Source organism: Oncorhynchus tshawytscha, linkage group LG31, assembly GCF_018296145.1.
Source record: "Oncorhynchus tshawytscha isolate Ot180627B linkage group LG31, Otsh_v2.0, whole genome shotgun sequence".
NCBI lineage: Eukaryota > Metazoa > Chordata > Actinopteri > Salmoniformes > Salmonidae > Oncorhynchus > Oncorhynchus tshawytscha.
The window spans coordinates 24892215-24964303 of NC_056459.1; the positions used below are offsets into that span (position 1 = coordinate 24892215).

A 72089-nucleotide genomic window follows, 5' to 3' on the forward strand; every position below is an offset into this window, starting at 1 on the left:
AAATTCCTTTGTTCTCTATGAAAATTCACTCTGTCTCTATACTGTGGCCATGAGGAGATAATCTCCTCCAGGAATTTACGACCTCTCTCTGACCACAGCAGCCTGTGTGTAGGAGACAGGGAGAGGGGGATGGGGCTTGCTGTACCCAAAGAGGGCAACGTCATGACAACTGTCAACTGTGGGGCCTTGTAGTTGTGTACCTTTCCAAATCATGTCCAATCAAGTGAATTTACCACAGGTGGACTCTAAGTTGTAGAAACATCTCAAGGATGATCAACATAAACAGGATGCACCTGAGCTCAATTTTGAGCCTCATAGCAAATGTTCTGAATACTTATGTAGAAAATGTATTTTTGTATTTTGTTTTGAGTACATTTGCTTAAAATTCTAAAAACCTGCATTTGCTTTGTCATTATGGGGTATTGTGTATAGATTGATGAGTTTTTTCTTAATTGAATCAATTTTAGAATAAGACTGTAACATAACAGAATGTGGAAAAGGGAAGGGGTCTGAATACTTTCCACATGCACTCTAAGTTACCGGGTAAACTATATGAAAATAATTAGACTATATATATATAAATATATATACAGTATATACATCAGTTGACATAAGTTACCAGGTAGACAATATGCTAAACAATATGCCAAGCAGTCATATGCACCTGTTATTGACCCCGCGACTGGTTTCTGGGGTACTTTCTCATTAAATGAGCAGGTTTCCTGGACACAGATGAACCTTTCTAGTGCAGGCGAAACCCCTCGACAACATTCCTCTGAAAAGGCAGCGCGCAAATTCAAAAATATTTTTTGGAAATATGTAACTTTCACACATTAACAAGTCCAATACAGCAAATGAAAGATAAACATCTTGTTAATCTACCCATCGTGTTCGATTTCAAAAATGCTTTACAGCTAAAGCACAACATATGATTATGTTAGGTCATAGCCAAGTAAAAAAAAAACAGCGATTTTTCCAGCCAAAGATAGGAGTCTCAAAAAGCAGAAATGGAGATAAAATTAATCACTAACCTTTGATTATCTTCATCAGATGACACTCATAGGACATCATGTTACACAATACATGTATGTTTTGTTCGATAAAGTGCATATTTATATCCAAAAATCTCAGTTTACATTGGCGCCTTACGTGCAGTATTGTTTTGATTCCAAAACATCTGGTGATTTAGCAGAAATACTCATAATAAACATTGATAAAAGATACAAGTGTTATTCACAGAATTAAATATAGACTTCTCCTTAATGCAACTGCTGTGTCAGATTTTTAAAAAACTTTACGGAAAAAGCATAATCTGAGAACGGCGCTCAGAGCCTAAAACAGCCAGAGGAATATCCACCATTTTGGAATCAACAAAGTTAGAAACAACACCGTAAATATTCACTTACCTTTGATGATCTTCATCAGAAGGCACTACCAAGAATCCCAGTTCGACAAGAAATGACTGATTTGTTTCATAAAGTTCCATCATTTATGTCCAAATAGCCACTTGTTGTTAGTGTGTTCAGCCCAGTAATTCATCTTCATGAGGCGCGAGCATTTCGTCCAGACAAAAACTCGAAAAGTTCCGTTATAGTCCTTTAGAAACATGTCAAACGATGTATGGAATTAATCGTTAGGATGTTTTTAACATAAAACATCAATAATGTTCCAACCGGAGAATTCCTTTGTCTTCAGAAAATCATTGTAACGAGAGGTAACTCTGTCGGGAGCGCGCGTCATGAGACAGACTCAGAGGTCTCATGAGCCCCTCCTTTATAGTAGAATCCTCAAACCAGTTTCTAAAGATGGTTGACATCTAGTGGAAGCCCTAGGAAGTGCAACCTCATCCACATCTCAATGTGTATTCGGTAGGACAAGCTTTGAAAAACTACACAACTCAAATGTCCCACTTCCTGGTTGGATTTTTCTCAGGTTTTCACCTGCCATATGAGTTATGTTATACTCATAGACATCATTCAAACAGTTTTAGAAACTTCAGAGTGTTTTCTATCCAATACTAATAATAATATGCATATATTAGGATCTGGGACAGAGTAGGAGGCAGTTCACTCTAGGCAAGCTGTTCATCCAAAAGTGAAAATGCTGCCCCTATCCCATAAAGGTTAAGCCTCTAGTGTATAAATCCCTTACAATAACTCATGTGTAGCCTACAATATGTATTACATTTTATTCACACTTAATAGATAATCAACCAATTTGATATGTATATTGTCACAAGTGGGATATTTAATTTGTTTTTGTTAGAAATGTTGATGTAATTACATTGTAAGGATAAAGATGTGTTTAAGCTCTAAATATACATTTACCCAAAACAATAAACATGCATTGATATTAACCAATGATAGGTGGAGACATCAACAATTTGCTTACAAGAAAACGAAGAAGGTTTTCTCCCACAAGTTGCAGTTGCAGAAATTTCTCCTTGACTGCAGTCGAAATTTCATGACCATGATCGTTGTAAAGGTAATGCAGTTGACAAGTAGTCGCAAGTCCTACACTTTGTATACCCATAATGCAACACACTTTGAAAAACGGTGACCAACATTGGCCTCCGTTCTTATCCTGTTTGGGGTAGGGGGCAGCATTTTCACTTTTGGATAAATAGCATGCCCAAACTGAACTGCCTCCTACTCTGTCCCAGATCCTAATATATGCATATTATTTTTTTGGATAGAAAACACTCTGAAGTTTCTAAAACTGTTTGAATCATGTCTGTGAGTATAACAGAACGTATTTAGGAGGCGAAACCCCGAGGACAAACCATTCAGATTGACTTTCCTGCAGTTCCTACCGCTTCCACTGGATGTCACCAGTTTGTAGAAATTGGTTGAGGTTTTTCCTTTGTGTAATGAAGAAGTACCATAGCTCAGAACGAACGTCACGTCATGTGTACCTTTTGATAGAGGCGCGTAACTGGAAAATTTGTGTCAGTTTGTTTTGTTCCTGTATTGAACACAGATCATCCCGTCTTCAATTTGATCGATTATATGTGTTTAGAAATACCTAAAGTTGTATTACAAAAGTAGTTTGAAATGTTTTGGCAAAGTTTACAGGTAACTTTTGAGATATTTTGTAGCGACGTTGCGTAAGTTGAAAGCAGTGTTTTTCTGGATCAAACGCGCCAATTAATTGACATTTTGGATATATATCGACGGAATTAATCGAACAAAAGGACCATTTGTGATGTTTATGGGACATATAGGAGTGCCAACTAAATAAGCTCGTCAAAGGTAAGACGTGATTTATATTTTATTTCTGCGTTTTGTGTCGCGCCTGCAGAGTTGAAATATGCTACTCTCATTGTTTACTGTTGTGCTATCATCAGATAATAGCATCTTATGCTTTCGCCAAAATGCCTTTTTGAAATCTGACATGTTGGCTGGATTCACAAGTGTAGCTTTAATTTGCTATCTTGCATGTGTAATTTAATGAAAGTTGGATTTTTATAGAAATGTATTTGAATTTGGCGCTCTGCATTTTCCCTGGCTATTGGCCATGTGGGACGCAAGCGTCCCGCCTACCCCAGAGAGGTTTTAAGATACAGATTTTTTTTTTATTGCTTATTTTTACAAGTATGTGGTGAATTAGAACAATACTTCAAATTATAACACTTGTTAATTAAGCAGCCAGTGTTACAGTCAAAACCTTTCACTGTGCATTAATTTGTAGACATCTTTCACCACACAACCATTCATCCAAAACATACGTTTACTGAGAGATATGAGTACATTGATTTAATCCCCAAAACATACGTTTACTGAGAGATATGAGTACATTGATTTAATCCCCAAAACATACGTTTACTGAGAGATATGAGTACATTGATTTAATCCCCAAAACATACGTTTACTGAGAGATATGAGTACATTGATTTAATCCCCAAAACATAACATCATGATATTTTCTCAATTTAGTTATTTCAACAAACAGTTTATCCAATAGAACAAAAAATTAAGATATTTGTTTCAAAATTGCCCTTTGAATTGTATTATGCTGCAATACATTACACTGTTTTCCCATTAGGCAATAGACTACCCCCCAAAAATGTACTGAATATCACATTTCCATAATTTCGATCCCATGTGTAATCAAAGGTGTGATCAATGAAGACATCTGTCGATATGGGGGGAATCTGGTCCAACTCAAGATGTCATAAAAAAATGTTTTTTTTACATGACCCTCCCCTTGTACTGTAAAATAAACTGCATACCCTGTCTGTGTGTAAATATGTAGTGCACCTAAAAGTAACTTTTGCAGTTAAATTCCCCTGTACCAATTAAGAAATACAAAAGAAATGGGTTTCCATCTCTTGGCCAACTGATGGTTTTGTGCGTAGGTATAGCGACTGTGCCCACTCTAGTATTGGTATTTGTGCTCTAGCCAACAGCTTGATGTTACGATGTGGGTATAGCATACTACATGATGAGATTATTATTATGGACAAAAGAGCGAGATTCTTTTTATTTGTCAAACGACAGCAAAGCATCGATCACCATGTCACCAGAATAAGACCCTTGATATGTATTGAAAGGAGCATCAAGCTCATCACCGTGCACTTTCACCACCCTGTGAAGTTCATCGTAACTTATTTCATCTGCAGCCTAATAAACCCATGATGTCGTGACATTATTTATCTGGCGTATCTTACTCGCAGAAAAAGTTTGGAAGGAAACCTGGTTAATGTCAAGCCATTTTGAGGATGCTGTAATTATATTTTTGAGGATGACTACAGGATATTTTTGAAGTAGCCTAATCAGATTCATTGTGACTGGTTGTGTTTATGCAACAAATGAATAGTCATACATTTAAAAAAAAAAAATGAGCGAGGTGAGCAAGGAAGAGCCACTCGGATTGGAGAGGAGGCAGACCATGTGTTAAGCTTTCCTGGATAACTGGGGACGACTTAGGAGTATGATCGTCTACTACAGAAAGTGCATTCAGTATCAGAAGTAAAAATCCAGCCAGACTGGCCTGCTACTGTGCCTTTCTATGCCTTATAAACGGTGGAGAGCAGACACAACTAATCCAAATGGAATGAAACAGATGGGTTTTGCGTTGTTATTCAAGTGACATTTTCACTCACTTGGAAACAATAATGAAATGATTCATTGCATTGTGGTGTTGTAGGCTGGTCTAGGTAGGATAATTGTATTGTTCCTAAACAATAGGGGACATTTTTGAGCTGTGTGTCTCATGTCTTTACTGTTCTTTCATGCACAATGATACACCTGGCCTCTCCACTGCCTATCAGCTGTTCCTATTTGTTCTTGTGGATTCATATTGAGAATTTATGCAGCTTTGAATGATTTTATGTGTGGTACGCAGAGGAGGCTGGTGGGATGTGCTAAAGGAGGACTGGCGCATTGTAATGGCTAGAATGTAATAAATGGAAGGGTATCAAAAACACATCAAGCATATGGAAACCACATGTTTGACTCCGTTCCATTGATTCCATTCAAGCCATTACAGTGAGCCTGTATCATTGCATGCCTCATCCATGGCTTGAAGGAGGCTGGTACACTCATGATGGCAATCATCTTCCACCTGTATTGTAATCATGTATTGTATTTTACAGTATTTGTTTTCTACTTTTACAGTATTATGTATGTATGTATGTATGTATGTATGTATGTATGTATGTATGTATGTATGTATGTATGTATGTATGTATGTATGTATGTATGTATGTATTGTAGTGATCCTGTACGTGGTATTGTATTGATATTGTATTACTGCACTGTTGGAGCTACAAACACAAGCATTTTGCTCCACCTGTAGTAACATCTGCTAATCTGTGTATACAATCAATAAACTTTGATTTGATTTGTTACATACAGCACATTTCTGACCTTTCAATATCGGATTTTTAAAAAACTTACTGTGAAGTAAAATCATAATAGTCATAATCATATTAGTACATTTGAGTGTACAAAACATTAAGAACACCTTCCTAATATTGAGTTACACCCCCTTTTGCCCTCAGAACAGCTTCAGTTCATCAGGTCATGGACTCTACAAGGTGTTGAAAGCGTTCCACAGGGATGCCGGCCCATGTTGACTCCAATGCTTCAGTTGTGTCAAGTTGGCTGGATGTCCTTTGGGTGGTAGACCATTATAGATATACATGAGAAACTGTTGAGCATGAAAAACCCAGCAGCGTTGCAGTTCTTAACACAAATCGGTGCACCTGGCACCTACTACCATACCCGTTCAAAGGCCCTTAAATCGTTTGTGCTGCTTTTAATCAGGGCAAGGTGTCTGGTAACATGACTGAATACAAACAGTGCAGCTATTCCCTCCGCAAGGCTATCAAACAAGCTAAGCGCCAGTACAGAGACAAAGTAGAATCTCAATTCAACGGCTCAGACACAAGAGGCATGTGGCAGGGTCTACAGTCAATCACGGACTACAGGAAGAAACCCAGCCCAGTCACGGACCAGGATGTCTTGCTCCCAGGCAGACTAAATAACTTTTTGCCCGCTTTGAGGACAATACAGTGCCACTGACACGGCCTGCAACGAAAACATGCGGTCTCTCCTTCACTGCAGCCGAAGTGAGTAAGACATTTAAACGTGTTAACCCTCGCAAGGCTGCAGGCCCAGACGGCATCCCCAGCCGCGCCCTCAGAGCATGCGCAGACCAGCTGGCTGGCCGGTGTGTTTACGGACATATTCAACCAATCCCTATACCAGTCTGCTGTTCCCACATGCTTCAAGAGGGCCACCATTGTTCCTGTTCCCAAGAAAGCTAAGGTAACTGAGCTAAACGACTACCGCCCCGTAGCACTCACATCCGTCATCATGAAGTGCTTTGAGAGACTAGTCAAGGACCATATCACCTCCACCCTACCTGACACCCTTGACCCACTCCAATTTGCTTACCGCCCAAATAGGTCCACAGACGATGCAATCTCAACCACACTGCACACTGCCCTAACCCATCTGGACAAGAGGAATACCTATGTGAGAATGCTGTTCATCGACTACAGCTCGGCATTCAACACCGTAGTACCCTCCAAGCTCGTCATCAAGCTCGAGACCCTGGGTCTCGACCCCGCCCTGTGCAACTGGGTACTGGACTTCCTGACGGGCCGCCCCCAGGTGGTGAGGGTAGGCAACAACATCTCCTCCCCGCTGATCCTCAACACTGGGGCCCCACAAGGGTGCGTTCTGAGCCCTCTCCTGTACTCCCTGTTCACCCACGACTGCGTGGCCACGCACGCCTCCAACTCAATCATCAAGTTTGCGGACGACACAACAGTGGTAGGCTTGACTACCAACAATGACGAGACGGCCTACAGGGAGGAGGTGAGGGCCCTCGGAGTGTGGTGTCAGGAAAATAACCTCACACTCAACGTCAACAAAACTAAGGAGATGATTGTGGACTTCAGGAAACAGCAGAGGGAACACCCCCATCCACATCGATGGAACAGTAGTGGAGAGGGTAGCAAGTTTTAAGTTCCTCGGCATACACATCACAGACAAACTGAATTGGTCCACTCACACAGACAGCATCGTGAGGAAGGCGCAGCAGCGCCTCTTCAACCTCAGGAGGCTGAAGAAATTCGGCTTGTCACCAAAAGCACTCACAAACTTCTACAGATGCACAATCGAGAGCATCCTGGCAGGCTGTATCACCGCCTGGTATGGCAACTGCACCGCCCTCAACCGTAAGGCTCTCCAGAGGGTAGTGAGGTCTGCACAACGCATCACCGGGGGCAAACTACCTGCCCTCCAGGACACCTACACCACCCGATGCTACAGGAAGGCCATAAAGATCATCAAGGACATCAACCACCCGAGCCACTGCCTGTTCACCCCGCTGTCATCCAGAAGGCGAGGTCAGTACAGGTGCATCAAAGCTGGGACCGAGAGACTGAAAAACAGCTTCTATCTCAAGGCCATCAGACTGTTAAACAGCCACCACTAACATTGAGTGGCTACTGCCAACACACTGTCAATGACACTGACTCTACTCCAGCCACTTTAATAATGGGAATTGATGGGAAATGATGTAAATATATCACTAGCCACTTTAAACAATGCTACCTTATATAATGTTACTTACCCTACATTATTCATCTCATATGCATACGTAGATACTGTACTCTATATCATCGACTGCATCCTTATGTAATACATGTATCACTAGCCACTTTAACTATGCCACTTGGTTTACATACTCATCTCATATGTATATACTGTACTCGATATCATCTACTGTATCTTGCCTATGCTGCTCTGTACCATCACTCATTCATATATCCTTATGTACATATTCTTTATCCCCTTACACTGTGTATAAGACAGTAGTTTTTTTGGAATTGTTAGTTAGATTACTTGTTCGTTATTACTGCATTGTCGGAACTAGAAGCACAAGCATTTCGCTACACTCGCATTAACATCTGCTAACCATGTGTATGTGACAAATAAAATTTGATTTGATTTGATTTGATTTCACACAATGAATAGCACACATACACAATCCATGTCTCAATTGTCTGAAGGCTTTAAAAAAGTATCATCCCTTCATCTACAATGATTGAAGTGGATTTAACAAGTGACATCAATAAAGGACCATATCTTTCACCTGGATTCACCTGGTCAGTCTTTGTCACGGAAAGAGCAGGTGTTCATAATGTTTTGTACACTCAGTGTACAGTATATCATACTTTATTTGTTTCTACTTTACAGACACACATTTTCTTTGTGTTGTCCTCAAAATCTGTAGTAGACAAACCGGTATACATGTAAAAAATATATAGGTTTATCAAACGTTTAAGTGATTGTCAATTAAGAGACGTCACATTAAGTAATAGTCAAATGTCTTCTAATAAAAAAGAAGAGATTCATATCAAAAGTAATGTGAGCATTGCATTGTGAAAGGTGTGACGCCCCTCCCTGCTCTGTTTTGCTGTACTTACTTCCTGCAGGAGATTGGTGGGCGGAGTAGGACAGGTGGGCGGAGCTGGGAGGGTCGTCGGCTCAGCTGTGGCATAAAACCACTGTTTCCCCATTCAGCAAGAGATTCCTCTCTCCATGCATTCCTTTGGTTGTTTCGTTGTGGCTTTGTTGGTTGACACCTAATTTACTGACCATCACGCCTCATATGATTATTGTTGTGAGTGTTTACTTTATTTATGAAATAAATTAATTTTGTTATTCCTTTACTTAGTGTGAGGTTTCCTATTTTTTGTTACAATCTTGAGCCAGGTTGTTACAAAGGCAATGACTTTATATGAACATGTATTGCAATGTGAAACATGTATTACTAGATGAAACACTGATTTAAGTTTGGTGAAAAAGTGACTGATTTTGTGTTGTACTTAGTTAATTGCGGGGCGGCAGGTAGCCTATTGGTTAGCGCAGTGCGCCAGTAACCGAAAGGTTGCTGGATTGAATCCCCGAGCTGACAAGGTAAAAATCTGTCGTTTTGCCCCTGAACAAGGCAGTTAACCCACTGTTCCCCGGTAGGCAGTCATTGTAAATAAGAATTTGTTCTTAACTGACTTGCCTAGTTAAATAAAGGTTCAATTGAAACAACTGCAGTTCTGATGATCTGTTTTGAGTTTTGTACTAAAAGTTGTAAATGTACAACATACTTGTGAAAACGTTCACCAAATCGATAAAAATGAACTGTAATCATCTCTAGTCATTCTGATAACCAGGAGAGGCATTAAGACTGATGGCAATAAACACAGCTGCATACCCAGACCAAACCAGACATATCTGTGTCCCAAATGGTAGCCTATTACCTATGTAGTGCACTATCTTTTTCCAAGGGCCCATGTGGCACTATAGGGTACCATTTGGGACACAAACGTTGTCTGCCTATGATTATTTATACCCAGAATTGACGCCCCCTTGAGGATAAAGTGTATGGAATTGAATGGAAACATGATGTGTCAGACAAACATGAGACAGGGAATGTGGTCTCCCGCTGTGTCAGTGAATATGGTCTCCCGCTGTGTCAATGAATGTGGTCTCCCGCTGTGTCAGTGAATGTGGTCTCCCGCTGTGTCAGTGAATATGGTCTCCCGCTGTGTCAGTGAATGTGGTCTCCCGCTGTGTCAGTGAATATGGTCTCCCGCTGTGACAGTGAATGTGGTCTCCCGCTGTGACAGTGAATGTGGTCTCCCGCTGTGTCAGTGAATGTGGTCTCCCGCTGTGTCAATGAATGTGGTCTCCCGCTGTGTCAGTGAATGTGGTCTCCCGCTGTGACAGTGAATGTGGTCTCCCGCTGTGTCAGTGAATGTGGTCTCCCGCTGTGTCAGTGAATGTGGTCTCCCGCTGTGTCAGTGAATGTGGTCTCCTGCTGTGACAGTGAATGTGGTCTCCCGCTGTGTCAGTGAATGTGGTCTCCCGCTGTGTCAATGAATGTGGTCTCCCGCTGTGATAGTGAATGTGGTCTCCCGCTGTGTCAGTGAATGTGGTCTCCCGCTGTGTCAGTGAATGTGGTCTCCCGCTGTGTCAGTGAATGTGGTCTCCCGCTGTGTCAGTGAATGTGGTCTCCCGCTGTGTCAGTGAATGTGGTCTCCCGCTGTGTCAATGAATGTGGTCTCCCGCTGTGATAGTGAATGTGGTCTCCCGCTGTGTCAGTGAATGTGGTCTCCCGCTGTGTCAGTGAATGTGGTCTCCCGCTGTGTCAGTGAATGTGGTCTCCCGCTGTGTCAGTGAATGTGGTCTCCCGCGGTGTCAGTGAATGTGACAGCCACAACATTTACATGGCCTTTAAGGAAAATAACAGCAATGTCTCCTCTGCAATAAGATGTCTAAGGGAATGGGTAGTGTTTGTGTGAAGAAAGATTGTTGTTGTGAAGGTAATTACAGTATGTGGAATCCCAGTTACCCAATGTGGTGATTCACTTGCTTCCTCTCCCTTGCACCACAATATACAAGTACACTAAGTGACTGATTCCAGGCTCCTCCTGACTCACTTTAGGTGTGTCTATTTAGGTGCCCTGCTGCTGTGTTGATAAATGAGTGTTTCTCTGTGTGTCAAGATATAATTGCTCCGTTTGACTCATGCAGAGGAAAGTAAATGAGATCATGACTTGGTATTTAATTTAATGTATTATTTATGGAAGGTTTATTGAGCAGAAAGGAATGACTATTTACTGCATTGGGAGCAGAGAGAGGACAGAATGACGGAATGGGGAGGAGAGAGAGAGTGATGAGAGAGGGGAAGGGGAGACCGTTTACATTGTCAAATTAAAGTATATGGTCCGTCCACACAGCCTGCTTATGATTCTTGATCCACTATGTCTAGTGATCAGGAAACAGCAGTCTGAATATTCAACCAAAAACTTTAAGAATATCAGATAAGTAAATAACTTAATTACATATTGCTTATTGATGGATTTATACTGAGAAACAACAATCAACTCCATCCATCCAGCCCCTGCCAACTTGCTCCGTTTGTGCCAACTCATTATCCATTCAAACTCATCAATATTATACCAATAGGCAATTATCGATGTTGACTGAGTCATTGTGGTGCTCTTGAATTAGCTTCCTGTCAAAACAGTATTATGCTGTAATTGGTCCACAGTATCTTTTTCAAGCCTTGGTGATGTGAACAAAATATAAATATTCTCCATCAGTTATTTTCCCTTTCTCCTCTATACAAACACCACAGATAAAGACATAGACACAGGCACACGCCCCCACAAACATACATCCACACCAGAGAAGGCTCGTGGGAGGAGCAATAGGAGGATGGGCTCATTGTAATGGCTGGAATGGAATTAATGGAACGGTGTCAAACACAAACATATGGAAACGACATGTTTGACTCAGTTCCATTCATTCAATTCCAGCCATTACAATGATCCCGTCCTCCTATAGCTCCTCCCACCAGCCTCCACTGACACACACACACAAAAGGAGAGAGGCAGGAAAGGATGGACACAGAAAGACTTGTGAATCAAATGTCTGTTTGCTGATGATCTGTTGCTTCTGTCCCCAACCAAGGAAGTCCTATGGCAGCACTTAGATCTTCTGCACAGATTCTGTCAGACACTCAATCAGTGAATCTCAGTAAGGCAAAAATAATGGTGTTCCAAAAAAGGTCCACTTGCCAGGACAACAAATACAAATATCTAGACACAGTTGCCCTAGAGCACATAAAGAATTATACCTAGCTCGGCCTAAACATCAACACCACAGGTAACATGGTCCTTTGTAGCTTTGTTGGTAGAGCATGGTGCTTGTAACGCCGGGGTAGTGGGTTTGATTCCCGGGACCATCCATATGTAAAATGTATGCACGCATGACTTTGGATAAAAGCATCTGCTAAATGGCATATTATAACTTCTACAAGGCTGTGAATGATCTAAGAGACAAGGCAAGAAGGGGCGTCTATGCCATAAAAACATCAAACTCAACATCGCAAATAAGATCTAGCTAAAAATACTTGAATCATTTATAGAACCCATTGCCCTCTATGGTTGTGAGGTCTGGGGTCCACTCACCAACCAAAAATTCACAAAATTGGACAAACACCCAATTGAGACTGCATGCAGATTTCTGCCAAAATGTACTTTGTGTACAATGCAAAACCACAAACAATGCACGCAGAATTAGGATTTTACCTGCTAGTTATCAAAATCCAGAAAAGAGTGGTAACATTTTGCAACCACCTAAAAGGAAGTGATGACCACACCTAAAAGGAAGTGATGTCCCCTCAGCCAGCTGGTTCTGAGGCTCTGTTCACAAACACAAACAGACCCCACAGGGCCCCAGGGCAGCAACACAATTAGTCCCAACCAAAAAAATTACTGATACACTGGAAAGAATCAACAAAAAACGGAGCAAATTGGAATGCTATCTGGCCCTAAACAGAGATTACATAGTGGCAGAATACCTGACCATTGTGACTGTCTCAAAAAAAGACAGGATATGTGCCTATTGTTCACAAAATGAGATGGGAACTGACCTGCACTTCCTAACCTCCTGCTAAATGTATGACACAGAGACATTTCCCACAGATCATACAGACAAAAAAATAATTTTCAAACAAATGGGGCACAAACAACATTGTAAATACCACCAATACATGTCTGTTAATTTTCCCCTACTATTCGTACTACAATTACTTTGTGGTATATGGCTAATATACCATGGCTAAGGGCTGTGTGCAGGCACTCCACTTTGCGTCGTGCCTAAGAACAGCCCTTAGCCGTGGTATATTGGCCATATACCACACCCCCTTGCCCTATTGCTTAATTTTACCACGGGTGGGTCTAATTTTGAATGCCGATTGGTTAAAACCGCATTCCAGCCCATGTCTTTTCCAATGTTTACTATTAATTTCAAATACTTTTTTTTGATGATGTAACATTTGTTTCTTCTCACCAGTGACATGTAATCATGGATGCCAAGGGAAGCCAGGCTTCCCCAAAAAATGTACCAAGAAAAGAACATCAAATCATTTATCTTTCATCTCTCTGTTTCATAATTTTTCTTCAATTCAAAAGAGGCTGAATGTATCTCACCGGAGAAAGCATCCGAGTAAGAGAAACAGCGCCCCTCTGTCTCTATGTGTAGCCCATGTATCTGATGCAGTCTGGTCAATAAAGAGGATGACATTGTTGCACACCGTAGCATTGAATGCAAGGGAAGCCAGCGATCATTTGGCCTCCCTTGATGATAAATATATAAAATACTAGCCAATCAGCGTTGAGCTAAACTTAGTGAGCTCAACTGTGAATGGTCCTGGCGCACCAAGAAAAAAGTGTCAAGGGAAGCTTGCTTGCTAGCTAGCTAAAATCGTAGCTAAAATCGCCTCTTTCCTAAATTAGTCATGGATGGAGATAGGGATTTGGACATGTGGTTTTACTTAATTCTCTCTACTGGTGTAATGTGCCTCACTAGGACGAGGTGGGTGCAAGAGTCAGGAGCAGGAGAGCACTGAGGTCCAAATAGAAAATATTTATTTGGAAGTCCCAAAACACAACAAAACAGGTCAGGAAACAAACCCAACGAAGGCGCCCAACAAAACAGGAATTCGATGTGACAACAGGAGGAAAAACAATCTACTCCTAAATAAATCACAACAGCTCAAACGACCGTGAGAATAGCCTGTGGCGCAATCTAGCACACGCCCCAAACAAACACAGAAATAATCTCGCACAAAATACCACAAAATATGAGGTTAATAAACCCACAGAAATTAACTCAATAGAACACAGGTGTAAGAAACAGACAGAACCAAACGAAAAAGAAACATGGATCGGTGGTAGTTAGTAGGCAGGCGACGACGACTGCCGAGCACCTCCCGAACAGGGAGAGGAGCCACCCTCGGTGGAAGTCGTGACAACTGGCCAATGATTATAATGACGATTCTGATCCAACCATAAATTCATAATCAAATTTATTTATAAAGACGTTTTTACATCAGATGATGTCACACAAAGTGCTGTACAGAAACCCAGCCTAAAACCCCCAAACAGCAAGCAATGCAGATGTAGAATCACGATGGCTAGGAAAAACTCCCCAAAAAAGGCAGGAACCTAGGAAGAAACCTAGAGAGGAACCAGGCTCTGAGGGTTGGCCTATCCCCTTCTGGCTGTGCCGGGTGCAGATTATAAGAGTACATGGCCATTAAGGTCAGACTGTTCTTCAAGATGTTCAAATGTTCATAGATGACCTGCAGGGTCAAATAATCACAGTGGTTGTAGAGAGTGCAACAGGTCAGTAAATGTCACTTGGCTTTTCATAGCCTGTTTCTCCTTCTTTTCTTATCCTCCATTATTCCTTTAATGTTCCTGTCTGCCCTTTTCTCTGCTTCTCTTTCCCACTTCATAAAATCATCCGAGTCTATTCTACTTGCCTTGCCTTTCTTGGGTTTCTTCAAAGTCCTGTAACTTCTTTCTACATTCTGCTAATAAAGCTTCACTCAATGTGCCTTTTAAGAGAAAATCCGTTACCTTGTGCCAGAGTGGTACCTGCTTCAGAATGTCCCTGCTCCACTTATCCAGCATTACCTTCAACGGTCCGGTCAGCAGGTCGGGCAAGGTTCTCCCTTGCTGCTTTTGGCTCCCATTGTGAAACTCCATCCATAGACACAGACTCAGGGGCACAAACACACAAAACAAACAGTGTTTGTTAGGAACGTCTTCCTTTTTATAATTCACAGTTTTTTCATCAAAATATTTGAATTATCTGTCATTTAAAATGTTCTACTCACATGGAAGTTCCTTCTATGCAAATTTACATATAGGTTTTACATTTATAGCTAGTTTCCAATCATAAGCAACTGTTTTACCAGTCCACTGATTAAAAACCGGTAAAACATTTTAGTTTACAATGTTTTTCTAACCTACAGGAATATTTTTTACTTCTACCTCAGGACCCTGTCCTGGTATCTCTATAGTACCTCAGGATACTTCAGGACCCTGTCCTGGTATCTCTATAGTGCCTCAGGATACTTCAGGACCCTGTCCTGGTATCTCTATAGTACCTCAGGATACTTCAGGACCATGTCCTGGTATCTCTATAGTACCTCAGGATACTTCAGGACCCTGTCCTGGTATCTCTATAGTACCTCAGGATACTTCAGGACCCTGTCCTGGTATCTCTATAGTACCTCAGGATACTTCAGGACCCTGTCCTGGTATCTCTATAGTACCTCAGGATACTTCAGGACCCTGTCCTGGTATCTCTATAGTGCCTCAGGATACTTCAGGACCTTGTCCTGGAACACTTTAATCTCCAACACATGACCTGGTCCCAGAATAGGATTTTCTAAAAGTTTCCAGAACATGTAGACTCCAATCAAGTTGTAGAAACAGCTCAAGGATGATCAATGAATACAGGATGCACCTGAGCTCGATTTCAAGTCTCATAGCAAAGGGTCTGAATACCTGTCTTTGCTTCAGGTCGGCAGGGTAGCCTAGTGGTTAGAGCGTTGGACTAGTAACCGGAAGGTTGCAAGTTCAAATCCCCAAGCTAACAAGGTAAAAATGTGTCATTCTGCCCCTGAACAAGTCAGTTAACCCACTGTTCCTAGGCTGTCATTGAAAATAAGAATTTGTTCTTAACTGACTTGCCTGGTTAAATAAAGGTGAAATAAAAAAGGTCCTGAGCTACAGGCAGTTAGATTTGGGTATGTCATTTTAGGCGAAAAGGGCTGATCCTTAGGGCCGTTAAACAGCTTGTTGATATGCCACACCTGTCAGGTGGATGGATTATCCTGGCAAAGGAGAAATGCTCACTAACATTGGCGTAAATTAATTTGAGCAAAATAAGCTTTTCTGGGATATTTTATTTCAGCTCATGAAACATGGGACCAACACTTAACATCTTGTGTTTATATTTTTGTTTAGTATATAATATGTAAAGCATTCTAATCTGCGGGAGGGTCTACTCCTACACATTTTCTTCATTATAGGCTCAAAAGAAGTGCATCGTCCTCTTACATGCGGCAATTTTATTTGTATTTTTTTCCTGTTTTTGTTTGGAACGGCAGGGTTATTGTGGCGTCATTTCCAATGCCATTATGACGTCATTTTGCTCCCTCCTCCAGCCCTGTTAAAGGGACTCGTGGCCCGTCTAAAAGTAATTCATAGTCTTTCCTATTAATGACATTGCCCAGACGTCGCAGAGCATGCACTAGCCGCCCTGTTTGCAGGCATCGCCGCCCCAGGGTGTCCCGGCATCACAGAAGTGGAGGCCATATTTCTGAGCTAGCTCCCTCTCCTCCCTACCTGTCTCTCCTCCCTCCACCCGTCTCTCTACAGCTGGCAACGTGAAGCCGATGATCCTGAAGAACGTGCAGATCAACAACAAAGCCCTGGCTCTGGCCCTGCAGGCAGAGAAGGAGAAGGTGACGCAGGCCAACGGTATCATCCTGCAGATGAAGAGGGAACAGCAGGCTCTCTTCCTCCTCCTGCTCAAGAGGCTCAAAGACCAGGAGATGCAGGCAAGCAATGTACAGGTATGATGCTGCCTGAATGGCTGACTCAAACTGAGGAACCAAGAAAGTTGTTCCCTTCCCCCTCTCATGATATTTACGTGTGTGTTTAGACTGGACCTGCACAGCTCCCTGCTGAACCACCAAAGCCAGTGGACTCCTCCAGGTGAGCTATTCAAATATAGTATCAACTGAATGCATCTTATTTCTGACTCGGAGTCAAAGAGCCACTGTTTGATGTCCAGTTTGATTCACCCCATCTACTGTCAGCTTGTGAATGTAATCAATTCCTCCCTGGAGTTTTTAACTTTTCACTTTTGGTATTTTTGTGCAGGAGAATTCAAAGTCGTGCTGCTCTGGAAGATCTTGTAATGGCCGAAGCCCCACCCTCACCCATCAGCTCAGGTATATGAAAATTACATTTATCAACCACAGTTCCCCTACAGAACCTCTCATACCGGAAGAGACAGAGGTCCTAGTGGAAAGCCTGGTTCTAAACGACAGAAGAGGCCAGAACCCCATACAGGAGTGAAGACCGAGAAAGGCAATCCAATTGGCTCAGAGGAGTTCCAGCAGCACTCCACCCCAGGGCCACCAGCTAAACCAGCCAATCAGCAGCAGCAACCCCGGGCACAACCGAAACAGGCCCAGCCACCGCGGCCCAAACCCGAACTGGAGAGGGGCCACAAACCAGACCTCCAAAACGACTGTTGTCACGTGGTGAGCAGTGAACAACATACAGATTTCTACATTGCTGTTATAGGAAAGGATAGGCTTTGACAGCGATTCTTAACTGGTGGGTCACGGGTGTCTGAGTAAAATGATTTTTTTTTAATGTATTTTACTAATTTTGGGGGGTGATTTTTTTTTTTACTCTAGTCTAAACTTAAATGACTAATACAAGGTAGAGAATGTGTAGATATTATAATGAACCTAAAAAATATATATAATTGAATCTCTTTTCTTCTTCAATCATAGTTTTTTCAATGTAGAGTTATTAGCAGTGCTATATAGCAGATTTGGCTGATTTAGTGGTCTCAAACCAGTGAGCTAACCAACATTCTTCATCAACAATATGAGCAATATGGAGATATTGACAATTAAAAAGGTAGGAATGTTGTTCCCTTGTCATATAATTGCTACTGTCAATATAGCATTTATTTTTCCAGATAGCATTTCAGCAAAATAATATTACGATGCGAATATTGGGTCACGACTGAGAACCTTGTTTAACTTTGGTTTCGATGCAAAGCCAGTTGAGAAACACTTGGCTATATATTGTGTCTATATTGTTTCTGGTGCTTAACTCCCTGTGTCTATCCAGTCAGAAGAGTAGAGCCCTGTCCTACAGCTGGGCCCGCTGAGGTCCCTGAGATAGAACACCAAATCCCAGAAGTCCCTGGGAGTGTCTTTGTTGACAGACAGTCCTGTTCCAATGACAGAGCAAGGTCTTGAGGGTCACACAGGTAAGTGGGTATGCTTGTTATGGTGAGTCTATTGAAATGACTAAGGCTTCATCCAAATGGCAACCTATTCCCTATGTAGTACAGGGATTAGGGTGCCATTTTGGACACAAGTGAAAAATGATCGGTGTTGGTGATTGTGTGTTCCAGAGCACCACAGAGTTGATGGCGAGGAGGCTCTGCTTCCTGTCACTCCAGGACTGCAGGAGGAGATGATGAGGATCGACAACGTCCTGCCTGTTTTCAGGGTCTCCCCCTGTGAGCCTCCTGGTCCTGGCTTATCGACAAGCAGCACCCCCCATAACCACACAGCACTGATCCCCAAAACATGCAGGAGGACAGGTACTGCCCAGTTGGCTGCCAAGGACATGTTAATGAATGATGCTGAATCATTGTCCTCTCATTCTTTCACACTACACTTATATGTTCAACATGTACAGTGTTCTTTTCTGACCACTAAATCAAATCTAATTTTATTGGTCACATACACATGGTTAGCAGATGTTAATGCGAGTGTAGCGAAATACTTTGGCCATATCAAAATCTCTTAATCTCTTCTCTCATTCCATCACCTCTGTCAGGATTATCAGTCCACTGGTGTTAATAGAATAACTCCCTGAACTTTACACTTTTTTTTCTCTGACTTTTCTGCACTTACAACTCACTTTGTCCTCTCACCACAGGTGGGCTTGGTGTCAGAGCTAGGCGGGGTTTCAGTGTGATTGATGTGACCAATATTACCTATGCAGCCTATCGGAAGTTCTCTTTAAAGAGCTCCCGCCCTTCAAACTGATGCTCCATCTCCGCCCGCAAGAGGAGGTTCACGATAACAGTGGACACTACAAAGAGCTGTCGCTGCACGCGTGAGTATTAAATATACACAGTCAATATGAGACTGCCTGAATACGTAGTATTATGTACACTGAGTGCACAAAACATTATGAACACCTGCTCTTTCTATGAAATAAACTCAACCAGTGAATCCAGGTGAAAGCTATGATCCCTTATTGATGTCCCCTGTTAAATCCACTTCTATCAGTGTAGATGAAGGGGAGGAGACAATGTTAAAGAAGGATTTTTAAGCCTTGAGACATGGCTTGAGTATGTGTGCCATTCAGAGGGTGAATAGGCAAGACAAAAGCTTTAAGTGCCTTTGAACGGGGTATGGTAGTAGGTGCCAGGCGCTCCAGTTTGAGTGTGTCAACTTCTGCAACGCTGCTGGGGTGTTCACGCTCAACAGTTTGCCGTGTGTATCCAGAATGGTCCACCACCCAAAGGACATCCAGCCAACTTGGCACAACTGTGGGAAGCATTGGAGTCAAAATGGGCCAGCATCCCTGTGGAACGCTTTCGAGACCTTGTAGAGTCCATGCCCCGACCAATTGAGGCTCTTCTCAGGGCAAAAGGGGGTGCAACTCAATTTTAGGAAGGTGTTCCTAATGTTTTGTACATTCAGTTTATACAGAGTGAATATGAGACTGATTACATCGCCCACAAAGTTTGACAGGAGCTAAAAATATAGGTTAGGTACACCACCCGGGTCACAAAAATGGTTTGCTCCTACAGACAGTGAGTCACATGGCCGTGTTTTGCTATATAGAAAAGCCAGACAGGCATCAAGGCATTCAGTTACAGTTCGATTGAACGTTAGAATGGGCAAAACGAATGACCTTAGCAACTTATAGTGTGGTATGATCGTCGGTGTCGGGCATGCCGGTTCCGGTATCTCAGAAACGGCCGACCTTGGCCGACCTTGACCGTGTTTAGGGTTTACTGAGAATGGTGCAACAAACAAAAAACATCTATTCAGCTGCAGTCCTGTGGGCAAAAACATCTTGTTGATGAGAGACGTTGAAGGAGAATGGCAAGAATCCTTCAAGATTTATAAATAATCTTTGTATATGATATCGTAAATAGTACTGGTGGAGTTATGTCACATGCAGCTAGCAATAATATATGGAAATGTCTGCTCTACTCAAAATTACAACTAACTAATTTCAGCATTACCACAAAAATTGGAAGAGGCAAGTGAAAGGGGGAAAAGTAAGACAGTTGTCTGTCGGCCCTGCATTAAAGACCAACATTTATTAAAGAAAATTGTGATAAATAAAAAAGGTAAATCAGTTTCATTTAAGGACCAAAAAATTGCTGGCTGTGCCATATAGATTGCAAAATAGTTGGGAAGAGATTTTCAATATACAAATTTCATGTCACATGGTTTATGAACTGATGAGCAAAACAAAACAGATTAAAAACTTTCTTTCAATTTAAATTATTATGCAAAATTATTGCAACCAATAGAATGTTATATATACCGTGGGGAGAACAAGTATTTGATACACTGCCAATTTTGCAGGTTTTCCTACTTACAAAGCATGTAGAGGTCTGTAATTTTTATCATAGGTACACTTCAACTGTGAGAGACGGAATCTAAAACAAAAATCCAGAAAATCACATTGTATGATTTTTAAGTAATTAATTTGCATTTTATTGCATGACATAAGTATTTGATCACCTACCAACCAGTATGAATTCCGGCTCTCACAGACCTGTTAGTTTTTCTTTAAGAAGCCATCCTGTTCTCCACTCATTACCTGTATTAACTGCACCTGTTTGAACTTGTTACCTGTATAAAAGACACCTGCCCACACACTCAATCAAACAGACTCCAACCTCTCCACAATGGCCAAGACCAGAGAGCTGTGTAAGGACATCAGGGATTAAATTGTAGACCTGCACACGGCTGGGATGGGCTACAGGACAATAGGCAAGCAACTTGGTGAGAAGGCAACAACTGTTGGGGCAATTATTAGAAAATGGATGAAGTTCAAGATAACTGTCAATCTCCCTTGGTCTGGTGCTCCAGGCAAGATCTCACCTCGTGGGGCATCAATGATCATGAGGAAGGTGAGGGATCAGCCCAGAACTACACGGCAGGACCTGGTCAATGACTTGAAGAGAGCTGGGACCACAGTCTCAAAGAAAACCATTAGTAACACACTATGCCGTCATGGATTAAAATCCTGCAGCGCACGCAAGGTCCCCCTGCTCAAACCAGCATATGTCCAGGCCCGTCTGAAGTTTGCCAATGACCATCTGGATGATCCAGAGACAAAAATAGAGCTTTTTGGTCTAAACTCCACTCGCCGTGTTTGGAGGTAGAAGAAGGATGAGTACAACCCCAACAACACCATCCCAACCATGAAGCATGGAGGTGGAAACATCATTCTTTGGGGATGCTTTTCTGCAAAGGGGACAGGACGACTGCACTGTATTGAGGGGAGGATGGATGGGGCCATGTATCGCGAGATCTTGGTCAACAACCTCCTTCCCTCAGTAAGAGCATTGAAGATGGGTCGTAGCTGGGTCTTCCAGCATGGCAACGACCAGAAACACACAGCCAGGGCAACTAAGGAGTGGCTCCGTAAGTAGCATCTCACGGTCCTGGAGTGGCCTAGCCAGTCTCCAGACCTGAACCCAATAGAAAATCTTTGGAGGGAGCTGAAAGTCCGTATTACCCAGCGACAGCCCCAAAACCTGAAGGATCTGGAGAAGGTCTGTATGGAAGAGTGGGCCAATCCCTGCTGCAGTGTGTGCAAACCTGGTCAAGAACTACAGGAAATGTATGATCTCTGTAATTGCAAACAAAGGTTTCTGTACCAAATATTAAGTTCTGCTTTTCTGATGTATCAAATACTTATGTCATGCAATAAATTGCAAATTAATTACTTAAAAATCATACAATGTGATTTTATGGATTTTTGATTTTAGATTCCGTCTCTCACAGTTGAAATGTACTTATAATAAGAATTACAGACCTCTACATGCTTTGTAAGTTGGAAAACGTGCAAAATCGGCAGTGTATCAACTGCAATAACATCTGCTAAATATGTGTATGTGACCAATAACATTTAATTTGATGAGCTATCAAATTAGTCAAATTAGTCACACCCTTCAGCTCCATGTAGCCACACAGTTGAAGTTGGAAGTTTACATACATTTTAAGTCACTAACTCGTTTTCAACCACTCCACAAATGTCTTGTTAACAAACTATAGTTTTGGCAAGTCGGTTATGACATCTACTTAATTTACGTAATTTTTCCAACAATTGTTTACAGACAGATTATTTGACTTCTAATTCACTGTATCACAATTCCAGTGGGTCACAAGTTTACATACACTAAGTTGGCTGTGCCTTTAAACAGCTTGGAAAATTCCAGAAAATGATGTCATGGCTTTAGAAGCTTCTGACAGGCTAATTGACATCATTTGAGTAAGTTGGAGGTGTACCTGTGAATGTATTTCAAGGCCGACCTTCAAACTCAGTGCCTCTTTGCTTGACATCATGGGGAAAAAAATGTTTTAGACCTCCACAAGTCTGGTTCATCCTTGGAAGCAATTTCCAAATGCCTGAAGGTACCACGTTCATCTGTACAAACAATATAAACACCATGGGACCAAGCAGCAGTCATTCCGCTCAGGAAGGAGACACGTTCTTTGGTGTAAAAAGTGCATATCAATCCCAGATCAACAGCAAAGGACCTTGTGAAGATGCTGGAGGAAGCGGGTACAAAAGTATCTATATCCACAGTAAAATGAGTCCTATATCGACATAACCTGAAAGGCCGCTCAGCAAGGAAGAAGCCATTGCTCCAAAACCGCCATAGAAAATCCAGACTACGGTTTGCAACTACACATGGGGACAAAGATCATACTTTTTGGAGAAATGTCCTCTGGTCTGATAAAACAAAAATAGAACTGCTTGACCATAATGACCATCGTTGTGTTTGGAGGAAAAAGGTGGATGCTTGCAAGCCGAAGAACACCATCCCAACCGTGAAGCATCAGGGTGGCAGTATCATGTTGTGGGGGTGCTTTGCTGCAGGAGGGACTGGTGCACTTCACAAAATAGATGGCATCATGAGGCAGGACAATTATGTGGATATATTGACGCAACATCTCAAGACATCAGTCAGGAAGTTACATATTGGTTGCAAATGGGTCTTCCAAATGGACAATGACCCCAAACATACAGTGGGGCAAAAAAGTTTTTAGTCAGCCACCAATTGTGCAAGTTCTCCCACTTAAAAAGATGAGAGGCCTGTAATTTTCATCATAGGTACACTTCAACTATGACAGACAAAATGAACTGTTCTTCTCAGACACCATCCAGAAAATCATTCTGGGCAGCACTAATTTGGAGGGAAGCTGTGATTTTGGAGAGAGATGGAAGGAGACGGACCAAACACATTTACATGCATATTTTGCCGTTCTTATCCTTGCTGGTGTTTTCAGATCCAATGGGAATCCACAGAATCCCTATGCGTTAACTTTTACATGCAACAATGTCTCTGGAAAAACATTTCCAGGATTATCTGCTTTAATAACCGAGACACCAGACCACCTTGGCGGCAGAGAGACAAGCTTGCTGCAATCAGGTCAGTGTTGGGCAAGTGGGTGGACAGCCTTCCCCTGTTTTACAACCCTGGGCCCAACGTTACTGTTGAGGAGCAGCGTGTGCCATTTAGGAACCGCTGCCCCTTCCGGCAGTACATGCCGTCTAAACCCGCAAAATATGGAATCAAAATCTGGGCTGCCTTGCTGCTGCTTCATCATATTCATGGAACTTGCAGGTGTATACGGGGAAGCCAGATGGAGAACAACCAAGGGATGTGGGTTGTCCTGGACGTGACACAGGGACTCCGTGGCCACAACATCACATGTGATAACTTTTTTTACTTCGCACAAGCTGGGAGAGGAGATCCTCAAGAGGAAGTTGACAATGGTAGGAACAGTAGGAATAAACAAGCCAGAGCTCCCACCTCAGCTGTTGAATACACGTCCCTAGTGTCCTACGTGCCAAATAAATCCAAAGATGTGGTACTCATGAGTACGCTGCATAGGGTTGGGAGAATCTGTGGCCAGGAACATCAAAAAACAGAAATAAGAATGGATTACAATGGCACAAAAGGAGGGGTGGACAATTTAGGCAAGCTGGTAGCTACAGCTCCAAAAGAAGAACCCTATGCTGGTCATTTGTGATATTCTTCAACTTCTTGGACATCTCGATGTATAATGTGTTTGTCATCTGGATGGCATTGAACCCAGATTGGAACAGAGGGAAGAAGAAATACAATGAGTCTTTTGTGGGATGTCGCTAACATGTGCTTTGTGTCCACACATTGAACACACGTTTTACCCATTTAAATGTGTTTGAGAGTTAGTTTGGCACCTGTGTTTGTGGTACATTATTTTAATAGTTTTTTATCCAATGAAATAATGGAAGGCAGCTGTAATTGTGGTTAATTTCTTAGTTGATTCTTTGTTCTTATCAGTAGGCTGAATTTAGCCAAATCATCAGGGGCATTGGAGATGTTCAAGTATATCTCCCCAAAATCTATATTCTCTCCATGTCCCCGTTTCGTGATGCCTGTATTGATTGTTAGCCACCTGTAGAGGGCGATGTTAGAACAGCATTCTGCCGGACGTCAGGTTCCTCATCTACTGTATGGTTGTGTTCAGTCAGTTCACTGTTGTTTATATATGTTTAGCTTGCCTTTTCTAGAACTTTGAATATTAATTTGCCACATGCCGCTGTTTTCATATGTAAGATGTTTTGGTTTTATGAATAAACATTCAGTCCATGATTCCTATTCAGCTGAGCCTTTAATGGCCCCGTATACACTCAAGGTTGTACATTAAAAGACACCATCTGAAATATAATTTGTAACCTGCATTACTGTAGCCTGACTGATGCAGCGTAGTGGCTTTACATAAATAGGCTGAAGTATGGGGTTGCCCATCTGCAGCTACCTTAAAAAACAATGCATCAAATGCTACTTTCTACAAATACATGTAACTTGTCACTCTGATCTTAAAAAGCCTGTCTCGGCAGAAGTGTATATATAAATATATATTCTTTAAAAATATATATTAAGTGGCGGGCCACCACTGTCAAATTAATATAGGGCAAACAAAAATATTTAGGGTAGGGACGTCCCAAGGATTCCAGATAGCACTGACCCGCCAGCCACTGACCTGGCACTAAGCTTTCATCTAACCAATTAATTCGTCCCCAACTACCTCTGGAGATGATCAGAAAGATCTGATCACGAGGGGCGCATTCCTCTGCCCAGGGGTTACTGACACCTGCCAGACCTTACAATGCCTGGATAGGTATTTAAGTATCAACTAATCACATTATAGCAATCTGTCAATCGATGACAGTGATGTGGCACGCAACCATTGGTTGACGCATGCAACCTCTGAGCAGGTGAACTCGACAATGTTATTTTAATTGTCTACACCTGTTATTTCAACTGTGGGCAATCAGAATGTGGATAATATCAGGACACAGGACCCATGCTTGCGGCAGGTATAAAACACGGCGTTTGTTTTATATAGATTTGCAAAGTGGGATTTGAGTTGGAACGTCCGAGTCAGTGTGATTTGTAGCAGGAAAAACACAACTCCAATCCATTAGATTCACTTCTATTTTAATCAGTCTATAAAATAGTCTGTCATTCAAACCAATATTACAAAATCCAGGTTTCTCCTAAAGTTTGAAAAAGTACAAACATCTTCTATACAAAACAGCAAAACTACATAGTATTGCACAATCTTTTTATTTTATCTTCAAAGTACAAAGATATCAATCATCTAGACAGAAATAATAAGACAGAATAAATTATTTTATTAAGCATTATTCCTTAAAAATTACAGCACATAAATAAGGAGAAACTCTACATAGTTAAAATTAGCCATTATTTCATAGTGCTTTTCTCAAAAGACGGAACATCTCAATGGAAAACAAAAAAGCTCTTTCACCATGTGATGCCGAATAGTTGCTTGAAAAAATAAATAAGTGCATTTCCATGGTCACCTTTTGCCCTATGGGACTTTTTACATGGACCAGCATGAAGGGCTTCCCCTCCTTTCAGTTTAAAAACAAACCAGGAAAAATATACAGCAAGTAATTCAAGAGGTTTACAATTGTTAAAATTCATACATACAGATTTAAAATATAAATTTTCCTTTTTTGGCAGGATGAACTCTCTAGTAACATACATACAAATTTTGCCCTCATAAATTCTGGGACAGACCTCATCTGAAGTCACGCATAACACGCACATACAAATAAAACAAGTCAGATTACTATGGTTCCAGGGAGAGGTTTCCCCTAGGTACAGATCTAGGATCAGCTTCCCCTCCCCTAATCCTAACCTTTAGCATTAGTGGGGAAAGTGCAAAACTGACCCAAAACCGGCGTCTAGGTTTTTTTTCACCCTACACCATTACGACCCAGTAACACCATATGGAGACAGAGACTGAATGGCTGAGTAACTGACTGACTATCCCTCCCCATATCTCTCAGACAGTCCAGTTCTTCTCAGATGTGACGTCTTACATGTGGGTTAGGTCAGCTGAACAGATGGAGGGTTGGGTTAGCTAAACAGATGGAGGGTTGGGTTAGCTAAACAGATGGAGGGTTGGGTTAGCTGAACAGATGGAGGGTTGGGTTAGCTGAACAGATGGAGGGTTAGGTCAGCTAAACAGATGGAGGGTTGGGTTAGCTAAACAGATGGAGGGTTGGGTTAGCTGAACAGATGGAGGGTTGGGTTAGCTGAACAGATGGAGGGTTAGGTCAGCTGAACAGATGGAGGGTTAGGTCAGCTGAACAGATGGAGGGTTAGGTCAGCTGAACAGATGGAGGGTTAGGTCAGCTGAACAGATGGAGGGTTAGGTCAGCTGAACAGATGGAGGTTTGGGTTAGCTGAACAGATGGAGGGTTGGGTTAGCTGAACAGGTGGAGGGTTGGGTTAGCTGAACAGGTGGAGGGTTGGGTTAGCTGAACAGATGGAGGGTTGGGTTAGCTGAACAGATGGAGGGTTGGGTCAGCTGAACAGATGGAGAATTGGGTCAGCTGAACAGATGGAGAATTGGGTCAGCTGAACAGATGGAGGGTTGGGTTAGATGAACAGATGGAGGGTTGGGTTAGATGAACAGATGGAGGGTTGGGTCAGCTGAACAGATGGAGGGTTGGGTCAGCTGAACAGATGGGAGTTTCTATCTAGGACTTCTGTTTTCCTGAGTGGGACGAGGGATAGTATACTGATTAACCTAAAATCATTCTTCCTACTGGATATATAGCTATCTCTTTTTCTGGTTGAACGCAGTAGAAAAATAAAGAATAAGTAAATAAAAACAAAAACATTTAAAAATCATTAGACCTAAGCCATTGCTCCCTCACCCTTGAAGCCCCTCCCATCTCTTCACTTCTCAATGAGACCTGCCTCCTTGATCTTGGTGTAGAAGAACTTCTCTAGCAGGTTGGCACACTTGTAGTACTCGCTCTCTGGGGGATTGTACTCGCGACAGTTGGTGAAGATGCGCTGCATGTCGGCCATGAAGAGCTTCCGCGTGGTGTAGTACCTGCTCTTCAGACGCTCAGACATCGTCTTCAGGTCTGGAGATAATCACACAACATTAACACGACTCTTGATTGACCTCTATGAAACCAAACGTTGTGATTAACACAATATGACTTAACTAGCCATTACGTGTCTTTACGTGTAGGTAACTATACCAGGGAAGAAGAGGCAAAGCCCAAAATCAAATCAAATAAATAAGATGGTCTATTCATATACAGCGTAGCATCTCAATCTCCATTGAATACAGGCATTGACATCAACATCACTCATCGAATATTTTAAAAAGTATTCAAATGAAGAGTTGTATCCACCAATCCAAAGAGAAGAATAGGCGGGAGCTTGACAGTCCGCTGTTCCGCTCTGTGATTTAAAAAAACAAAATATGGAAAGGAGCCAACTACAGGCAAAATCCTAGCGGAAAACCTGGTTCAGTCTGGTTTCCACCAGACACTAGAGGATTAATGAACCTTTCAGCAGAACAATAATCTAAAACACAAGGCAAAATCTACACTGGAGTTGCTTACCAAGAAGACAGTGCATGTTCCTGAGTGGGTGAGTTACAGACTTGACTTAAATCTACTTGAAAATCTATGGCAAGACCTGAAAATGTTTGTCAAGCAATGATCAACAACTAACTTGACAGCTTGAATATTTGTTTTTACAGAATAATGGGACAAATGTTGCATAATCCAGGTGTGGAAAACCCTTAGAGATTTACCCATGTTTCCGCCTTCAATAAATGTAATTCTTCAATAAATTAGCAAACACTTTCACTTTGTCATTACGGGGTATTGTGTGTAGATGGGTCAGAAAAAAATCCATTTAATCCATTTTGAATTCAGGCTGTAACACAACAAAATGTGGAACAAGTCAAGGGGTATGAATACTTTCTGAAGGGGCTGTATCGGATTCAATTCAATCATCCATATTTTCTTGCTTACAAGTTATGTATGGCTATATTCCTTCCCCTGAAGAGTTGACCCAGGCACAGATGTGTTCCATGCATAGTGCCATACATACCCATGGGGAAGCGGATGACTTGGTAGTAGCCAGGAGCCTCAGTCTTCTTCACTGGTTCCATGAACGGCCAGGCATTCTGGTGACTCTATAACACATAACGAGAAACCTGTGTGTGTGTGGCTACGAGTTGGTGTGTATGTGCATTTGAGAGTGAGTGAGTACGTGAGTGAGTACGTGTGTGCATGCGTATGTGCGTGTCCCTCACCTTAACATGTTGTAGGATGGTCTTCAGGGTGCTGTACAGCTGATCTGGATCCTTCAGCTCTTTCCTGGGATCACAACAGGAAACAGGAAGTTGTGATCACCTCATTTTCTGTCAGAGTTACCATGACGATGACAGTGGTAGCTCACTGGCTAAGCTTTAGAAGGAAAACTTAAAAGCCGAGCTGAAAGACTCACCCTTTGCCCACCGGTTTCCATCCAGTTTCTCCTGGTGACAAAAAGGAGTCGAGTTAAACTAGAGACACTGTCCACACACTTCTTTACTGCCCAAATCACTGCTACCTCTTTGGAGACTTGCCTTTGTCCACAATGGCACCCTATTCCCTATATAGTGCCCTACATTTGACCAGGGCCCATGTAGGGAATAGGGTGCCATTTTGGACACATCCTTTGAACCTATGCTGAAGGTAGACTAATATAATGACAGGAGGAGAAACATACGTATTCCAGGAATGCTCTCGATGGGAATCTGTCGAACTCCTTCCTTAAAACAGGAAAGTCCTGGGTAGACCTTTCTGATCTGAGCTTGCTTCCTCTCAATCAGTTTCTTTATGATCTGAAAGCGAGGATGGAGTGAGTGAGTGAGTGAGTGAGTGAGTGAGTGAGTGAGTGAGTGAGTGAGTGAGTGAGAGAGAGAGAGTGGAAGGGAGACAGAAAGAGAGAGAACTTCGGTAACTCAATTTATTATACAAATAGACATTGTAGGCATGCACACCACACACACCTCTTTCTGCTTCTTGATAATGACAGAGAACTCAGTGTAAGGGATGCTGGGGTTGAGCTCACAGCCCATCAGTGTCGCTCCCTCGTAGTCTTTGATGTAGCCCAGATACTTGGCCTTAGGAACCTTGATGTCTTTAGAGAAGCCCTGAGACAGAGAGATGGAGAGAAAAAGAAAGACAGAGAGCTGTAAGAATGTTTTTTTTTTTTAAAGAGACAGTTTCGTGATGTTTCCCTACATTACAAGATAACCAATGCCATTTGCTGATCTTTTTAAGCAACCAATTATGTACTGACCTGCTTTTTGAAGTAGCCAATGGCATACTCGTCTGCATAGGTGAGGAAGTTGAGGATGTCGTGCTTGATGTGGTACTCCTTCAGATGGTTCATCAGGTGAGTGCCGTATCCCTTTAAACAATAGGTAGGGGTCAAAGGTCAAAACTGACCAATCAAGAAGAGTGAGGCACGGAGCTCAATGGCAGGAGAATGAATATCAGTTAATACCAACAGAAATGCGACCCAGAACTGTTTGTTTGTGTATAGGCAAGTCCTATGGTCACTGTCATGTCAAACATGTCCATAGGAGTTGGAAAGAGAGCACAAACAGATCTGAGACTAGGTTAAAAGAACTGCATTCTCATACCTTGACCTGCTCGTTGGAGGTGACAGCACAGAATACGATCTCTGTGAAGCTCTGCGAGGGAAACATCCGGAAGCAGATCCCTCCGATCACACGGCCATCTTTGATCAGCGACAGAGTCTTGTGCTTTCTGTTTGGAGAGAAAGTGAACAGTTCCCAATTTCTCATTCAACTCAATAGCTCATAATAATCAACTGGGTTCAACTTCTGCTTTAGAGTAAAATAGATACAGCCAGGTGTAATGTCCAATTGTTGCCACTGTTTACATAACGTTGAGGGGTCAAACCTCTGGTTACAACTGTATAGCAACTTCACATTAAAAGTTTTCTTTCTGTGCTACAATGTTGGGACTATTTTTCTCTTTGGTGGTCAGTCAATCAGGGTAGAACTCTAAATCAAATCTTATTTTATTGGTCACATACACAAATTTAGCAGATGTTATTGCGGGTGTAACGAAATGCTTGTGTTCCTAGCTCCAACAGTGCAGTAATATCTAACAATTCACAACAATACACACAAATCTAAAAGTAAAATAATGGAATTAAGAAATATATAAATATTAGGACGAGCAATGTCGGCATGGCAATGACTAAAATACAGTAGAATAGAATACAGTGTATACACATGAGATGAGTAAAGCAGGATGTAAACATTTTTAAAGTGACCAGTGATTCCAAGTCTATGTACATGGGGCAGCAGCCTCTAAGGGGCAGGGTTGAGTAACCCGGTGGTAGCCGGCTAGTGATGGCTATTTAACAGTGTGAAGGCCTTGAGATAGAAGCTGTTTTTCAGTCTCTCGATCCCAGCTTTTATGCACCTGTACTGACCTCGCCTTCTGGATGATAGCAGGGTGAACAGGCTGTGGCTCGGGTGGTTGATGTCCTTTTTGATCTTTTTGACCTTCCTGCTGTAGGTGTCCTGGAGGGCAGGCAGTGTGCTCCCGATGATGTGTTGTGCAGACCGCACCACTCTCTGGAGAGCCTTGTGGTTGCGGGCGGTGCAGTTGCCATACCAGGCGGTGATACAGTCCGACAGGATGCTCTCAATTGTTGTGCCTTCTTCACCACACTGTCTGTGTGGGTGGACCATTTCAGATAGTCAGTTGATGTGTACGCCGAGGAACTTGAAGCTTTCCACCTTGTCCACTGTGGTCAGCTTCTTTGTTTTGTTGATGTTGAAGGGGAGGTTATTTCCTGGCACCACTCCGCCAGGGCCCTCACCTCCTCCCTGTAGACTGTCTCGTCATTGTTGGCCTACTATGGTTGTGGCGTCTGCAAACCTGATGATTAAGTTGAGTGAACAGGGAGTACAGGAGGGAGCTGAGCACACACCCTTGTGGGGCCCCTGTGTCGAGGATCAGTGAAGTGGAGATGTTATTTCCTACCTTCACCACCACGGGGGGCGGCCCGTCAGGAAGTCAAGGATCCTGTTGCACAGGGTGGGGTTCATAGCCCAAGCTTGATGATGAGCTTGGAGGGTACTATGGTGTTGAAGGCTGAGCTATAGTCAATGAACAGCATTCTGACATAGGTATTCCTCTTGTACAGATGGGATAGGGCAGTATGCAGTGCAATGGTGATTGCATCATCTGTGGATCTATTGGGCGGTAAGCAAATTGAAGTGGGTCTAGGGTGTCATGTAAGGTAGAGGTGATATGATTCTTAACTAGCCTCTCAAAGCACTTCATGATGAAAGAAGTGAGTGCTACGGGGAGATTTAGTTCAGTTATCTTTGCTTTCTTGGGTACAGGAACAATGGTGTGGTGGACAATGGTGGAAGCAAGTGGGGACAGCAGACTGGGATAGGGAGAGATTGAATTTGTCCGTAAACACTCCAGCCAGCTGGTCTGCGCATGCCCTGAGGACGTGGCTAGGGATGGCGTCTGGCCCAGCAGCCATGCGAGCGTTAAGATGTCTCACTCACATCGGCCATGGAGAACGAGAGCCCACAGTCCTTGGGAGCAGGCCACGTCGATGGCACTGTCTTATCCTCAAAGCAGGCAAAGGTGTTTTTTTAATTTGACCTTTAAAATAAAATTCAAGTCAGTTAAGAACAAATTCTTATTTTCAATGACGGCCTAGGAACAGTGGGTTAACTGCCTTGTTCAGGGGCAGAACGACAGATGTGCCTTGTCAGCTCGGGAATTCGATCTTGAAACCTTTTGGTTACTAGTCCAACACTCTAACCACTAGGCTACGCTGTCGCCCCAGCTGTCTGGGAGAAAAACGTCAGTATCCGCGGTGTGGCTGGTTTTCCCTTTGTATTCCGTGATTGTCTGTAGACCCTGCCACATACATCTCATGTCTGAGCCGTTGAATTGTGACTCCACTTTGTCTCTGTACTGACGTTTTGCCTGTTTGATTGCTTTACAGAGGGAATAACTACACAGTTTGTATTCAACCATATTCCCAGTCACCTTGCCATGGTTAAATGCGGTGGTTCATGCTTTCAGTTTAGCGTGAATGCTGCCATCCATCCATGGTTTCTGGTTTGGGTAGGTTTTAATAGTAACAGAGGGAACAACATCCTCTATACACTTCCTGATGAACTCAGTCACCGTGTCCATGTATACATCAATATTATTCTCCGAGGCTACCCGGAACATATCCCGTGATCAAAACAAGCATGAATTCTGATTGGTCAGACCAGTGTTGAATAGACCTTAGCACGGGTACTTCCTTTTTGAGTTTCTGCCTATAGGAAGGGAGGAGCAAAATGGAGTTGTGATCTGATTTGCCAAAGGGAGGGCGGGGGAGGGCCTTGTAGGCATCCCGGAAGAGAGAATAGCAGTGGTTGAGTGTTTTAGCAGTGCGAGTACTGCAGTCAATGTGTTGATAGAACTTCAGTAGCGTTTTCCTCAAATTTGCTTTGTTAAAGTCCCCAGCTACAATAAATGTGGGCTCAGGATATGTGGTTACCAGTTTGCATAAAGTCCAGTGTAGTTCCTTGAGAGCCGTCCTGGTATCGGCTTGAGGGGGAATAAACACAGCTGTGACTATAACCGAAGATAATTCTCTTGGGAAGTTATACGGTCGGCATTTGATTGTGGAGTATTCCAGGTCGGGTGAACAATAGGACTTTAGTTTCTGTACATTATCACAATCACACCATGAGTGGTTAATTCTTAAACATACACCACTGCCCTTCTTCTTCCTGGAGAGTTTTTTTATTTCTGTCTGTGCGGTGTACTGAGAACCAGCTGGCTGTATGGACAGGGACAGTATATACACATTAGCGAGTAATATACTCGGAAGCGGTGGATGGTGTGCTCGCCTCTTGAGTCGGACTAGAAGTCCACTCCAAATACCTCTTCTCCACGGGTTCTTGGAGCAGCCTGTGGGATAAGTTCAATTGCCCTGCGGGGTCCGAACAAAGGATCCAATTCTTGGAAGTCGTATTCCTGGTTGTAATGCTGGTGAGTTACCGCCGCTCTGACATCCAAAAGTTATTTCCGGCTGTATATAATAACAGAAAAAAAACGTTCTGGGCTAATAATGTAAGAAATAACACACAAAAAAACAAAAATACTGCAAAGTTGCTTAGGCGCTATAAGGAAAGCTGCCATGTCTGTCGACGCCATCTTTCATGGTAACACTCACGGGTCAAAGACGAGGCGTGTGATATACTCTTTGGGCATGCGAGGCAGCTGGTGAGAGAAGACATTCTGGAGGCCCACCAGCCACATGAGGATCCTCTTGTTGGGCTTCTGGTTGAGGGAGTTCCCGATGACGTGGAACTCTATCACTCCCCTCCTCTCCTCCAGGCGTGCCGCCTCATCACGGGCTGAGTGGGCCGACAGTAGACTGGTCTGGTGGTGGGGAGGGAATGACGTCAGCCTTACTCATTATCAAGTCCTATGACAGCACTCATTTTGATTTAGCAGTGTCCATATATTTGTCCCATTATCATCATTCTCAGCAGCAGCAGTAGCTTCACCATAATCATCACCTTCAAACCTCAATACTGCCTCTAAAACATTGACTTAGTGGGGGGTTCTGAACTGCAAGTCAAATATAATCTAATATCCACTAACTGATTTTTAACAGAGATGGAATAGAGAGTGTTAAGCGATGGAAGTATTGATGACTATGTGTTGGACTGAAGAGATGGAAGTATTGATGACTATGTGTTGGACTGAAGAGATGGAAGTATTGATGACAATGTGTTGGACTGAAGAGATGGAAGTATTGATGACTATGTGTTGGACTGAAGAGATGGAAGTATTGATGACAATGTGTTGGACTGAAGAGATGGAAGTATTGATGACTATGTGTTGGACTGAAGAGATGGAAGTATTGATGACTATGTGTTGGACTGAAGAAATGGAAGTATTGATGACTATGTGTTGGACTGAAGAGATGGAAGTATTGATGATGTATTGGACTGAAGAGATGGAAGTATTGATGACTATGTGTTGGACTGAAGAGATGGAAGTATTGATGACTATGTGTTGGACTGAAGAGATGGAAGTATTGATGATGTGTTGGACTGAAGAGATGGAAGTATTGATGACTATGTGTTGGACTGAAGAGATGGAAGTATTGATGATATGTTGGACTGAAGAGATGGAAGTATTGATGAATACGTGTTGGACTGAAGAGATGGAAGTATTGATGACTATGTGTTGGACTGAAGAGATGGAAGTATTGATGACTATGTGTTGGACTGAAGAGATGGAAGTATTGATGATATGTTGGACTGAAGAGATGGAAGTATTGATGACTATGTGTTGGACTGAAGAGATGGAAGTATTGATGACTATGTGTTGGACTGAAGAGATGGAAGTATTGATGACTATGTGTTGGACTGAAGAGATGGAAGTATTGATGATGTGTTGGACTGAAGAGATGGAAGTATTGATGATGTGTTGGACTGAAGAGATGGAAGTATTGATGAATACGTGTTGGACTGAAGAGATGGAAGTATTGATGATATGTTGGACTGAAGAGATGGAAGTATTGATGACTATGTATTGGACTGAAGAGATGGAAGTATTGATGACTATGTGTTGGACTGAAGAGATGGAAGTATTGATGAATACGTGTTGGACTGAAGAGATGGAAGTATTGATGATGTGTTGGACTGAAGAGATGGAAGTATTGATGATGTGTTGGACTGAAGAGATGGAAGTATTGATGATATGTTGGACTGAAGAGATGGAAGAATTGATGACTATGTATTGGACTGAAGAGATGGAAGTATTGATGACTATGTGTTGGACTGAAGAGATGGAAGTATTGATGATATGTTGGACTGAAGAGATGGAAGTATTGATGACTATGTGTTGGACTGAAGAGATGGAAGTATTGATGATATGTTGGACTGAAGAGATGGAAGTATTGATGATATGTTGGACTGAAGAGATGGAAGTATTGATGATGTGTTGGACTGAAGAGATGGAAGTATTGATGACTATGTATTGGACTGAAGAGATGGAAGTATTGATGACTATGTGTTGGACTGAAGAGATGGAAGTATTGATGACTATGTGTTGGACTGAAGAGATGGAAGTATTGATGACTATGTGTTGGACTGAAGAGATGGAAGTATTGATGACTATGTGTTGGACTGAAGAGATGGAAGTATTGATGATGTGTTGGACTGAAGAGATGGAAGTATTGATGACTATGTGTTGGACTGAAGAGATGGAAGTATTGATGATGTGTTGGACTGAAGAGATGGAAGTATTGATGATGTGTTGGACTGAAGAGATGGAAGTATTGATGATGTGTTGGACTGAAGAGATGGAAGTATTGATGATGTGTTGGACTGAAGAGATGGAAGTATTGATGATGTGTTGGACTGAAGAGATGGAAGTATTGATGATGTGTTGGACTGAAGAGATGGAAGTATTGATGAATACGTGTTGGACTGAAGAGATGGAAGTATTGATGACTATGTGTTGGACTGAAGAGATGGAAGTATTGATGACTATGTGTTGGACTGAAGAGATGGAAGTATTGATGACTATGTGTTGGACTGAAGAGATGGAAGTATTGATGACTATGTGTTGGACTGAAGAGATGGAAGTATTGATGACTATGTGTTGGACTGAAGAGATGGAAGTATTGATGATGTGTTGGACCGAAGAGATGAAAGTATTGATGACTATGTGTTGGACCGAAGAGATGGAAGTATTGATGACTATGTGTTGGACCGAAGAGATGGAAGTATTGATGACTATGTGTTGGACCGAAGAGATGGAAGTATTGATGACTATGTGTTGGACTGAAGAGATGGAAGTATTGATGATATGTTGGACTGAAGAGATGGAAGTATTGATGACTATGTGTTGGACTGAAGAGATGGAAGTATTGATGATGTGTTGGACCGAAGAGATGAAAGTATTGATGACTATGTGTTGGACTGAAGAGATGGAAGTATTGATGACTATGTGTTGGACTGAAGAGATGGAAGTATTGATGACTATGTGTTGGACTGAAGAGATGGAAGTATTGATGATATGTTGGACTGAAGAGATGGAAGTATTGATGATATGTTGGACTGAAGAGATGGAAGTATTGATGATATGTTGGACTGAAGAGATGGAAGTATTGATGACTATGTGTTGGACTGAAGAGATGGAAGTATTGATGACTATGTGTTGGACTGAAGAGATGGAAGTATTGATGACTATGTGTTGGACTGAAGAGATGGAAGTATTGATGACTATGTATTGGACTGAAGAGATGGAAGTATTGATGATGTGTTGGACTGAAGAGATGGAAGTATTGATGACTATGTGTTGGACTGAAGAGATGGAAGTATTGATTACTATGTGTTGGACTGAAGAGATGGAAGTATTGATGACTATGTATTGGACTGAAGAGATAGAAGTATTGATGATATGTTGACTGAAGAGATGGAAGTATTGATGACTATGTGTTGGACTGAAGAGATGGAAGTATTGATTACTATGTGTTGGACTGAAGAGATGGAAGTATTGATGAATACGTGTTGGACTGATTGAGGTCTAGATTCCATCAGATCAAGAGTTAACCGGCGATAGCAGACAGCCACATAGCGCATGTTTTGGTGGTGTTGGAGGTGGAACTGCATTGGAGTAGTCAAATCGGTGAGCAGCTGCTCTTGCGATCATTGTCACGAAGCCACACCCACCCCCCTCGAGTTAGAAGTTCAGACACAGAAAGTGTAGGCTGTATAGAAATAATGATGCTCAAATAGACGAATCATTAAACAAAATAATTAGTGTTTCTATCATCATAATCAGGTGAATACTACGCCTTACATTCCAGCATGAGGTTGGTGGCACCTTAATTGGGGAGAATGGGCTCGTGGTAATAACTGGGGCGTAATTCGTAGAATGGAAACAAATACATCAAACAATTGGTTTCCAGGTGTTTGATGCCATTCCATTTGCTTCATCCTGGACATAATTATGAGCTGTTTCCCCCTCAGCAGCCTTCTGTGCATTCCAGTAGTCAAACTTGAAGGCTGCATGGGATTTCTCCAAAGGTGACTCCCTGCAGACAATGGCAATGTCCACTTTAGGTATAATGCAAGGAGCCGCCTTGGATTTGACAGCTCTAACGCAGTTCCACCTCAGGCACCGCCAAAACAATCTGTATTCGGAAGTCGGCTGATTGATCAGAGCCCTGAGTGTTTGATGTTACCTCTGGTCCCAGCATGGAGGCGGGGTCGGTGATGGTTGCCATGACTTCATTGATGAGTTCCATGGGGATGTCCCCGACAATCCTGAGCTTCTTTGTCTCCTCATGGGGGAGGGGCTCCGATGGCTTCCGCTTCTGCCCACCTACACAGGTAGATCATATGTAAAGTTTCCCCTAGAAACTGATCTAAAGAGAGATTTTACCCATAATGGTTAAGGTTATAATTTGTGGAGGCTAAGCTGATCCTAGATATGTGCATAGAGCCTGTTGTGTTTACCTGGGCTGGGTTCCAGAACAGAGGCGGTCTTCCTGGCAGGACTGACACTGCCACAGCTGGATGGGTCCACAGATACTGGGCTGGAGTTGTAGTACAGAGGCCTGGCCACCGGGGGCGCACTGATCACTGTCATTATACACAAGGGAGCTCATCAGATTACTTTATCAATGGAGAGTAGCACTCATCATATCAATCACATCACAACTTTCCCTACTTAAACTTTTTTTTGGACAAGCTGGCTAAAGGTCAGGTGTGTTTTACCTGTATGGATGGGGATCGGTCCTCCTGAGGATCCAGCCAGGAATTCTTCACTCCAGATGGGAGAGCTGTGACTGTATACCTCCTCCTCCAGCATGGACAGGAATCTACAGCACACAGATATCATCATCACACCTACTGTAAACCGAGACTAGGAATCCTCCTCTATCTCGTGTGTGTGTGTACGTTTGTGTGTATGTGAAGAATTTGTCTCTTACTTGGGGAAGTGTGTGAGGATGAGAGTGCGTTTCTCCGGGGGTAGCTTATCCTTCTCCTGCCTGGCCTGCTCTAGCAGCTGTTTCCTCATTACAGTGAAGACGGAGCGCAGCAGGGTCCGGCCGAAGATTTGGGTCGTCTCGTACCGCGGTAGACTGTCACAGAACTGAGGGACGTTGCAGTAGCACAGCCATCTAGGGGAAAACACACCACAAAAATGTGGGTTTGATTCTAGGTCATATAACGGTGATACAATTTGCATGAAATGTACACATCTATTGGAATGAAGAGAAAATGAATCTGTTGGTAGCAAGTTATGGGAGTGACTGGGGCTACTGGGGACTAAAAACACCATAGCTGCCCTATGTTTAAGAACACACGATTGTGTGTGACTCAAAATGGGCCAAAATCCCCAAGATCCAGGGACCTTGTGCATTTCAGGTAAAACAACAACCCAATGTTTATATCCCAGGACAAATCATGTCTGGTGTGGATGAACAAAATCTACATGGGTGTGATGGCGCACGTGGACGCACGCGTGCGCCCGGTGTAGTCAGCATGTAAGCATTAAGAACATGAAGCCAGTCCACAGTGTGGTCAGTGCATTAGGAATAAACATATCATGACTGTGAACGCATCATCAAAGCGTGCCTGCCAGCAGTTGCATTCATATCATCAAAGGGCGCCTACTACCTGGTGTAGTTGACTTTGTACCCGGCGGCATCATCAGCAGGGGCCCGCTGTCGTCTCTGTGAGGGTGTCTCCAGCTGCCAGTAGTTGATCTGGTTGAGGAACATCTTGGCCAGCTCCACGATGGTCTGACGCTCCTTGGAGGGAAGATGGCTGAACTTGTACTGGACAAAGTTATTCACCCCCTGTTGAAGAGACACAGAGATCATGTAAGCAAAATATAATGTATACATCTTGTGTAAGTGTGATCTAAATACGTATTTTTTTGCTAAGCGTGTGTGTATTTGTTGTGTACACTTGCCTGTTCAATGCTAGGTTTCTCAAAGGGAGGACTCTCCTGTGCCTCCACCACAGGTCTGCCCATCTGAAGGATGCATTTCCTCAATAGCTGAAGGTGAAAGAAGGACATTGTGAGACAGATGCACTGAATGTAATGTGTTGTTGACATGTTGAGCTGTGGCCTACCTTGAAGAGGGAGAAGTAGACTTGTTTGGTGTCAGCATCCTCCTCTTTGTGGACACATGTGTTCAGGTACTCCACGTCCAGAGCAATGCCCAGAAGCCTGTTCATCTCCTCCTCTGAAACGTTCTCCAGATGGGTTACATGGTCACCTGAAAAGGAGAGACAGTGAGTGAGAGTGCGAAGACAGACTTTAGTTTTGATGACCAATGTGTCCCTGAAAACCTGTTACCTCCTTATTATCTGGATTTTTAGAACATTCCACCTACCTATATCATGCCCTTACACGAGGCAGTGGCACCCCATCCCCATGTCCCCCTCTGACCCTCTCCCCCTCCAGTACACAGGGCACCCCATCCCCATGTCCCCCTCTGACCCTCTCTCTCCCCTCCAGTACACAGGGCACCCCATCCCCATGTCCCCCTTCTGACCCTCTCTCCCCCTCCAGTACACAGGGCACCCCATCCCCATGTCCCCCTTCTGACCCTCTCTCCCCCTCCAGTACACAGGGCACCCCATCCCCATGTCCCCCTTCTGACCCTCTCTCCCCCTCCAGTACACAGGGCAACCCCTCCCCATGTCCCCCTCTGACCCTCTCTCCCCCTCCAGTACACAGGGCACCCCATCCCAATGTCTCCCCTCTGACCCTCTCTCCCCTCCAGTACACAGGGCAACCCCATCCCCATGTCCCCCTCTGACCCTCTCTCCCCCTCCAGTACACAGGGCAACCCCTCCCCATGTCCCCCTCTGACCCTCTCTCCCCCTCCAGTACACAGGGCAACCCCTCCCCATGTCCCCCTCTGACCCTCTCTCCCCCTCCAGTACACAGGGCAACCCCTCCCCATGTCCCCCTCTGACCCTCTCTCCCCCTCCAGTACACAGGGCAACCCCTCCCCATGTCCCCCTCTGACCCTCTCTCCCCCTCCAGTACACAGGGCAACCCCTCCCCATGTCCCCCTCTGACCCCCTCTCCCCCTCCAGTACACAGGGCAACCCCTCCCCATGTCCCCCTCTGACCCCCTCTCCCCCTCCAGTACACAGGGCAACCCCTCCCCATGTCCCCCTCTGACCCCCTCTCCCCCTCCAGTACACAGGGCAACCCCTCCCCATGTCCCCCTCTGACCCCCTCTCCCCCTCCAGTACACAGGGCAACCCCTCCCCATGTCCCCGCTCTCAACCCTCTCTCCCCCTAGTCTTACCCAGTGTATGAGAGCAGCTACGGCAGGGGTCCTGAAGGTTGAAAGTGTTGGGCTGCTGGTCTGTACGGGGTGGTGTGGGAGGGGGGTTCTGGCTCTTCCAGCTGTTACACTTACAGGCCCCCTCAGCCTACAGCACAGGGTTCCACCGGTTAGAAACACACACACTGTATGCATACACACACGTTTAAAAACATAACGTAATAGGAAAAATCCCATTGAATTTATATGCATAAGTTGACAAAGACAGCTTGGCTACAAAGTGGCATAGCTAGGCAATGCCTGTTGGGCCAGCCCTCTCACTACAACTCTTAGCTGGAGCCAAACTGTGCACAGGAACAAGAGCCAAGGAACAACAACAAACCCCGCCCCCCAGCAGCTGTCACTGTCAAAACAAAGACGTTGTCTCTCCCTGCAGATGATATATAACTGCAATAAATACTTTCTATTTTACCACGGTGCGCTGACAGACGGAAAAAACACTGTCACTATCCCAGTGGGGTGAATTACGCCCCGCACACTCCCCTTGCTGGAGGCATTCCGCACCAAGGCATGCAGGCTAACCTGAATTTGTCAAAGCACCTTGAGAATGTTTAGTCCACTCTCCCGCCTAGAAATACATATTTTAACATAATATGGGAGCGCTAAACTGTACATTTTGCCGTTTTTTTCCTGATGTTTATTTCCAATAGGATCATTTTACATAACTAGAGCATGAGGGATATGAAGAAATGCAAACGCAGCAATGGCTTCCTTTGCTGCGTTTGCATTTTGGTAGCGCTGCAAAACAACAAGCATCTGAAACTCAAACCACTTTCAAAACATTGCAAAATGTATAATTGCTAAATAATGTAATAATGGCCTACTTAAAACTACCTTGCAAGATGAATAAACTCCGAGCTTCTCCAGTTTCTTCGGGCGCGGGGAGGAGCGGAGCTGCGCCTTCTTCACCGCGATTCGTGCCGATCCTACCGTGGCGCCCGAACCCTCGGTTCCCCCGGCTCCCGGAGCCGCAGGCGCCGATCCCGCTGCACCGATGGCCGGGGAGCCCTGCTGAATCCCGGCGCTCCCGGACATCCTCGAGACCGAACGGGATCCCCGACCCTGGAATTAAATGGTTTAGGTGTCCCGAACTCTATTCCACTACTGGAGAATCAGACATGGCGCTGATCCGTTTTTTTGTAGCTCAATGCGCTGATCCCTATTTTTTTATTTGTCATTGTAGGTCCATTTTTCCTCCACTAGGGGAGACAAAATGGGTATTCCAGTGAGTAGGCTTGGCCAGGGGTTCCCAAACTTTTTTGGTCCGCGACCCCATTTTGATATCAAAAACCCACACCATGTAAAACACAAAAGGTGATGTAATCAACAGCCAATGTCTACTTTTTTTTAACTGTGTCTTTGACAGTCTAATATAAATCAGTCTGACAGCATCATTGATGTTCTTTTTCCCCCCAGTCTGATTTAGTGCCTCTAATGAGTCCTACACATGCTTGTGTGCATGGGTGTAATAATACCCATAAAACCTAATGGTCAAAAAGGGAAATGGTTCCAATAGTTTTTTCACAATTAATGTTTTCCCATAGTGGATTTTAAAAACACTTAAAATAAGGGCTGTTTGGTGTAGGTTTACCCTGGCGTGATGTTTTGATAACCATGTAAATCTCTCTAGGACAATGTGACTTTTATCAACATCAATGATGGGGTCATAATATGTAGCTTAAACCGTTCAAAAGATAGAACTACATTTGTAGGAAGAAAACAGAAACCACTGTTTATTACAACCGCATCTAGCTGCTACTGGAGGTTAAGGACATAATTTTATATCAGAATTTTCTGTTTTCAAACCCCTAGTTTGGGAAATGCTGGAGTAGGCTATGATCCAGCGTAGAGGTCACAAAAATTGTAACCATTGGTAGTGAGAATTTCAAGGTCAAATGTAATGACCTGGGACAAATGGAGTAACATACCGTCATAGGCAAAATAATAATAATAAGACATGGGAAAAGCAGACAAAAGACTCTTGCGATGATGTCCACCTTACAAATACCACAATAATGTACTAGGCCTTGTAGTTACACAATATATATGTAATAAAATGTTTCCAATTATAGGCTGATTATTAAATCTTACAATAGAGTTTTGTTATTCTGACTCGATATTCAGAGAGCCAGGGTGAGGACAGGTCTGACAGGACCACTAGTACCTTAGTCGATAGTGTGACCTCAATAGGCAAAGCTAAGTGGTCAAAGGTCAGATAAAAAGAACAGGATGCCACTGGTGACCGAGTGTAGTGGTTGGGGTTCTTTACCCCAGACAGTGTACAGTAGCATAAGAAAACATCTAGAACCGCTGAAAACAAATCTTAGAACCACAAGTTCTAGAGATCATAAAAAAATAGGAACCACCTCTTAGGTAAGACAAATATCCTACTCCACACATGATATTATTTAACAGTACTGTAAAATGCTTGCATTTATTTTATTTTTTTCCGGCTGCAATTAAGTGGCCACAGCAACAAAAATGTATACAATGTACATCCCTATGAGTTAATCCATTTATTCATCATCATGATCCACCAGCTAATACCCCAACAGTAGAACAGAGCCGTCTTTCTTCTCCTACTAAGGTTGTTAACATTGTTCCCACAACGTCATTACATTCCTACTGAGACGTTATAAGACAAGCGGAAAGTTAATTTTTTTCAAATCCTTTTCGCTTTGCTCCAACAGGGATTCAACAGCCAGACAGTGTATTGTGTGTGACTTCAGTTCTAGTGGGATGAGGAGTACCGGACAGGGCATCCTAACTTTAGATCACTCACAAATGAGTGAAATGTGAGAGAGAGAATGTTAAAAAATAGAAACCAAAAAATAATCATTTAGCTTTTCTTGAGAAATAAAGTATAAGTCAGACCACTAAAGAAATGCAAGATATTTTTGTTTGTTAATAACACTTACATTTATAAAGACCACCATCGATTATAATTTAAACATTTTTGTGGAGGGGAAAAAAACAACTCCAAACCCACACTGAAGCTGATTTCTGCTAACTGTACAGTTTTTTAATGATTATCTAGACAACTCCCTAGCAAGCATTAGTCCTGTCAACTGTAAATGGAAAAAGTAGACTACATTGCAATACCCTATGTACAGTATATTATATATATATATTTATATCACACTGGCTGTAATTATGACAAGATATATTCATGAGAATCATTAGTGCAAGGCATGAGGAAGAGACCTGGACAGAGTTATTGATCAGGACGGGTTGTGTGTGTGTGTGTGTGTGTGTGTGTGTAACAGGTCCAGGGTTTAAGAATAACACAAAAGTGTACATGTGTGAGCGAGCCGTGTTTTAGCTTGTGTGTGTTACTTAGATCTGGAAGGGTTTAGAGAAATAAACCTGCGTCTGACTGTGTTTGTTGTCTCTGAGGATGTTTTATCACCAAACAGTCCAGTCTCCCTCTGTGTACACACAACCCCACACCCACAGCACTTCCTAAAGAACAGGGGAGGAATAGTGACCATGACAAAGAGAGACGTCCTGATTGGCACCCTATTCCCTATATAGTGCACTACTTTTGACCAGGGCTTTAGTCAAAAGCAGTGCACGATTTGGGGAATATGGTGACATTTGGGACACACCCAGGGCCACAGTGTCAGCTGGCTCCTAATGAAGAAGCTCTCAACACCTAGAGGTCACCTCACCATGTTCCCCTCTCTCAACACCTACAGAGGTCACCTCACCATGTCCCCCCCCTCTCAACACCTACAGAGGTCACCTCACCATGTTCCTCCCCTCTCAACACCTACAGAGGTCACCTCACCATGGTCCCCTCTCGCAACACCTACAGAGGTCACCTCACCATGGTCCCCTCTCTCAACACCTACAGAGGTCACCTCACCATGTTCCCCTCTCTCAACACCTAAAGAGGTCACCTCACCATGTTCCCCTCTCTCAACACCTAGAGGTCACCTCACCATGTTCCCCTGTCTCTCCAAGTGGAAAACAGCTGCCTTCTAGCCAGCATCTTGTTTACACCTGGACAGGCCTCATAACCTGAACCATGACCTAATCTCATCCATTACATGTTGAGACGTAATGAACATCAGCTGACATTGTAACCAGAATGGATCTGGATGTAACCCCTCCCTCGGACAGAGACCATCAGGTCAGGATGGAAAGGGGTCTGGAGACTTGGCATTCAGGGGGCGGGGGGTAAGGTGAACAAGTCTCAGAGGCCCGATGCCATACTGTGGTGATAGCAGGTATGGTTGGTGGGGGTAAGAGGGTGATAGCAGGTAGGGTTGTTGGGGGTAAGAGGGTGATAGCAGGTAGGGTTGGGTGGGGGTAAGAGGGTGATAGCAGGTAGGGTTGGGTGGGGGTAAGAGGGTGATAGCAGGTAGGGTTGGTGGGGGTAAGAGGGTGATAGCAGGTAGGGTTGGGTGGGGGTAAGAGGGTGATAGCAGGTAGGGTTGGGGGAGTAAGGTGGTGATAGCAGGTAGGGTTGGGGGAGTAAGGTGGTGATAGCAGGTAGGGTTGGTGGGGGTAAGGTGGTGATAGCGGGTAGGGTTGGGTGGGGGTAAGGTGGTGATAGCGGGTAGGGATGGGGGGAGTAAGGTGGTGATAGCAGGCATGGTTGGGAAGGGTAAGGAAGTGATAGCAGGTAGGGTTGGGGTGGGTGTGGAGGCAGGTTGCTTTGCAGTGTGAAGGTCCTTGCAGACACTGAAGAAATCACAGAGCCAATACTGTGAACCATTGCACGATGCCACTAGGACAGCTATGCCCAATCCCAAATTGCCCTCTAACCCCTTAGGTAGACCTGAGAGAATTGAATAGGTGTGAGCATTATGGGGATCGCTCCACCTTGCCCTCCGATAGGCTAGGTGGAATGTTCACCCGATTGTTTAGATCTCAAACCCTCTCAGACCTACATGAAGTACCTAAGGGGTTAGGGTTTGATTTGGGGCTGAGCATTAGAAGCAGGCAAGGCCCTGAGATGGGACAAAGAGAGACAGAAGGGAGAAACTCTATACTAGCGCTACTAAAGGTTTAGTGGGCAAAGCATATGAATACATTACTCAAGAGACAGATAAGGGTAGACAGAGAACAACAGAGAGAAACTAGAAGGAATCCAAGACCACTGCTAAACAGTCTTTTCTTTAGAATTAGCCCTCGCAAACCTTTGGAGACCCTCTCCCTCTCAAATATAAGTTTTAGTGCCGCTGAATAAAGTTAACACAGATATTTTCTCATCATCAAGTTAGGCCATGTAGTGATACATGCATCCATAATTCCCACTATTAAAAAAAAATAAACAAAACAAAAAAACAAACAGAAAGGACAGAGATTGTGTTAGAAACACAGAGCGATAGTCTGTAGCTATACCCAGGAGATGAGACCACCATCAGAGTTGCCCCGTCCCTTAGTCCTGCTGCTTGCCAATAGTCAGGAAGAATGAGGTAGGGAAGGCGGGCACTAATTTCAGAAAAGAAGGAGGAAGGTGTGAGGTGTCTCAATTAGTAACAGCAGAACCAGTAGGGGAGAGGGAGGGGCAGGGCGTCGTGGAGAGAACTATAGATGAGGGCGTTGCTTTGCATTAGTTACTGCAGAGAGGAGGAGAAGGGTAGAATGGAAGGGGGTTCAAAGGGCATCTTTTTTCATTGCTGCAGATCAGAGAGTTTTGGGTGGGCGGGGGTCATCACATTAGTTACTGCAGTGTGGGGAGGGGGATTTCGCTTTAAGTACTGCAGCAGGGGGCCTTAGTTGGCTGGGCGGCTTCCGTTAGGTCGACGCCCCTGTTCCGCCCGCTGTTAGCTCCTGTGGCCGCAGGCTCGCTCTTGGGCAATCTTTTTGCTAGAGGATGGAAGAAAAACAAACAAAAAAACTTCAAACGCCAGCTACTGATGAGGATCGCTGATGATGATGATTTCCTTGATACATGTCTAAGTATGTATTTAGTAGGTATTTGAGTGTGCAGAGCCCTATTCAATTACACATCAGTAAGTGATGTGTGTCACGGGGTTAGAGGAACCTACCAATAGCCATGAATATCTCGTTCACATTCATAGACGTCTTGGCCGACGTCTCCATGAAGAGTAAGCTGTTGTCGTCTGCATATGACTGGGCATCCTGGTAAAAACAACCATGTCAGAGACAGTCACTGCCTGTCAAACGCAGACACACACCGGTGTGTTCTCGTGACACCAGACAGGTACAGGTGTTTGGAGGACTCACCTGGAAGTCCACGGCTCTCTTGCTGGCGAGGTCAGCCTTGTTGCCAGACAGGGCGATGACAATGTTGGGGCTGGCTTGTCTCTGCAGCTCCTTCACCCAGTTCCTGGCCCGCGCAAATGACTCCTGAGACAAGAGACAATATAAAATTTTTTTTAAAGAGTTCTAACATTGAAAGTCAATATAAAAATAAAAAAATTGTATACATTTTTTTTAAAGAGTTCTTGACAAGGAGTGTTTTTTTTTTACCATCGCAGGTGCCGTCTCCTTCACTTTGCTACCTGACAACTTTACGGTTTTTACTTTTTAATTACCGTTTATATGTTTGGTTTTTCCCTCAACTTTTTTTTCTTCATTCAACTTTTTCACTCCGGACGCTTTATCTGGTTCGTCAGGACCTCCAACAGCAGAAGCTAAGTAGTAACATTAACATGATGCCTTCTAATTGCAGTCGCTGTACTCATAATATACAGGAGAACGATCACCTTACGGCGAGGATAGCTGTGCTACAAGCCCAGCTTCAAACGCAATCGTTGGGCAAGGGTAATTTCAGTGTAGGAAAGGATGAAACAGCGTCTGTGCCACCAGTAAGTACAGATATTAACGTTAGTATAAATCCCCTCGCACGGTCCCCGCAGCCGGACAACTTTCTCACGGTTTCTGGAGGGAAATGCTGTAGGAATGCTCAACCGGTGTCGCTCATTCAGCCGACAGAAACTTTCAACCGGTTTCCCCATTTTAAGCAACGAGTCGGAGTCAGAGACCGAGCCTTCTCTTGTCTCTACTCCTCCCGTTACGGGGTCTGAGACGCCGAAGCGTCCCACCATTAGCTCTGACAAATTGAAAACTCTAGTCATTGGCGACTCCATTACCCGCAGTATTAGACTTAAAACGAATAATCCAGCGATCATACACTGTTTACCAGGGGGCAGGGCTACCGACGTTAAGGCTAATCTGAAGATGGTGCTGGCTAAAGCTAAAACTGGCGAGTGTAGAGAGTATAGAGATATTGTTATCCACGTCGGCACCAACGATGTTAGGATGAAACAGTCAGAGCTTCAGCATGTAAATCAGCTAGAAAGATGTGTCGGCATCGAGTAATTGTCTCTGGCCCCCTCCCAGGTATGGGGGAGTGATGAGCTCTACAGCAGAGTCTCACAACTCAATTTCTGCCCCTCCCAAAAGATAGAATTGGTATATAATTGGCCCTCTTTCTGGGACTCACCCACAAACAGGACCAAGCCTGACCTGCTGAGGAGTGACGGACTCCATCCTAGCTGGAGGGGTGCTCTCATCTTATCTACCAACATAGACAGGGCTCTAACTCCACAATTAAATAGGGTGCAGGCCAGGCAGCAGGCTGTTAGCCAGCCTGCCAGCATAGTGGAGTCTGCCACTAGCACAGTCAGTGTAGTCAGCTCAGCTATCCCCATTGAGACAGTGTCTGTGCCTCCGACCTAGGTTGGGCAAAACTAAACATGGCGGTGTTCGCCTTAGTAATCTCACTAGGATAAAGACCTCCTCCATTCCTGTCATTATTGAATCTCAAAATAGGGCTACTTAATGTTAGATCCCTTACTTCAAAGGCAATTATAGTCAATGAACTAATCACTGATCATAATATTGATGTGATTGGCCTGACTGAAACATGGCTTAAGCCTGATGAATTTACTGTGTTAAATGAGGCCTCACCTCCTGGCTACACTAGTGACCATATCCCGCAAAGGCGGAGGTGTTGCTAACATTTACGTTAGCAAATTTCAATTTACAAAAAAAAAGAAATGCAGTTTTCGTCTTTTGAGCTTCTAGTCATGAAATCTATGCAGCCTACTCAATCACTTTTTATAGCTACTGTTTACATGCCTCCTGGGCCATATACAGCGTTCCTCATTGAGTTCCCTGAATTCCTAACGGACCTTGTAGTCATAGCAGATAATATTCTAATCTTTGGTGACTTTAATATTCACATGGAAAAGTCCACAGACCCACTCCAAAAGGCTTTCGGAGCCATCATCGACTCAGTGGGTTTTGTCCAACATGTCTCTGGACCTACTCACTGTCACACTCTGGACCTAGTTTTGTCCCATGGAATAAATGTTGTGGATCTTAATGTTTTTCCTCATAATCCTGGACTATCGGACCACCATTTTATTACGTTTGCAATTACAACAAATAATCTGCTCAGACCCCAACCAAGGAACATCAAAACTCGTGCTATAAATTCACAAACAAAGATTCCTTGATGTCCTTCCAGACTCCCTCTGTCTACCCAAGGACGCCAGAGGACAAAGATCAGTTAACCACCTAACTGAGGAACTCAATTTAACCTTGCGCAATACACTAGATGCAGTTGCATCCCTAAAAACATTTCTCATAAGAAACTAGCTCCCCGGTATACAGAAAATATCCGAGCTCTGAAGCAAGCTTCCAGATAATTGGAACAGAAATGGCGCCACACCAAACTGGAAGTCTTCCGACTAGCTTGGAATGTATGTACCGTGCAGTATCGAAGAGCCCTTACTGCTGCTCGATCATCCTATTTTTACAACTTAATTGAGGAAAATAAGAACAATCCGAAATTCCTTTTTGATAGTGTCGCAAAGCTAACTAAAAAGCAGCATACCCCAAGAGAGGATGGCTTTCAATTCAGCAGTGATAAATTCATGAACTTCTTTGAGGAAAAGATCAGGATCATTAGAAAGCAAATTACGGACTCCTCTTTAAATCTGCGTATTCCTCCAACGCTCAGTTGTCCTGAGTCTGCACAACTCTGCCAGGACCTAGGATCAAGGGAGACACTCAAGATGTTTAGTAGAATATCTCTTGACACATTGATGAAAATAATCATGGCCTCTAAACCTTCAAGCTGCATACTGGACCCTTTTCCAACTAAACTACTGAAAGAGCTGCTTCCTGTGCTTGGCCCTCCTATGTTGAACATAATAAACGGCTCTATCCACCTGATGTGTAACAAACTCACTAAAAGTGGCAGTAATAAAGCCTCTCTTGAAAAAGCCAAACCTTGACCCAGAAAATATTTTTTTAAACTATCGGCCTATATCGAATCTTCCATTCCTCTCAAAAACTTTAGAAAAGGCTGTTGCGCAGCAACTCACTGCCTTCCTGAAGACAAACAATGTATACTAAATGCTTCAGTCTGGTTTTAGACCCCATCATAGCACTGAGACTGCACTTGTGAAGGTGGTAAATGACCTTTTAATGACATCAGACCGAGGCTCTGCATCTGTCCTCGTGTTCCTAGACCTTAGTGCTGCTTTTGATACCATCGATCACCACATTCTTTTGGAGAGATTGGAAACCCAAATTGGTCTACACGGACACGTTCTGGCCTGGTTTAGATCTTATCTGTCGGAAAGATATCAGTTGGTCTCTGTGAATGGTTTGTCCTCTGACAAATCAACTGTAAATTTCAGTGTTCCTCAAGGTTCCGTTTTAGGACCACTATTGTTTTCACTATATATTTTACCTCTTGGTGATGTCATTCGGGAAACATAATGTTAACTTTCATTGCTATGCTGATGACACACAGCTGTACATTTCAATGAAACATGGTGAAGCCCCAAAATTGCCTTTGCTACAAGCCTGTGTTTCAGACATAAGGAAGTGGATGACTGCAAATGTTCTACTTTTAAACTCTGACAAAACAGAGATGCTTGTTCTAGGTCCCAAGAAACAAAGAGATCTTCTGTTGAATCTGACAATTAATCTTAATGGTTGTACAGTTGTCTCAAATAAAACTGTGAAGGACCTCGGCATTACTCTGGACCCTGATCTCTCTTTTGAAGAACATATCAAGACTGTTTCAAGGACAGCTTTTTTCCCATCTACGTAACATTGCAGAAATCAGAAACTTTGTCCAAAAATGATGCAGAAAAATATATCCACGCTTTTGTTACTTCTAGGTTAGACTACTGCAATGCTCTACTTTCCGGCTACCCAGATAAAGCACTAAATAAACTTCAGTTAGTGCTAAATACAGCTGCTAGAATCCTGACTAGAACCAAAAAATTTGATCATATTACTCCAATGCTAGCCTCGCCACAACGGGCTTCCTGTCAAGGCAAGGGCTGATTTCAAGGTTTTACTGCTAACATACAAAGCATGACATGGGCTTGCTCCTACCTATCTCTCTGATTCTGTCCTGCCATACATACCTACACGTACACTACAGTCACAAGACGCAGGCCTCCTAATTGTCCCTAGAATTTCTAAGCAAACAGCTGGAGGCAGGGCTTTCTTCTATAGAGCTCCATTTTTATGGAATGGTCTGCCTACCCATGTGAGAGATGCAAACTTGGTCTCAACCTTTAAGTCTTTACTGAAGACTCATCTCTGCAGTGGGTCATATGATTGAATGTAGTCTGGCCCAGGAGTGTGAAGGTGAACGGAAAGGCTCTGGAACAACGAACCGCCCTTGCTGTCTCTGCCTGGCCGGTTCCCCTCTTTCCACTGGGATTCTCTGCCTCTAACCCTATTACAGGGGCTGAGTCACTGGCTTACTAGGGCTCTTTCATACCGTCCCTAGGAGGGGTGCGTCACTTGAGTGGGTTGAGTGACTGATGTGATCTTCCTGTCTGGGTTGGCACCCCCCCTTGGGTTGTGCCGTGGCGGAGATCTTTGTGGGCTATACTCGGCCTCGTCTCAGGATGGTAAGTTGGTGGTTGAAGAAATCCCTCTAGTGGTGTGGGGGCTGTGCTTTGGCAAAGTGGGTGGGGTTATATCCTTCCTGTTTGGCCCAGTTCGGGGGTATCATCGGATGGGGCCACAGTGTCTCCTGACCCCTCCTGTCTCAGCCTCCATTTATGCTGCAGTAGTTTGTGTCAGGGGGCTAGGGTCAGTTTGTTGTATTTGGAGTACTTCTCCTGTCCTATCCTGTGTGAATTTAAGTATGCTCTCTCTTTCTTTCTCTCTGAAGACCTGAGCCCTAGGACCATGACCCAGGACTACATCGCATGATGACTCCTTGCTGTCCCCAGTCCACCTGGCCGTGCTGCTGCTCCAGTTTCAACTGTTCTGCCTGTGATTATTATTATTTGACCATGCTGGTAATTTATGAACATTTGAACATCTTGGCCATGTTCTGTTATAATCTCCACCTGGCACAGCCAGAAGAGGACTGGCCACCCCACATAGCCTGGTTCCTCTCTAGGTTTCTTCCTAGGTTTTGGGCCTTTCTAGGGAGTTTTTCCTAGCCACCGTGCTTCTACACCTGCATTGCTTGCTGTTTCGGGTTGTAGGCTGGGTTTCTGTACAGCACTTTGAGATATCAGCTGATGTACGAAGGGCTATATAAATACATTTGATTTGATGAGACATGGTACCAGGGAAATGGTGATGTTAAAAACACTTCACTTTCAATCTGGAACGTGAATGGATCACCAGTGTGACCACATATCCAAACATGTGAGATCAATTATCATTTTTACAAAGGAAGGTTGGTTGCACTGGTTATATAATCTATCAAGATTATGCTACTTGCCTCATTTGTGATGTCGTAGACCACGATGGCGGCCTGTGCCCCTCTGTAATACATGGGCGCCAGGCTGTGGTAGCGCTCCTGTCCTGCCGTGTCCCAGATCTCAAACTTCACCGTCGTGTCGTCTAGACACACTGTCTGGGTCAGGAAGGCCGCTGGGGAGGAGAGAAGAGAGTTGTCAAATACATAATTGACGTGAACTTTAAAAGGCATTAGAGCAGGACACCTCACTAAACACATTCAACAATATGAATGAAGGGATAAATATATAACTACAGCCCAGAACCAACAACAACCCATAGTCCCCATTGCGCCATTGTCTGCAAGTCTGAGGTTCCTTCCGTAACCGGTTCCTTCAGATCTTATAACACTGAAGGGGTAGAAACTTCCAGAAGAGGCTATAGATACTTTTCTGTTCCTGGCTTAAGTGCATAAATGAGTGGTCACCTCCAATGGTGCTCTCCTGGAACTCGTGGAACTGTCCCTTGACGAAGCGGAGCACCAGGCTGGACTTGCCCACTGCCGACTCCCCCAGAAGTACCAGCTTGAACTGGCAGATCTTGTTACCAGCGTTAGACCCGTTGGGTCTCGTAGCTCCTCCCCTGTTGGCCATGGCCTAGTCAGATCCCCCGGTCAGTGTTTGTCCCGCACGTCTCACTATGCTGTCAGGGCTTCAGCTGGAGGCGGCAGTAGAGAGAAGGAAAAAAGGAACAATTATTCACAACTCTGATGATGTTTTCTGCTAGGGTTATGTCAGATGTGGTAAAGATAAGAGGATTTTGAAGTAGAGATATGGATGTTTTCGTTGTTTTGACATGTAGTTTAACCCTGGCCTATATCCTCCATAAGTGAGTCAAGGTGACAGTATGGAAGTGGACATGATTCTCAAAAAAAATATTTAAAAAAAATAAAACTTGATATACGTGTCCAGACTCTCCTGATAAAGAGATCAACTTAGCCCTTAAATATATGGTGAAATCTTGGAATGGAATGAATGAGCTGGACATTTTATTTCCCTTCTTTCTCAGGGAGGTAGAAACTGAATCATCTTCATCAAATGTATTTATAAAGCCCTTTTTACATCAGCCGATGTCACAAAGTGCTGTACAGAAACAGTCTGTTACGGAAAGAGCAGGTGAATAGATGATCCTGTCTACAGAAGAAAATTGAGAGTGGCAGGCTGCCCTGAAAACAAGTTGTCAAAATAAACATGGCTTGGCAGTCAAACCTTGCTGTAGAGCTGGGGCATATTAATAAGAGCACACCATAGCAAAACACTGTGCAACAGAAAACGAATACAAGCTTTTCTTACTGGACAAGCAGATAGTATATCCCCAGCCCAGTCTCTGAATGCATGGTATCACAGAGATGGCTGGATATGTGAGCTCACTAAAATATATTTTCCCTCATCAAATACACCATACATTGCTACTGACATAGTTGTGTGTGCCTAATCTGTAGACTATGGAAATAATTTTTTTAAAGACATAATAATATGGCTCTGATCTGGACTTCCCATATGCATTTACAGTCAAAACAATGCAAACTCTTTCGGTACACACAGTAACATCCCCACTCGGAGGTGAAATTGTACCCCTCAAACTTTCCAAAACACACACAATTTGTCATAGAGGAAAACACTACTCAGCAAGGACGTTGCAGTGTTGCCTTACAATGTAAATATGTTCGCCTACATATAGCTAATATAATAGCGACGTTAGTTAGAAGGTAAACACGCGCAATCGGCTGACAGCAATGCCAACGGCCTGTACTGGCTGTTGCCTTCGAGGTGGGACGTGACTCAACCAGCACTGTTATGAATCTCTGCAGTGCTAGCATGGACTGTTCAAACTTCTAACAATGTACTAAATTAGCATAGCCAACGTGGCCTACTCTTCGATTTATTTTCGAAGCCAAAGCATCTAGCTAGAAAATTGAGAGTACGCCATTTTCCAAATAGAAGCAAATGCTAACCCAATTAACGTTAGCTTGCTAGCTAGATTATTAGCAAGCCAGGTAACTAGCCAGCTAACTAGCTACATCAACATCTGAATTGCTAACGTGTGCTACCTACCTACTCCCTGATTACTGACTGTCTTACTAAGCAGCTACTGTTAGCTAGTTAGGTGACTGGGTGGCAAGCTAACGTTAGCATAACAAGTCCGATTGCGAATGTGATGATGGAGCTGGCTGGCTTACTACATTTTCAAGAAGCTAACTAGCGAGGAGAAGCGTATGACGAACCCATGTCCACACATGATCAACACAACTAGGATAAACAACCAATAAATAGCATCACGAACACGGTTTTGACCGGAACGATTAAATGACAAAACCGTTGTTAGGTCTCTTCCCGACCCAAATCCGGGCCACGGCCTATTTTTTGCATTTCTCATCAGACGCCAATGTTAGCATATCAAGCTAGCTAACCTAGCCTGTTGACAACTAATGAGCTGTAATATACAACTTGTCACACCATTTGCTTACTATACCTGAGTGCCAGGCGGTTGACGAACACAGAATACCACACACGAGTCTATACACAAAATAAAGGTCGCAGTGCGGACAGATACGTATTGTTGAACATACAAATAATTTCAACAACCCCGATCACGTCTCCTCCTTTTTCTTTCTTCTTGCAACTTCCCCTTTTACTAGAACCAAAACACAAACAACCCCTTCCGCCCATTCTGCCACGTCACACAGCACGTCTGCTCTGCAGAGGTAACGCCGGATTCATGAATTTGATTGTTTGTCTCCTAGGATGAAATCAAGAGTAACGTGGGATTTCAAGTGATTTGGATCAATGTAGTAAAACTAGTTAGAAGCAGACGTTAGATTACCCAATTACCTTGTTATTGGATCTGCCATTTACAATTGAAGTAAATACAGGGCTCAAGTAAAAGTTTTGGGATAATTAAGATGAAGTAAATATGCATATAGATGTATTACTCATAAAGTGAAGGGGGGACAATGTGCACCAAAATAACAATAGCCGAGGGTAAGGTGTAGGTTAGGCAGTATCATAAACTATCTATTGCCGGATTTAAAAGAACTGGGAACTCGGTAACATAATGACGTCAGTGAACTTCAGGTCGGGAAGTCGGAGCTCTAGATCGCGGCCCGAGGTCCTGAGTTGGAATTGCGACTTGTGTGACCATTCAAATCGATTTTTCATAGTCGGAGCTCGGTTGTTCCACCGAGTTCTCAATTGTTCTGAACGAACTGAAGTCGGAAGTCGGAAATTTCCAAGCTCCAAGTTGTTTTGAACGCGGCATTTGTATCTGACTGTGTTTCTCAACCTTGTTCGTTCCAGGGACTGGGACAACGCGTTCTCGGGAGTGATGAATCACGGTTCACCATCTGGCAGTCCAAGGGATGAATCTGAGTTTGGTGGATGCCAGGAGAATGCTACCTTCCCCATTGCATAGTGGCAACTGTAAAGTTTGCTGGCTGTTTTCATGGTTCGGGCTAGGCCTCTTAGTTCCAGTGAAGGGAAATCTTAATGCTACAGCATACAATGACATTCTGGACGATTCTGTGCTTCCAACTTTGTGGCAACAGTTTGGGGAAGACCATTTCCTGTTTCAGCATGACAATGTGCCTGTGCACAAAGCGAGGTCCATACAGAAATAGTTTGTCAAGATCAGTGTGGAAGAACTTGACTGGCCTGCACAGAGCTCTGACCCCATCAAACACCTTTGGGTGGATATGGAACTCCGACTGCGAGCCAAGCCTAATCGCCCAACATCAGTGCCCAACCTCACTAATGCTCTTGTGGGTGAATGGAAGCAAGTCCCAGCAGCAATGTTCCAACATCTAGTGGAAAGCCTTTCCAGAAGACTCAAGGCTATTATAGCAGCAAAGGGGGACCAACTCCTTATTAATGGCCATGATTTTTGGAATCAGATGTTCGACAAGCAGGTGTCCGCATATTTTTGGTCATGTGGTGTAATGAAACGTTGGATGGCAACGCATACTTTTTATAGAGCACAGGGCTGTGGGCCAGAAGGTTGTGGATTTTCAGATCACTGTGGACAAGAGTATGGGTGGAAATATCTCCTTGATAATAAAAGCATTCCATGAATCTATATTTGTGTTTTCAGGTCAGAGAGTTTTTTTAAATTATAATTTCATGTAATTGTATGTATTAGCAGAATCTTTTTTAATACCACACAAATTACAGAAATTGCAGGCTAATAAGAATGGACAGAGAGATAGGCCTATGTGTTAATCTTATCATATTTCTCTAATGCCAAATCAGTGTGTCTTGTTTGCAATGAAACTGTCCCTGTTTGCAAATAATTAAATCTGAGACAGGCTGCATTAGGAATCTGAGCATGGTACTTAAAAAAATAGGGCTACCTTTCCACCCCAGACAGAGTAGGCCTACCTTTCCACCCCAGACAGAGTAGGCCTACCTTTCCACCCCAGACAGAGTAGGCCTACCTTTCCACCCCAGACAGAGTAGACCTACCTTTCCACCCCAGGCAGAGTAGGCCTACCTTTCACCCCAGACAGAGTAGACCTACCTTTCCAACCCAGACAGAGTAGGCCTACCTTTCCACCCCAGACAGAGTAGGCCTACCTTTCCACCCCAGACAGAGTAGGACTTCCTTTCCACCCCAGACAGAATAGGCCTACCTTTCCACCCCAGACCGAGTAGGACTTCCTTTCCACCCCAGACAGAATAGGCCTACCTTTCCAACCCAGACAGAGTATGCCTACCATTCCACCCCAGACAGAATAGGCCTACCTTTCCAACCCAGACAGAGTATGCCTACCATTCCACCCCAGACAGAGTAGACCTACCTTTCCACCCCAGACAGAGTAGGCCTACCTTTCCAACCCAGACAGAGTATGCCTACCATTCCACCCCAGACAGAATAGGCCTACCTTTCCAACCCAGACAGAGTATGCCTACCATTCCACCCCAGACAGAGTAGACCTACCTTTCCACCCCAGACAGAGTAGACCTACCTTTCCACCCCAGACAGAGTAGACCTACCTTTCCACCCCAGACAGAGTAGACCTACCTTTCCACCCCAGACAGAGTAGACCTACCTTTCCAACCCAGACAGAGTAGGCCTACCAACACTGAAAAATGTAAGCTTTAACTAACTGCTGGCTACTCTTCTTCCGTGTCTTAATGCAACAAGAGAAAGTCACAAGTGTTTCCCCAAAAGCTGTCTGGGTTTAAACATCTTCGATTGTACAGAAAGTTAATAGCTTAATCAATTTAGAATGGCAGAATTCTGAATGAATTCCGAATGACTCAATGTCAAAGAAACAAAACAATGATCAAATCAAATGTATTTATATAGCCCTTCGTACATCAGCTGATATCTCAATGTGCTGTACAGAAACCCAGCCTAAAACCCCAAACAGCAAGCAATGCAGGTGTAGAAGCACAGTGGCTAGGAAAAACTCCCTAGAAAGGCCAAAACCTAGGAAGAAACCTAGAGAGGAACCAGGCTATGTGGGGTGGCCAGTCCTCTTCTGGCTGTGCCGGGTGGACATTATAACAGAACATGGCCAAGATGTTCAAATGTTCATAAATGACCAGCATGGTCAAATAATAATAATCACAGGCAGAACAGTTGAAACTGGAGCAGCAGCACGGCCAGGTGGACAGGGGACAGCAAGGAGTCATCATGCCAGGTAGTCCTGAGTCATGGTCCTAGGGCTCAGGTCTTCCAAGAGAGAAAGAAAGAGAGAATTAGAGAGAGCATACTTAAATTCACACAGGACACCGGATAGGACAGGAGAAGTACTCCAGATATAACAAACTGACCCTAGCCCCCCGACACATAAACTACTGCAGCATAAATACTGGAGGCTGAGACAGGAGGGGTCAGGAGACACTGTGGCCCCATCCTATGATACCCCCGGACTAGGCCAAACAGGAAGGATATAACCCCACCCACTTTGCCAAAGTACAGCCCCCACACCATTAGAGGGATATCTTCAACCACCAACTTACCATCCTGAGACAAGGCCGAGTATAGCCCACAAAGATATCCGCCACGGCACAACCCAAGGGGGAGCGCCAACAATGATATCCCCATATGCATCAGAGTCACGTCTTTCCTAGGTACTGTACAGCTTGTTTTCTAGCATAAAGCATCACAGACCACAGTGCTGTTAAATATCACTTTATATTATAGGTTCCATTTTCTTTTGTTAAAAATCTTAAGGGAACAAAGCGTAGGCCTGTGCTTTTTGGCTTATTGTGAGGTCAATAACTCTGGTGAATACATAAGAAACATGTTGTTTTTAATAACATCAATTATAGTAGTAGCACGCTAACAAATTTGACCCCCGGTCCTCCTTCCCATCGTCGCTCTCTCCTTCTCAAACCGAACAGAACAAAGGCTATATGCTAGTCAGTGCAGAAGTCTGGGCCTAACCAAAAATGAGTCAAAGAGCCTTTGACTCTCTTCCTGAACTGCGACCGTAGGGTTCGTTCAGCAGGCAGCACACAAAAACGTTTTTCATCAGCAAGAGCAGAGCAGGCCGGGGCTCAGGGTTGGAATATCCATTGCAGTGTGTATTGCAGCCTAGTTTTATTCACACCATCCCAGCAGCTATCTTAGAAATATTACATTGCTCTGTGCTTCTCTGAACATGCACTTCGTAGCCTATAGTCTATAGGTTATGGATAATTTGATTGAGACCACACTAAATAGACAATAGGCACACATCATATTGAGCGCCCAGCGGAGTATCAGAAATGAGGGGCGGCATTGAGCACACATCAATATATAGCCTAATAAGCAACTAATTCAAAAGCATATTTTAAATTCTAAAACAAAAATATCTCAATTTCATCAATAACAAATTACATGACCTCCGTTGGACTAGATTTTTTTTTAAATACGAAACCCTCCACTTGACTGAAATTGAAAAAGCATTCTCCTCCAGATAACCATTCTGTACATTTCTATCCATCCCTTAGTATCATTAAAACATTTCACAAACTGGCACGTGTCCATAGACTGGAGGATGAGATACACAGGTCTTGGAGCAAGATGCTGCTGCTATTTGAACCAGAAGAGGGAGCTCAAGGCTTTAAAATGATACCATACATACAGTCCATTGGTGGAGGTCTAGATACCTGTTACCATTACGTGTCTCACAGCTGGAAATCCTGCCTCACATGAGTCCTATAAATGAAGGCTGACATACACAGTAAAGACAAATAAACTATCAACAGCATTGTGAACCATATAGAAATGATATTCTATAAGGCTACCATTCCATTTCCACATTGTGTTTTTCATCCAAAGAAAGACAATTTATTATTTTTGTATCGCAAGAGTGATTGTCAAAATCCTCTGGTTTTCTCAACCTTCCATTGATCAATCTGCAAACCAATGTGTTGACAAAGTAATCAATCAACCAAAACCAAATAGATATTCAGTCTTGGTTGTCCTGCCTTTATGAAGACGTAAACAAGTCACAGCCAAAGTCAAGCCTTTTACAACCTGAGGTTGGAGTAGCAGCAGTGAGTTGGCCCACAGACTCTCTTTAGGAAGCCTCTCCTTGACCCTGGCATGGTATAATAACCTCCACTATTGTACTTTGACAGTGGGGCTATTCTTAGTACAGCACACTTAACCCAGTGCAGTATGGCACTGTTAAGGGTCATAATCTCTATTCAATGAAACCCGTAGACAGTATGTCTGTCTGGTCCCTCAGGGCCCAAGTCAAGGAGGTTGCATTGGATCCCCGGACAAACAACAAGATGATGATTCATTTGCCCATAAATTATTCACACCCCTTGATTTCTTTCAAAATTATGTTGTGTTACAGCCTAAAATACATTGTCAAACATTCACTGGCCTACACACAATACCACATAATGTCAATGTGGAATGATGATTTTTGCAAGTTAATTAAACATTTAAAGCTGCTTTCGACCCCTTTGCTATGGCAAGACTAAATAAGTTCAAGAGTACACATTTGCTTAACAAGTCACATAACAAGTTGCATGGACTAATAATAACAGTGTTTAGCATGACTTTTGAATGACTACCTCATCTCTGTACCCCACACATACAATTATCTGCAATGTCCCTCAGTCGAGCAGTGAATTTCAGACACAGATTCAACCACAAAGACCAGGGAGGTTTGTACAGAATTAAGCCTGTACAGAATTAAACATATTCCAAGACATGCATCCTGTTTGCAACAAGGCAATAAAGTAATCTGCCAAAAAATTGGCAAAGCAATTCACTTTTTGTCCTTAATCTACACTGGAGTTGCTTACCAAGAAGACACTAAATGTTCCTGTGTCCGAGTTACAGTTTTCACTTAAATCTACTTGAAAATATATGGCAAGACCTGAAAATGGTGTCTACCAATCATCGACAGATAATTTGACAGAGCTTGAAAAATTATGAAAAGAATAATGGGCAAATGTTGCACAGTCTAGGTGTTTAAAGCTCTTAGAGACTTACACAGAAAGACTCACAGCTGTAATCACTGTCAAAGGTGCTTCTACAAAGTATTGACTCAGGGGTGTGAATACTTACAGTACCAGTCAAAAGTTTGGACACACCTACTAATTCAAGGGGTTTTCTTTATTTTGACTACTTTCTACATTGTAGAATAATAGTGAAGACATCAAAAATATGAAATAACACATATGGAATCATGTAGTAACCAAAAAAGTGTTAAAAAAAATCTAAATATAGTTTATATTTGAGATTCTTCAAAGTAGCCACTCTGCGGTCCCATCATCCCAAACCATCTCAATTGGGTTGAGGTCGGGTAATTGTGGAGGCTAGGTCATCTGATGCAGCACTCCATCACTCTCCTTCTTGGTCAAATAGCCCTTACACAGCCTGGAGGTGTGTTTGGGTCATTGTCCAGTTGAAAAACAAATGATAGTCCCACCAATGACAGTCCCACAAACCAGATGTGATGGCATATTGCTGCAGAATGCTGTGGTAGCCATGCTTGTTAAGTTTGCATTGGATTCTAAATAAATCACTGACAGTGTCACAAGCAAAGCACCCCCACACCATCACACCTCCTCCTCCATGCTTCACTGTGAGAACCACACATGCAGAGATTATCCGTTCACCTACTCTGTCTCAAAAAGACACGGCGGTTGGAACCAAAAATCTCAACTTTGGACTCATCAGACCAAAGGGCAGATTTCCACCTGTCTAATGTCCATTGTCGTGTTTCTTGGCCCAAGCAAGTCTCTTCTTATAATTGGTGTCCTTTAGTAGGGGTTTCGTTGCAGCAATTCGACCATGAAGGCCTGATTAATGCAGTCTCATCTGAACAGTTTATGTTGAGATGTATCTATTACTTGAACTCAGTGAAGCATTTATTTGGGCTGCAATTTCTGAGGCTGATAACTCTAATGAACTTATCCTCTGCAGCAGAGGTAACTCTGGGTCTTCCATTCCTGTGGCGGTCCTCATGAGAGCCAGTTTCATCATAGGGCTTGTTGGTTTTTGCGACTGCACTTTCAGAAACTTCAAAATTCTTGACAACTTCCGGATTAACTGACCTTCATGTCTTAAAGTAATGATGGACTGTCGTTTCTCTTTGCTTATTTGAGCTGTTATTGCTATAATATGGACTTGGTCTTTTACCAAATAGGGCTATCTCCTGTATACCACCCCTACCTTGTCACAACACAGCACAACACAATAATTTGTTTTTAACTGACTTGCCTAGTTAAATAAAGGTTTAAAAAAAAAACAAGGCACACCTGTTAATTGAAATGCATTCCAGGTGACTACCTCATGAAGCTGGTTGAGAGAATGCCAAGAGTGTGCAAAGCTGTCATCAAGGCAAAGGGTGGCTACTTTGAAGAATCTCAAATATATTTAGATTTCTTTAACACTGTTTTGGTTACTACATTATTCTTTATGTGTTATTTCATAGTTTTGATGTTTTCACTTTAATTCTGCAATTTAGAAAATAGTAAAAAATAAAGAGAAACTCTGCAATGAGAAGGTGTGTCCAACCTTTGACTGGTACTGCAGGTGCATACAGGTGACAGACAGTGACACACGGACAGACACGTTCATTACCGTCTTGTAATCATTAGTACAACAGTTGTAAACTAGAGTTTCTATAAATGCAGGTAATGCAGGTTTATCCTCATTTCGTTCCGTTTGCTTCCTTTAAGAAACGTTTTTCAACAGAATCGGCAGAATGAATACACCCCCTCACTTTCATAGCAGCCTCGTTGTATTCCTTCTCGCATCTATGCACTCCTCTCCACTCACCTTTTATCTTTGTTACTGGACTTCAATGCACATCACATCAGCTGTATGTGACCAGGCACAAAAACATTTCCAAGCAAAACCATAGCATAACCTCTACATTGTTGTTTCCATATTAGCTAAAGTAGCATCATAATCAACATAGCTAATAGAACTAACACATTAATAAACCCGCTACAATCAATCAGAAACGTTACAGTGTCCAGTCAGTAAGCAGTTTTGCACTTACACTGGCAGGCCCCGGTGGAAATTAATTAGTAAAACCAAAAGCTTACCTTGACTTGGAAGAGTTTAATTCTTGTGTTGGATAGTCATAGCCAGCTAGCTAACATAGCATCCCTCTGTTTGAGCAGGGTGTTTGAGTAGGCTAAACTAGCTAGCTGCATTTGCTAGCTAAGTAAGTGAAACTGAAAGTTTAAAAAATATTAAATCTCTCTCTATCTCTTGGTTGTCTTTCATTTTGAAATAAATTAATTTAACTGTTCAATTATTGTCTTTCTCGCTCTCTCTTTGAGTCAACTACTCACCACATTTTATGCACTGCAGTGCTAGCTAGCTGTAGCTAATGCATTCAGTACTAGATTCATTCTTTGATTGGGTGGACAACATGTCAGTTCATGCTGCAAGAGCTCTGATAGGTTGGAGGACTTCCTCCGGAAGTTGTCATAATTACTGTGTAAGTCTATGGAAGGGTGTGAGAACCATGAGCCTCCTAGGTTTTGTATTGAAGTCAATGTACTCATAGGAACACAGAAGCTAGCTGTCCTCCGGCTTCGTCATGGTGCTACCCTACAGAGTACTGCTGCGGCTACAGTAGACCTTCATTGCAATGTGGTTTAATCAATTATTTGTAGACATTTGAATATATTTAGTATAGTTTTATCTAAATAGGATAACATTTAGATGTTTTAAATGTTTTATTTTTATGTAATTCCCTGAGGAGGATGGTCCTCCCCTTCCTCCTCTAAGGAACCTCCACTGGTTTTATCAATGGCAATTTGAATGCACAAAGATGCTGTGACGAGATCCTGGGGCTCATTGTTGTCCCAATCGTCCGCCGCTATCACCTCATGTTTCTGTATGATATTGCACAGCCCCATGTCGATTTGGCATGTGTCCCCAGATCCTCAAAAGGTTCTACAGCTACATACTGACCGGTGGCATCACTGCTTGGTATGGCAACTGCTCGACATCTGACCGTAAGAGAAAAGTGCGTACAGCCCAGTACATCACTGGGGCCAAGCTTCCTTCCATCCAGGACCTATATACTAGGCGGTGTCAGAGGAAAGCCCCCAAAATTGTCAAAGACTCCAGTCACCAAGGACTGTTCTCTCTGCTCCTGGAGCGGCAAGTCTAGGACCAAAAGGCTCCTTAACAGCTTGTACACCCTAGCCATAAGACTGCTGAACAATTAATCAAAGGACCCCACCCTCTCCCTCCATTTGTTTTTTACATTGCTGCTATTCGCTGTTTATTACCTATGTATAATCACTTCACCCCTACCTACATGTACAAATTACCTTGACTAACCTGTACACCCACACATTGACTCGGTACCGGTACACCCTGTATATAGCCTCGTTATTGTTCTTTTATTGTGCTACTTTTTAATAATGTTTTACTTTAGTTTATTTGGTAAATATTTTCTTGAACTGCACTGTTGATTAAGGGCTTGTAAGTAAGCATTTCATGGTAAGGTCTATACCTGTTGTATTCGGCGCATGTGACAAATAAAGTTTGATTTGATGTCGCAAGGATCTGTACACAATTCCTGGAAGCTGAGAATGTCCCAGTTCTTCCATGGCCTGCATACTCACCAGGCATGTCACCCAGTGAGCATGTTGGAGATGCTCTGGATTGATGTGTACGACAGCGTGTTCCAGTTCCCGTCAATACCCAGCAACATTGCACAGCCATTGAAGAGGAGTGGGACAATGTTCCACAGGCCACAATCAACAGCCTAATCAACTTTATACAAAGGAGATGTGTTGCGCTGCATAAGGCAAGTGGTGGTCACACCAGACACTGACTGGTTTTATGATCCACACCCCTACTTTCAACAGCTGGAGATTAATTCAGGATGAATATGGTTCTGAGAGACCTTTACTGCTGGCTGATCCTGATTATTATGTAGCTGTGTGTGTGTGCAGGTGTGTGTGTATTAGAGAGAGTGAGAGTGTGTCTGTATGTGTGTGTGTTTTATATGTGTTTGTGTGTTGTTTGGTTTGATTATTAAAGAGAATTGGCCTAAGAGGCATGTTAGACCTGGAGGGCACTGAGGACACTGACATCCATAAACCAGATAATTTGATCTGTGAGTCAGTGGAACGGACATTAAATCACATTACATCTTTCGGGGACCCGTGAGTGGACATGATACCGTGAAATCCACGCACACACACACACACACACACACACACACACACACACACACACACACACACACACACACACACACACACACACACACACACACACACACACACACACACACACACACACACACACACACACACACACACACACACACACTCTCTCACCTGATCATCTCTCCAGTTATTTGATTGCTAGAGAGAGTGCATCCAAAGATGATTCTCAGAATAAGTATTGAGAGCTATCATTTACTCTCTATCCCATATTCATGTATCCAAATTCAGCGTAAAGTACAATCTTCACCAGTAACCACCCAGCACGAGGTGGTTGCCCTTGAAAGTTGACACAAGTCCTGTTTATACCTGGTTCTAACATGTGTCCTTCGTCCTGATATTTTCCTAATCTTGTCTGTTTACACTTATAATTTCTGATCACAATGGGATCACAATGCATATTTTATTAGTCTACATCTGCCTAAAAATGTGGGCACAATCAGAATGTGGACAAAACCAGGACAAACAACACATGTTAGCACCAGGTATAAACATAGCTTCTGTGACATTTTTCAATACCAGTTTCTCCAGTAGCAACCCAGCACGAAGAGGTTGCCCTTGAATGTTGACATGATGACATTTCTCAATTTAATAACTTTCCCCTTATACAATATTCATATGATGACTGACAAGGTAATGCATTTACTTGATGAACGCAACAGAAGTGATGGTAAGGCCTATCTGCCCTGGACTGCACAGATAATGAGTCTGTGACAGACTGTCAGGAGGGCTGGAGCTGAGGACATATAGGATACAGGTAAGTAACAATATAGTGGCTTATGGTGACTGACTCCATGGTGGAATTATTACTGAATGTGTTACCTAGTGGGACTGTGGGAGAACCCAGTGGTGGTTTATTCAGAAGAAACCTCTCATGAATCCTAAATCAATTCCTCGCCCCTACATACACCTTATGCACTTAGGTAGATCTGAGAGGATTGGATAGGTGTTAGCAATAAGGGTTTCAGTGAATGTTCTTAGGTCACAGGTCTCCTGTGGATTATACAGCCATGCTGGTGCCTAGCCTAATTTGGTGTGTGTGGAAAGATTATCGCTCACCAGTAAACTGCAAAAAAATACTTCAGGCACTAGGTGGGAAGCTGTCTGCACAAACGAGCAATGAGATACTTGTATGATTAGTGTATTCCATTGTATCCCCATTGGGAAGACTTGTCTATGAGCTTACCAAACAAGCACAGCATTAAACAAGCACAGGTCATTCAATACAACACAGGGAATAAGTCAACAGGGTGCTAAATGTTTCCACAAGAATAAGTGGCTCATTGTCCCTTATGTCCCAAAGGGGATGTAAATTAGCAAGTAATACAATGGAGGGGATGGGGAGAAATATACCCTGAATCCCATATCAACATCTACCCCTAGGCACTTACCCTTGTTGACATATTGCTAGAACTGACAAAATATTGTTTCAATAAAATTTAAAAGATACCAGGCAGACAGGGGTCCTACTAACTGTGAAAGCTACTCTATATGACCTCCTGTGTCTGCCTGCCATCATTTCCATTTTTTTGAAAGAGTTTTTTTTTATCCTTTAAAAAAAGATATATTTAAAGGATTTGTATCATTTTTGACAATGTAGAGAGACAGATAGTAGGGGCATAGACTGAGGGTCACCAAGTCGCCTCGAACCCCTGTTGCCAGGGGGCATATGTGGGCATATGTGCAACACCAGACTCTGGCACAAAATAGTATATTTTCTCTTTTTAGTTACATGGTTTCCAGTGAAGGCTTTCATATAAGTCACATAATATTACTACTGTGTCATTTATACTTTTATACAGTATATACAGGGTGGTTCTAACCCTGAATGCTGATAGACTGAAAGTTGTTGTATACCACGGATATGACAAAACATTTATTTTTACTGGTCTAATTACATCGGTAATCAGTTTATAATAGCAATAAGGCACCTTGGGGGTTTGTGTAAAATAGCCAATATACCACAGCTTAGGGCTGTATCCAGGCACTCCGCGTTGTGCCGTGCTGAAGAACAGCCCTTAGCCGTGGTATACTGGCCATATACCACACCTCCTCGTGCCTTATTACTTAAATATTTCTGTGGTATTATGTACTTACCAGTATATGATTCAGGGGTGCAACTTTCATTGGGGACGGGTCCCCCCCACATTTTTGTCCACCCCAGTTTTATTATTCGAATTTGATACAAAACGAGCAGTCGGGTAGGCTGTTTGGAGTGTTTTTCCGACTGGATAAAAAAGCGAAGAAAAAAACCCACCTCCAAAATCAAAGTTGCGCCCCTGAAATGATTCCATATTGAGATATTTTATTTCTGTTGAGTTTTATTATCTGAGCCTGCAAACTGTTGATCTGCTGTTGGCAGACATCATATGGGTGTCTTTGGCATTGCTCAAGTTAAATTCACATCAAGTGTACAGTACCAGTCAAAAGTTTTAGCACACCAACTCATTCCAGGGTTTTTCTTTATTTTTACTATTTTCTACGTTGTGGAATAATAGTGAAGACATCAAAACTATTTAATATCACATATGGAATCATGTAGTAACCAAAAAAGTGTTAAACAAATCAAAATATATTTTATATTTGAGATTCTTCAAAGTAGCCACCCTTTGCCTTGATGACAGCTTTGTGTACTCTTGGCATTCTCTCAACCAGTTTCACGAGGTTGTCACCTGGAATGCATTTCAATGAACAGCTGTGCTTTGTTAATAGTTAAATTGTGGAATTTCTTTCCTTCTTAATGCGTTTGAGCCAATCAGTAGTGTTGTGACAAGGTGTGTGTGTGTGGGGGGGGGTGAAACTGGCTCTCATGAGCACCGCCACAGGATTGGAAGACCCAGAGTTACCTCTGCTGCAGAGGATAAGTTCATTAGAGTTACCTAATTGCAGACCAAATAAATACTTCACAGAGTTCAAGTAACAGACACATCTCAACATCAACTGTTCAGAGGAGACTGTGTGAATCAGGCCTGTATGGTTGAATTGCTGCAAAGAAACCACTACAAAAGGACACCTTTAATAATAAGAGACCTTCTTGTGTCAAGAAGCACGAGCAATGGACATTAGACTGGTGGAAATCTGTCCTTTGGTCTGATAAATCCAAATTTGAGATTATTGGTTCCAACCACCATGTCTTTGTCAGAGGCTGAATACAGTAGGTGAAGGGATGATCTCCGCATGTATGATTCCCACCATGAAGCATGGAGGAGGAGGTGTGATTGTGTGGGGGTGCTTTGCTGGTGACACTGTTCGTGATTTATTTATAAATCAAGGAATTCAAGGAATTGTAATGGTGTTTTTTGTTCACTAGTTGCCCTTTTCTTGTGGCAAAAGGTCACAAATCTTGCTGCTGTGATGGCACACTGTGGTATTTAACCCAATACATATGGGAGTTTATCAAAATTGGATTTGTTTTCAAATTCTTTGTGGGTCTGTGTAATCTTAGGAAAATACAGTGGGGCAAAAAAGTATTTAGTCAGCCACCAATTGTGCAAGTTCTCCCACTTAAAAAGATGAGAGAGGCCTCTAATTTTCATCATAGGTACACTTCAACTATTACAGACAAAATTAGATTTTTTTCCCCTGAAAATCACATTGTAGGATTTTTTATGAATTTATTTGCCAATTATGGTGGAAAATAAGTATTTGGTCACCTACAAACAAGCAAGATTTCTGGCTCTCACAGACCTGTAACTTCTTCTTTAAGAGGCTCCTCTGTCCTCCACTCGTTACCTGTATTAATGGCACCTGTTTGAACTTGTTATCAGTATAAAAGACACCTGTCCACAACCTCAAACAGTCACACTCCAAACTCCACTATGGCCAAGACCAAAGACATACAAGACCACTGATAATCTCCCTCGATCTGGGGCTCCACGCAAGATCTCACCCCGTGGGGTCAAAAGGATCACAAGAACGGTGAGCAAAAATCCCAGAACCACACGGGGGGACCTAGTGAATGACCTGCAGAGAGCTGGGACCAAAGTAACAAAGCCTACCATCAGTAACACACTACGCCGCCAGGGACTCAAATCCTGCAGTGCCAGACGTGTCCCCCTGCTTAAGCCAGTACATGTCCAGGCCCGTCTGAAGTTTGCTAGAGAGCATTTGGATGGTCCAGAAGAAGATTGGGAGAAAGTCATATGGTCAGATGAAACCAAAATAGAACTTTTTGGTAAAAACTCAACTCGTCGTGTTTGGAGGACAAAGAATGCTGAGTTGCATCCAAAGAACACCATACCTACTGTGAAGCATGGGGGTGGAAACATGCTTTGGGGCTGTTTTTCTGCAAAGGGACCAGGACGACTGATCAGTGTAAAAGAAAGAATGAATGGGGCCATGTATCGTGAGATTTTGAGTGAAAACCTCCTTCCATCAGCTAGGGCATTGAAGATGAAACGTGGCTGGGTCTTTCAGCATGACAATGATCCCAAACACACCACCCGGGCAACAAAGGAGTGGCTTCGTAAGAAGCATTTCAAGGTCCTGGAGTGACCTAATCAGTCTCCAGATCTCAACCCCATAGAAAATCTTTGGAGGGAGTTGAAAGTCCGTGTTGCCCAGCAACAGCCCCAAAACATCACTGCTCTAGAGGAGATCTGCATGGAGGAATGGGCCAAAATACCAGCAACAGTGTGTGAAAACCTTGTGAAGACTTATAGAAAACGTTTGACCTCTGTCATTGCCAACAAAGGGTATATAACAAAGTATTGAGATAAACTTTTGTTATTAACCAAATACTTTTTTTCCACCATCATTTGCAAATAAATTAATTAAACATCCTACAATGTGATTTTCTGGATTTTTTTTCTCATTTTGTCTGTCATAGTTGAAGTGTACCTATGATGAAAATTACAGGCCTCTCTCATCTTTTTAAGTGGGAGAACTTGCACAATTGGTGGCTGACTAACTACTTTTTTGCCCCACTGTATGTGTCTCTAATATGGTCATACATTTGGCAGGAGGTTAGGAAGTACAGCTCAGTTTCCACCTAATTTTGAGGGCAGTGCGAACACAGCCAGTCTTCTCTTGAGAGTCAGGTCTGCCTTCGGTTGCCTTTCTCAATAGCAAGGCTACGCTCACTGTACATAGTCAAAGATTTCCTTAATTTAGGATCAGTCACAGTGGTCAGGTTTTCTGCCACTGTGCACTCTCTGTTTGGGGCCAAATAGCATTCGAGTTTACTCTGTTTTTTTGTAAATTCTTTCCAGTGTTTCAAGTAATAATTATTTTGTTTTCTCATGATTTGGTTAGGTCTAATTGTGTTGCTGTCCTGGAGCTCTGTGGGGTATGTTTGTGTTTGTGAACGGAGCCCCAGGACCAGTTTGCTTAAGGGACTCTTCTCCAGGTTAATTTCTATGGAAGTTAAGGCTTTGTTATGAAAGGTTTGGGAATTGCTTTGTTTTAGATGGTTGTAGAATCTAACGGCTCTTTCAAGTAGTGTGATTTTTCTGTGATCTGATAGGGTGTCAGTGGACTGACTGTGAACACTCTAAGAGACTCTGGGTTGAGGTCAGTGATAAAGTAGTCTACAGTACTACTGCCAAGAGTGAGCTATAGGTGTACCTACCGTAGGAGTCCCCTCAAAGCTTACCCAGCGTCCGACAGAGCTGCAGGAGTTGTGACCCGTTTTTGTTGGTTATGTTGTCTTCTCTGTTTCACACATGGTAGTTTGGTGGATGGGTCTACCAGCTCTCTAGATGTTAACCAGTGAGTCCATCTCCTTTATACCATGTTTCTTGTAGGATGACAATGTCTGTATTGCCAATTTCTTTGATGAAGTCTGGGTTCCTGCTCTTTAAGCCAAAGGCAGATGACCTCAGACCTTGTATAGTCCAGGATGAGACAGTAAAATCTTTGTGTTCTATAGTGTCTAGTGTTGTTTTTGTGTGGTTTAGGCCCGGACCATTACAGTAGGTGTGAGCAGAGCATGTTGACCATCTGATACATACCTCTCTCTCTCTCTCTCTCTCCTCCCACATACACCAGTTTCTGTATAGCTTTCTATGTACTTTTCAGGAGGTCTTTGCCCTTTTTATGAAGTTGCATAGGTCTATTTTAGCCAATCAGGACTGGAATTGAGAGTACTTCGCGACTCTTGTATCTTCACAATGCCTAATGTAGTTGTGTTGCAATTAGTCTACACTGGGCCTCAGGAGCTGGTTCTGACATTTAGTGGAGGATAACGTGCATTAAAATGGGAGAAAAGCTTTTTGCTTAGAGCTGCAATTACGACAAAAAAACAAAAGCTCTCTAAATGTCTCAGTTGAAAGAAATTAGGCCTGAACAGTTAAACACTTAACCAGAGAGGCACTTACTTCTTAATTCCTCAAGCATAGTCCCCACCCTTCCCTTCTCATTATTTTAGGTATTTGACACACACCTATGGTAATAACTTTGAGAAAGCTTTGAGGTAAGGTTCTTCCCCTGCTTTGCTGACTGTGGTTGGGTCCAGTTTCTTCTGATCTCTGTATCCCTCAGGTGTTGCTGTTGCCATGTCAGAACTTGTTAATGA

General features: G+C 43.1%; 2 protein-coding genes across 4 annotated transcripts; both read right to left on the bottom strand.

Annotated features, from left to right (window-relative positions):
• Positions 1-25878: 25878 nt before the first annotated feature.
• Positions 25879-42442, bottom strand: LOC112229447 (histone acetyltransferase KAT2B). 2 transcript variants are annotated; one of them, XM_024395278.2, is made up of 18 exons: positions 42036-42442; positions 41163-41289; positions 39970-40115; positions 39806-39892; positions 39508-39689; positions 38817-39008; positions 38602-38705; positions 38341-38466; positions 38067-38206; positions 34032-34240; positions 30436-30562; positions 30090-30200; positions 29797-29940; positions 29514-29628; positions 29250-29277; positions 29056-29119; positions 28851-28935; positions 25879-27865 (listed from the first exon to the last, which is right to left on the bottom strand). In XM_024395278.2, the coding sequence occupies exons 1-18, from the start codon at positions 42234-42236 to the stop codon at positions 27672-27674; spliced, it is 2382 nt and encodes a 793-aa protein (XP_024251046.1). In that variant the 5' UTR covers positions 42237-42442; the 3' UTR covers positions 25879-27671. The 2 variants fall into 2 exon arrangements, with proteins under 2 accessions (XP_024251046.1, XP_024251045.1); XM_024395277.2 differs by having other exon boundaries at positions 29250-29280; positions 42036-42438.
• Positions 42443-43626: 1184 nt separating this feature from the next.
• On the bottom strand, positions 43627-55575 carry LOC112229448 (ras-related protein Rab-5A). 2 transcript variants are annotated; one of them, XM_024395281.2, is made up of 6 exons: positions 55486-55575; positions 53344-53573; positions 52900-53051; positions 47403-47525; positions 47204-47297; positions 43627-47021 (listed from the first exon to the last, which is right to left on the bottom strand). In XM_024395281.2, the coding sequence occupies exons 2-6, from the start codon at positions 53507-53509 to the stop codon at positions 46906-46908; spliced, it is 651 nt and encodes a 216-aa protein (XP_024251049.1). In that variant the 5' UTR covers positions 53510-53573; positions 55486-55575; the 3' UTR covers positions 43627-46905. The 2 variants fall into 2 exon arrangements, with proteins under 2 accessions (XP_024251049.1, XP_024251047.1); XM_024395279.2 differs by having other exon boundaries at positions 55389-55540.
• Positions 55576-72089: the final 16514 nt, after the last annotated feature.

Coding starts and splice junctions, on each gene's coding strand:
- LOC112229447 (XM_024395277.2), bottom strand. CDS start 42,236: ATGTCCGGGAGCGCCGGGATTCAGCAGGGCTCCCCGGCCATCGGTGCA. Junction 39,690..39,805: donor AGAAACCTAGCATTGAACAG/GCAAGTGTACAC, acceptor TCTCTTCAACAG/GGGGTGAATAACTTTGTCCA. Junction 29,629..29,796: donor TTATCAAGAAGCAGAAAGAG/GTGTGTGTGGTG, acceptor CCTCGCTTTCAG/ATCATAAAGAAACTGATTGA.
- LOC112229448 (XM_024395281.2), bottom strand. CDS start 53,509: ATGGCCAACAGGGGAGGAGCTACGAGACCCAACGGGTCTAACGCTGGT. Junction 47,298..47,402: donor AGAGAGCCGTGGACTTCCAG/GTGAGTCCTCCA, acceptor TGTTTTTACCAG/GATGCCCAGTCATATGCAGA. Junction 47,022..47,203: donor CGAGATATTCATGGCTATTG/GTAGGTTCCTCT, acceptor TCCATCCTCTAG/CAAAAAGATTGCCCAAGAGC.